Source organism: Nycticebus coucang, chromosome 2 (assembly GCF_027406575.1).
Source record: "Nycticebus coucang isolate mNycCou1 chromosome 2, mNycCou1.pri, whole genome shotgun sequence".
NCBI lineage: Eukaryota > Metazoa > Chordata > Mammalia > Primates > Lorisidae > Nycticebus > Nycticebus coucang.
In genome coordinates, this window is record NC_069781.1 from 45,851,751 (window position 1) to 45,923,452 (window position 71,702).

A 71,702-nucleotide genomic window follows, 5' to 3' on the forward strand; every position below is an offset into this window, starting at 1 on the left:
TTACAGATGTGAGCCACCAAGCCAGCCCTTTTTATATATTTGTTTGTTTGCTTTTGTTTTGAGACAAGTGTCTCACTTTGTTGCCCTTGGTAGAGTGCCACGGCGTCATAGCTGACAGCAACCTCAAACTCTTGGGCTCAAGCGATTCTCTTGCCTCAGCCTCCCACATAGCTGGGATTTACAGGTGCTTGCCACACATCTGGCTATTTTTAGAGACGAGGTCTCATTCTGGCTTAGGCTGGTTTCGAACCCATGAGTTCACACAATCCACCCACCTTGGCCTCCTAAGTACTAGGATTACAGGCGTAAACCACTGTGCCCTGGCTACCCTTCTTATATATATTTTTTTTAATTTTAGTTTTGCCGGGTGCAGTGGCTCACGCCTGTGATCCCAGCACTGTGGGAGGCTGAGGAGGGAGAATTGCTTGAGCTCAGGTTTGAGACTCGCCTGAGCGACAGTGAGACCCCGACTCATGAAAAAAAAATGGAAAAACGCAGCTGGGCGCCGCAGCCAGCGCCTGTAATCCCAGAGACTTTCAGAGGCTGAGGCAACAGGGTACCCGCAGCCCGAGTCTGAGGTTGTGGTGAGCTACCACGCCCACTGCACTCTGCTCAGGGGCATAGGGTGGGACCCTGTCTCAACAACAACAAAAAAAAAAAAACAAAAAAAAAATTTTAGTTTGATATGCCCATGTAAAAGAGTTTTAACTATGCAGAAAGTGAACAGAACAAAATATTAGTTCTTTTTTTTTTTTTGAGACAAGAGTCTCACTCTGTCACCTTGGGTAGAGTGCCATGGCATTATGGTTCCCAGAAACCTTAAACTCTCTTGGGCTTGAGCAATACTCTTACCTCAGCCTCACCAGTAGCGAGGACTACAGGCATGCACACTATGCCTGGGTAGGTGTTTTTTTTTTTTTTTTCTTTTTGAGACAGAGTTTCGCTTTGTCACCCTCTATATAGTTCAGTGGCATTATAGCTCATAGCAATCTCAGATTCTTGGGCTCAAGTGATCCTCTTGTCTCAGCCTCCCAAGTAGCTGGGACAACAGGCGCCCTCCCCCCCTCCCCCGCACAGTCTATTATTTATTTATTTATTTGTTAGTAGAGACAGGGTCTTGCTCTTGCTCAGTCTGGTCTCCAACTCCTAAGCTCAAGCAATCCACCTGCCTTGGTCTTCCAGAATGTTAGGAAGTATGAACCCTAGTGTCTGGCCCAAAATATTAGTTCAAATCCCATCACCCAGATGATATGAAGTGAACATCATTCCAAAAAGCCCGTATGCATACTGTAATAAGAATTTAGCTAGCTAGATAGAATAGGTTCACAATACTTTTTCTGAAAATCCTTAGGCCAGATATATTTTAGAAGTTGGAAATATTTATATTTTAGAAAGATAATATAGCATATATAATATATATCTTATCTCCTTTCTAGTGGGCATTTCTTCATATCAAGTATATTAACATTTCTTTTCTTTCTTTCTTTCTTTTTTTTTTTTTTTGGCAGTTTTTGGCCAGGGCTGGTTTTGAACCCGCTACCCTCCAGCATACGGGGCCAGCACCCTATTTCCTTTGAGCCGCAGGAGCCGCCCAAGTATATTAACATTTTTACATAGGAATAGCTACACTAAAAGATGCTTCAAAGACTGTAAGTACCCTCACTTAAGTTCAGGACAGATTTTGCTGCCAAATGACTTATAAAATATGTTTGTTTTAGATGTTTTAGTGCATGCCTGTAGTCCTAGCTACTGGGGAGGCTGAGGTAAGAGTATTGCTCAAGCCCAAGAGAGTTTAAGGTTGCTGGGAACCACAATGCCATGGCACTCTACCCAAGGTGACAGAGTGAGGCTCTTGTCTCAAAAGAGGATCAAACATACTTATTAAATATGTTTGATTTTAGATGTGGTGGCTCATACCTGTAATCCCATCTACTTTGGAGGCTGAGATGAGAGCGTTACTTGAGGCCAGGAGTTTGAGACCAGCCTGGGTAACACGGCAAGACTCCATCTCTAATAAAATAAATAAATGAATTATTTTTAAAATTAAAAAACATCTTTTTCACAGGGTTTTAGATTTTAGAATTGCAGGTAAGAAACTGTGGACCTAAGTTTTCATAAAATATAATCATATAATAGACTGAATGAAAAGAAATGGAAGAGAAACCAAAAGAATTGCTAAATTTATATGAAAGGTTTCTTTATTTCAGGAAGTTTTACCTTCTAAAAAGATCTTTCTAAGGTTAAAATAAGAGAATGAGAAAAATATTAACAGATTGGAGTTAATTATTTTGAAAACATTTTTGGTAGGTACCTCTCCAATATATCCTCAGTTCTATTTACCCTCAAGGCCCTCCAAATATTTTGTAACATTCTCTTTAGTGTCCTGAAATTCATAGATAATATAATCTACTTACATGAATAATGAAAATTATCAATACCATGCCTAATATATAGGAAAAATAAAAAATTAATTTGTTATGAAATACAGTAATGTATGTTTCCTTTTTTTTTTTGGCCGGGGCTGGGCTTGAACCCGCCACCTCCGGCATATGGGACCGGCGCCCTACCCGTTGAGCCACAGGCGCCGCCCCAGTAATGTATGTTTCAATTTTGAAATTCTTGGCCATTACTATTAAGACATAATGAAGTATGGGTGTGGTCCCAAAGCAATGAGATGGGGTGGCACCTGTGGCTCAAAGGGGAAGGGTGCCAGTCCCATATGCTGGAGAGATGGTGGGTTCAAACCCAGCCCCAGCCAAAAACCACACACACACAAAAAAAAAAAAAGAAAGAAAGAAAGAAAGAAATACCAAAGCGATGAGATGCTTACACATATATAATGAAAAAGATTGGATGTAAAGGAGTCATAAGGAGAGAAGCCATTTCATTCAAAATGAAAGTGGAGGAATGGTGTACACTAGAATAAAACCTGGTGTTAAATACTTACAAAGATTTATTTGTATAAGTACAATAGAGAAGTAACCTTAGTTGAAGAATGAATAACAAGTATTAGGTAGAGAAAATGAGGGCATATTCTACTGTTGCAAATGAACTTGGTCTGCTTTTCAAGGAAAATGCTATAATAATTGTCTATGTTGTGTAATGGGATGGGATAATGAGGGAATATATTAGAAATCCCATAATCTATCTTGATATTTTACCACAGATTGAGGAAAAAGCATTTAGACTCTAAAATGTTTGAGACCTTGAATACAATACCCTTCAAGAGTTGATGTGAAGGAAAGTACTACCAAATCCAAAAAGGGGGGGGACCAGATATGTAGCAGCACCCCTCGCCCCCTACTATAAGAATGTGACCTTTTGTAACTGTCCTAGGAAATAGCCCCGAGCTGAAGCAGATAACTGGTAACTGGTTCTGAAAGAAAAAAGCTAAGCAAATGTTTGACTGCTGATCTTGTCTTAAGACAGATGAGTAATGAACCAGAGTTGTTCTTATCTGGAAAAGCCCCTCCCTAAAGCCCCTGCTATGTCTGCTACCCGTCCCTACTTTGTGGTTTTTGCCTTTATAAGCTTCTAAAACCTGCTGTTCAGGGCTTGACTCCTCATCCTAAAAGAGTTGCGAGTCAAGCCCCAGCATGCTGGAATAAAATCCTCTTGCTGTTTGCATCAAGCGCCGTCTCTTGCAGTTGATTAGGGTCGTCATCGCTCAGGGCAGAGTGGGGGGTCCTGCCCCAAGTCTTTCAGATGGAAAATAGAGGATGATTTGAAAAAAGAAGTATTTTTAAAAAGTCACATGGCTGGGCCTGGTGGCTCACGCCTGTAATGGTAGGACTCTGGTAGGCTGAGGTCAGAAAACTGCTTGAGTTCAGGAGTTGGAGACCAGCCTGAGCAAAAAGGAGACTCATCTCTACTAAAAATAGAAAAAATTAGCTAGGCATGGTGGCAGGAACTTGAGGCAGGAGGATCACTTGAACCCAGGAGTTTGAGGTGGTTGTGAGGTAGGGTGACTACAGACACTCTAGCCTGGGCAACAGCGAGACTCGCTAAACTCCCCCCCCCCCCCAAACAACAAAACAACAAATACTACAGGGAAGGTGTATGGCGAACCTTAGGAATAGTATCAGAAAAGACTGGAAGCCAACGGGTAATCTCAAAATGCATCATTTCTTTCTTTCTTTCTTTCTTTCTTTTTTGAGACAGAGCCTCAAGCTGTCGCCCTGGGTAGAGTACTGTGGCATCACAACTCACAGCAACCTCCAACTCCTGGGCTCAAGCGATTCTCCTGCTTCTGCCTCCCAAGTAGCTGGGACTACAGGCGCCCGCCACAACGCCTGGCTATTTTTTGGTTGCAGCTGTCATTGTTGTTTAGTGAGCCTGGGCTGGATTCGAACCCGCCAGCTCAGGTGTATGTGGCTGGAGCCTTAGCTGCTTGAGCTACAGGCACGGAGCCAAAAGGCGTCATTTCAATATGTATTTCACAGTATCTATTTCTTATCGTTGTGCTGCAAATATTTATATAGAATGGAAGTATTTTATTTTTTAATTTAATTTTCTTTTTTTTTTGAGACAGAGTCTCACTATTCGCCCTTGGTAGAGTACTGTTCCGTTACAGCTCACAGCAACCTCACACTCTTGGGCTTAAGCGATTCTCTTGCCTCAGCCTCCCAAGTAGCTGGGACTACAGGCGCCTGCCACAACGCCCGGCTATTTTTGTTGTAGTTGTCATTGTTGTTTTGGCCCAAGCCTGGTTCGAACCCGCCAGCCTCGGTGTAGGTGGCTGGCGCCCTCACCGCTGAGCTATGGGCGCCGCCAAATGGCAGTATTTTAGAAGTAGCGTTTGTTTATGAAATTCACTGACATCTCTACATTCCATTTGTCACTACAAATTTAATAATGTGTGATTTAAAATCTAGTAAGAGGAGTCCCAAATCTCCTTTTACACATTTGCATTTGATATCATTGCTTTTCCTGTAACCTAACCACTGCGTTTAATTGAAAACCCTTTTCAATTAAATGCTTAGCAGGAAATGCTATAATTTAGCTCTTTCCAAACAATAGGCATTTAAATCTTAACTGGGTCGCAAGTATTTAATAGTTAGATTGGTTAAACCGTACTTTGCCTTCAAAATCTGTTTTGTTTTCTTTTTTTAAACGCAGTTATTTCACCGGGGCGGGGCGCTAGACTGCAACCCGAGCCAGCCCCTCGAGACCCCGCCTCTGCGCCCTCCACGCCCCTTCTTTCCGTACGCACCTCCTCTGGGGACGGCGTCGGACGCCGAGCCGAGCGGAAAAGACGTAAGGCGGCCGCCGGAGGTGTCGTTATTTGGTCGTGCGACTGGTCCTGATTGTGGAGCGCGGCCTGCGCTCGAGGAGCTCCCACTATGTCGATCGAAATCGAGTCCTCGGAGTGAGTCCTGCATTTGGTGGATGTTTCCGGTGTGGCAGGGGGCCGGAAGGTTAAGGGTGAAGGGTGGAGGGTACTTAGGGGGAGGTGTCTGACAGGCTGAGGAATGGAAGGCCCATTTCCTTGCTCCCCAAAGAAGCTTCTTGGGTCTTGCTACTTCGGAAGGGCGGTCCACAAGAAAGTAGTAGTACTCGGACGTGAAGCCTTGGAAGGGCGCTCTGAACACACCTTGCAGACAGGAGTTCTACCCTTTGTCGACTTCTGGCGATTTCTGATCCACTCTGGGCTCAAGTCTGATTCTGTACACAAGGTGGTTGGTCTCTAAGCCTTGCTGCTCTCCCCTCCCCACTTAAACACTGTGTTGCCTCTCTTCTATGCTTACACGGTTCCTTTGGTTTGCTTTGCTTAGCGTTTAACACTGAGTATGATCGCTATTCCTCCCCGCCCTGCTTCCCCACCCCCCAGCCTCTGTAGGCGCCTAGGGACGCCTTTTTCTTATACATAGTCTAGTGTCCATACCATAGAGACTCAGTTACTGTTTTTGGAACGAATGAATGAATGACTAGCTGTTTTATCAGACCCAATCTGGTGGTGAATTTTGGTTTGACTGCAAGCTACAAAGAAGAGAGAATCTGGGTATTGGATTGGAAAGAATAATAGTTTGCGAGAGAGGCGGGGTGAGAAGTAATAAGTAACTGAAGAAGGTTCCCAGTGTATTTTCCCGGGATTCCGTCTTACATCTGTTGTTGCCAACACTTAATTATTAAATACACCTAGCAGAGGAGGAAGTGAGGTTTACTCATTCAGTAAGTGTTGAAGACTACTGTGTACTTTCTAGATGCTGGGTATACAATAGTGAATAAAAAATAGACAAAAATCCATGCTCTTATAGAATGTACTTTGTGGCTGGAGAATGCAAACAATAGACAAAAATGTGCTTAAAATGTGATGTATAGCAGATGGTGGTAAATGTTTTGGAGAAAAAGCATAGAGTGTTGAAGATTAAGATAATTTAAGACAGGGTGGAAGTTGGAAAGGATTACATGCTTCCAGGCCTAAGTGATAGTTGCAACAATCATTTTCCTGCCTTTCAACACCCAAGCTGTACCAACAGTGTTGCATGTTTTTTTTTGTAGAGACTAGAGTCTCACTTTATTGCCCTTGGTAGAGTGCTGTGCCATCACAGCTCACAGCAACCTCCAGCTCCTGGGCTTAGGCGATTCTCTTGCCTCAGCCTCCTCAGTAGCTGGGACCACAGGCGCCCGCCACAATGCCCGGCTATTTTTTGTTGCAGTTTGGCCAGGGTCGGGTTTGAACCCACCACCCTCAGTGTATGGGGTCAGCGCCCTACTCATTGAGCCGCAGGTGCTGCCCAGTGTTGCATGTTTTTATCAATAGTAGCTATATTTACTAAGTACTTTCTATGCTAAGCATGCTATAAGCCATATAATTAACTCATTTACTAACCCTACAGTGTAGATATTTTTCTTTTTTTTTTTTTTTTTTGTAGAGACAGAGTCTCACTGTACCGCCCTCGGGTAGAGTGCAGTGGCGTCACACGGCTCACAGCAACCTCTAACTCTTGGGCTTACGCGATTCTCTTGCCTCAGCCTCCCGAGTAGCTGGGACTACAGGCGCCCGCCACAACGCCCGGCTATTTTTTTTTTGTTGCAGTTTGGCCGGGGCTGGGTTTGAACCCGCCACCCTCGGCATATGGGGCCGGTGCCCTACTCACTGAGCCACAGGCGCCGCCCATAGATATTTTTCTTAACAGATGAGGATACAGGCACAGAGATGTTAACTGACTTGCCCAAGGTCAGAGTAAGTGACAGAACTCTGATTCAGATCCTATCCTGTCTCCAAAGCTTTTAGCTCTTTATGTATTACATTGTGTTAAAAGGGAGCAAATTTTATTTTTGCTGTGTCAAATATGAGGTCTTTGAGGGGAAGGGTGTCTCGTTTTGGGGGTGCAAAATGGCAGTCAATGGAAGCATGCTAAGGAATAGTACTGTACTAGAATAGTGGGATACCCTATAAAGGGACCGCAAGAGATTTGTCATTAGTTCCCCTTCGCAGAAGCTTTTTTTTGCAGTTTTTGGCTGGGGCTGGGCTTGAACCTGCCACTCTGGGATATGGGGCTGGCACCCTACTCCTTTGAGCCACAGGCGCTGCCCAGAAGCTTTTATTTAATTTAATTAATTTATTTATTTTGAGGCAGAGTCTCATGCTGTTGCCCTGGATAGAGTGCTATGGCATCACAGCTCACAGCAACCCCCAACTCCTGGGCTTAAGCGATTCTCTTGCCTCAGCCTCCCAAGTAGCTGGGACTACAGGTGCCTGCCACAACGCCCAGCTATTTTTTGATTGTAGTTGTCATTGTTGTTTGGCAGGCTGGGGCTGGATTCAAACCTGCCAGCTCTGGTGTATGTGGCTGGTGAGCTACAGGCGCCGAGCCCACAGAAGCTTTTATTAAGAAGAGTGTGTTTGCTTTTCCTTCAGTGATGTATGCTCAAGAGCCACACTGCCAGTTTGAATCCTCATTTTTCTACCTATTAGTAATATTTCTTAGTCAAATTCTCATCTGTAAATTGGGGATAACTAAGAATTTCATAGGGTTGTTTTGAGGAGTAAGTGAATCAAAATACCTCAAGTGCTTAGAATAGTACTTATTAGTAAACATAATGTTGGTTATTGTTCTATGATTATTATTTCTTCTCTGGAAAAAGGGAATTTACTAAATTGCAATCTGAAGTTTCTTACAAACAGGGACAGACTGACCCTCTTTTTTTTTTTTTAGAATATACAAGTTTATTTTATATTAGATGTAAACATAATTATATTTTATATTTCCCCCTACTCTCTTGCCTCTTTCTAATATAAAATACAAAATATATATTTTAAAATATTTATTTAAAATATTTTATATTTTATATTAGAAAGAGGCAAGAGAGTAGGGGGAAGAGACGAGAGAAAAGAGAGCAAGGAGTGAGAGACAGGAGAATGGGGGAGAAGAGAGAGAAAAGGAGTGAGAGAAAGGCATGGCATCCTAAAGAAAAAAAGAATGGTGGCCTAGACTGACCCTTTGTACTAGTGTTGTCTAATGGAAATCCAGTGTGAGCCACATATATACTTTAAAGGAAGAGAAGGAAAACAATGATTGTGACATCATCTACTGAATCTGTGCAAACTGCATAAACAGATTCTTCAGACAACTCATTATTATTAAGCCCAAGATCAAGAAGTTTAACTACAAGTAACTATGTATTTAATTATAAACAAATATTAAAAATGTGTAAGTTGGCTCAACACTTGTGGCTCAAGCAGCTAAGGCGCCAGCCACATACACCTGAGCTGGCGGGTTCGAATCCAGCCTGGTCCCGCCAAACAACAATGACGGCTACAGCCAAAAAATAGTCAGGTGTTATGGCAGGCACCCTTAGTCCCAACTACTTGGGAGGCAGAGGCAGGAGAATTGCATGAGCCCAGGAGTTGGAGGTTGCTGTGAGCTGTGATGGCACAGCACTCTACCCAGGGCGATAGCTTGAGGCTCTGTCTCAAAAAAAAAAAATACAGAAAACTTGTAAGTTTTCTGTCATATGTTGAAAATGATTGCTTATTCCTTCAATATTTGGAAATCATCTTTTTTTCCTTGGGAATCTGACTCTACACTTTTTTTTTACTTGTTCTAAAAATTTGGTAGTAAAGGCAGTGGGTAGATTTTATTTTTGCAAATGAGGAAGTATAGCTTTGTTTTGGTTTTACATATGGTACAGCTCTACTTATGTTCAATAATTCCCCATTAAGAAAATCTCAGGCGGGCGGCGCCTGTGGCTCAGTCGGTAAGGCGCCAGCCCCATATACCGAGGGTGGCGGGTTCAAACCCGGCCCTGGCTGAACTGCAACCAAAAAATAGCTGGGCGTTGTGGTGGGCGCATGTAGTCCCAGCTACTCGGGAGGCTGAGGCAAGAGAATCGCTTAAGCCCAGGAGTTGGAGGTTGCTGTGAGCTGTGTGATGCCATGGCACTCTACTGAGGGCCATAAAGTGAGACTCTGGCTCTACAAAAAAAAAAAAAAAAAAGAAAAGAAAATGTGTCAAACAGTCTATATAACCAGGGTATGGTGCCCCATGATCGCATTAATGTACACAGCTATGATTTAATAAAAAAAAATATACAAAAAATAGTTATTTAAAAAAAAAAAAAAAGAAAATCTCAGGCTAGCCAGGCGTTGTGGCAGGCGCCTGTAGTCCCAGCTACTCGGGAGGCTGAGGCAAGAGAATCGCTTAAGCCCAGGAGTTGGAGGTTGCTGTGAGCTGTGTGAGGCCATGGCACTCTACTGAGGGCCATAAAGTGAGACCCTGTCTCTACAAAAAAAAAAAAAAAGAAAGAAAGAAAATCTCAGGCATGTGGCCGTAGCTCAGTGGGTAGGGTGCTGGCCACATACACTGAGGCTGGCAGGTTTGAACCTGGCCCGGGCCAGCTAAAATAACAATGACAACTGCAACAACAACAACTACAACAAAAAGAAAATTTTGGTTCATATTTTGTTTTTAAAAATGGACTAAATTGTTTTTCAGTTATTTAGATTTATTTTGTTTCAACAACTGGACTAGGTTTAAAATATTTTGCTAAAATGTGCAACAATGTAAACATAAGAATTAGGAAACAAGAGAGTCACCTTGGTAACAGCTCCCCCTTCTAGCTGACTGTTAGATATTAGGCAAATGATTTTTCTTTGCTGATCCCCAGTTGTTTCTGTAGGAGGGGAAACCCTTGTACTTTAGATTCTTTGATTACTGGAAAGTTTTACTTCCATGAAAAAGAAATGGAAAGTAGGTAGTGACAGGAGGAGGATTGCCTAAGAGCTGGAGTGGGTTTATTTTTGGCATCTGATGAGTGAGGTTCCTTGAGCCAAATCTTTCTTTTTTTCAGTGTGATTCGTCTTATCATGCAGTACCTGAAGGAGAACAGTTTGCATCGGGCATTAGCCACCTTACAGGAGGAGACTACTGTGTCTCTGAATACCGTGGACAGTATTGAGAGTTTTGTGGCTGACATTAATAGTGGCCATTGGGATACTGTTTTACAGGCTATACAGTCTCTGAAATTGCCAGACAAAACCCTCATTGACCTCTATGAACAGGTAAGAGTGGTGGTCTTATACTGGTCTCATATTGATCCCCATGGTTTGGTTTGTTATGGGCCAGCCTCTGACTAGGAAGCATCAGTGAGCATTCAATCTTCAAGCAATGTAGGGTCATAACAGCCCTTAAAACTTACACTGATTGTTCTTCTGTGTTCTTGGAAAAATCCACGATTTTCTCATATTGTAATTATTCTTAAGTGAGCATTAAATTATTCTGATACCAGCTCTTGTACTGCAATATACTTCTGGCATTAATCACCTGGAATTAGCATAGACCTCACAAATTTAGTACTCAGATCTCCATAAGACTGTCCTCACTTCAGATACTAGCTGTACATTTAGGAGGCTTCAGGCCACTGACCCTTCTGACAACTGGTTACAAATTCTGGGGTTCCCACAACCATTCAGATTTGATAATTTGGTAGAATGATTCACAGAACTCAGAAAAACTCTATAGAAAACCAAGTAGATGGGAGCAGGGAAGAGGAGATAGTAAATTCATACCTAACGGGTATGGTGCACACTGTCTGGGTGATGAGCACACTTATAACTTTGATTCAAATGGAACAAAAGCAATTCCTGTAACCAAAACATTTGTACCCCCAGAATATTCTAAAATTAAAAAAAAAAAAAAGAAATTGCCAAGTCATAGAAGCAACCCAAATGCCCATCAGCTTGTGAATGGATTAACAAATTGTGGCACATGTAAACCATGGAGTACTATTCAGCCATAACAAGATGGAGACTTTACGTCTTTTATGTTTACCTGCATGGAGTTGGAATACATTCTTCTCAGTAAAGCATCTCGGGTGGGGCCCGTAGTTCAGTGTGTAGGGCGCCAGCCATATACACTGAGGCTGGTGGGTTCGAACCCAGCCTGGGTCAGCTAAAATCAACAATGACAACTGCTACCAAAAAATAGCTGGGCATTATGGTAGGTGCCTGTAGTCCCAGCTACTTGGGAGGCTGATGCAGGAGAATCTTTTAAGCCCAAGGGTTTGAGGTTGCTGTGAGCTGTGACACCACGGCACTCTACTGAGGGTGACATAGTAAGACTCTGTCTCAAAAAAAAATGGGAAAAAAAGTATCAAATGTATTCAATGCTATTATGAAACCACTATATAAACACACACTCATATGAATGATAAAAAAATATAGTCTAGCAAGGGAGAGGGGAGGGGAAGGACGGAGGAGGATTAGCGGGAGGAGGGAAGGCATTTTGGTGGGCTCTCACCTAATGTGCAAAATGCAAGGGTATATTTCAAAATAGAGTAAATTTTAAATTACCACGAAAATAAATGACATGATGGTTATGTTAATCAATTCGATTTAAGCATTCCACATTGTATATCAAATCATTACATTGTATCCCATAAATGTATACAGTTATGATTTTAATTAGATATAAAATAAAATAGAAAGAAAAGCTCTACACTTATGATTACAGTTTTTGTTTGTTTGTTTGTTTTTTTGAGACAGAGTCTCAAGCTGTTGCCCTGAGTAGAGTGCCATGGTGTCACAACTCATAGCAACCTCAAACTCTTGGGCTTAAGCAGTTCTCTTGCTCAGCCTCCCAAGTAGCTGAGACTGCAGGTGCTTGCCACAATGCCCAGCTATTTTTTTGTTGTTGTTGTTTTAGCTGGCCAGGGCTGGGTTCGAAACTGCCAGCCTCAGTGCATGTGGCTGGCACTGCCCTGATTACAGTTTTTTTTTTATCAAAGATACAGCTCAGGACCAGCCAAATGAAAAGACACCAAGGGCAAGGTCTGAGAGATTCCCGAATGTAGAGCTTCTGTCCTGTCCCTGTGGAATCAGGATGTGTTGTTACATATTTGGCTTGTCAATGTGTTTACCTACCAGGAAGCTCCATTGAGGTTTTTATTGGGGTTTCATTATATAGGGATGATTGATAATTCTAGCCTCTTTCTTTCCACCTTCCCCCTTCTTTGAGGTTGGGCTGGTTCAAAGCCTTAGTCTTCTTTTTTTTTTTTTCGTGGTTTTTGGCCGGGGCTAGGTTTGAACCCGCCACCTCCGGCATATGGGACCGGCGCCCTATTTGTTGAGCCACAGGTGCCACCCAAAGCCTTAGTCTTCTAATCGCATACTTGATCTTTGTGGTAACCAGCTTCTATGCTGAGCCACTGCCTTAGCACAAACTTAGGTGTGATTCAAGGGGCTCGTGAATAACAAAGATACTCCTGCCATGGCAGAATTCCAAGGGTTTTAGAAGCTACAAGCCTGGCGGCACCTGTGGCTCAGTCAGTAAGGCGCCGGCCCCATGTACCGAGGGTGGCGGGTTCAAACCCAGCCCCGCCGAACTGCAAACAAAAAATAGCCGGGTGCTGTGGCGGGTGCCTGTAGTCCCAGCTACTCGGGAGGCTGAGGCAAGAGAATTGCTTAAGCCCAGGAATTGGAGGTTGCTGTGAGCTGTGTGAGGCCATGGCACTCTACCGAGGGCCATAAAGTGAGACTCTGTCTCTACATAAAAAAAAAAAAAGAAGCTACAAACCAGGTACCTAGGACAAAGTTCAGATAAATTATTTATTTTAAAACAGAATAGAGTGGATTTTTCAGGAATAAGATGATAGTGGTTTTTTTTTTTTTTTTTTTAACCAGGGGTCCTCAAACTACAGCCTGCGGGCCATGAGGCGGTGTAATTGTATTTGTTCCCGTTTTGTTTTTTTACTTCAAAATAAGATATGTTCAGTGTGCATAGGAATTTGTTCATAGTTTCTTTGTTTTAAACTACAGTCCAGCCCTCCAATGGTCTGAGGGACAGTGAACTGGCCCCCTGTTTAAAAAGTTTGAGGACCCCGGGCGGTGCCTGTGGCTCAGTCGTTAAGGCGCCAGCCCCATATACCGGGGGTGGCGGGTTCAAACCCGGCCCCGGCTGAACTGCAACCAGAAAATAGCCAGGCATTGTGGCGGGCACCTGTAGTCCCAGCTACTCGGGAGGCTGAGGCAAGAGAATCGCTTAAGCCCAGGAGTTGGAGGTTGCTGTGAGCTGTATGATGCCATGGCACTCTACCAAGGGCCATAAAGTGAAACTCTGTCTCTACAAAAAAAAAAAAAGTTTGAGGACCCTGTTTTAGACAGTCTCACTTTTCCATCCTCAGTAGAGTGCTGAGGTATCATAGCTGACAGCAACCTCCAACTGTTGGAGTCAAATGATCCTCTTGCCCCAATCTTCCAAGGAGCTAAGGCTACAGACGCCTGCCATAACACCATGCTATTTTTAGAGATGGGGTCTCTCTCTGGCTTAGCTGGTCTTGAAATTGTGGGCAATCCACCCGCTTCGGCCTCCCAGAATGCTAGGATTATAGGTGTGAGCCACAGTGCCTGCCCTGATTATAGAGTTTTTTGAAGTAAAAAATAGGAATGTTGACTTGTTTCTGTATAATCTGTATCAGTTCAGTAGTTCTCAAAAGATTTTAGTTGCTGGAGAAGGGTTTCTCTGGAGCCCATGGGGATCCTATCTTTACTTTTCTTCAGCATCTATTCTGGAAAAGATGACTTAGAGGAGGAGAAATTAGCAGGTAAAAATTAAAGATGGTGGCCAGATGTAGTGGCTCATACCTATAATCCTAGCACTTTGGGAGGTCAAGGTGGGAAGATTGCTTGTGCTCAGGAGTTTAAAACCAGCCTGAGCAAGAGTGAGATCTTGTTTTAACTAAAACCAGAAAAATTAGCCAGGCATTGTGGTGGGTGTCTATGGTCCCAGCTATTCAGGAGTCTGAGGCAAGAACATAGGAGTTTGAGGTTACTGTGAGCTAGGCTGACACCAGGCACTATAACCTGAGCAACAGAATGAGGCTCTGTTTCAAAAAAAAGAAAAAAATTAAGGATGGCTTTTGAAGGATAGAAGCTATTATTTATAATTACTTGAGTTGTCTACCTGAAAGTGCCAGTAAACAGGAAAAGGGGGATTTCCCAGTATTGGAAATCACTTTGTGTTAGAATTTTTTTTTTTTTTTTTTTTTTGAGACAGAGCCTTAAGCTGTTGCCCTGGGTAGAGTGCTGTGGCATCACAGCTCATAGCAACCTCCAACTTCTGGTCTCAAGTGATTCTCCTGCCTCTGCCTTTCAAGTAGCTGTGACTACAGGCGCCCGCCATAATGCCTGGCTATTTTTTGGTTGCAGCCGTCATTGTTGTTTGGCGGGCCTGGGCTGGATTTGAACCTGCCAGCTCAGGTGTGTGTGGCTGGCACCTTAGCCACTTGAGCCACAGGCGCCACGCCTGTGTTAGACATTTTATTGAAAAAGAAATATTAGTATTACGAAAACATGTTTAAACATCTGTTTCTTTTCAATTGTCTAGGTTGTTCTGGAATTGATTGAGCTTCGAGAGTTGGGTGCTGCCAGGTCACTTCTCAGACAAACTGACCCTATGATCATGTTAAAGCAAACCCAACCTGAGCGGTATATTCACCTGGAAAACCTCTTGGCCAGGTCTTATTTTGATCCTCGTGAGGTATGGCTGTGGTAATAAAAAGAAACTTTTTTAAACTTTGAAAATATGTAAAAATGTGATTTTTTTTTTTAAACCATTGTAGTAGATACTGTTTGTGATTTTGATTTAATTTTTGAGAATGATGCTCTTCTGTTTTATGTGTTTTGGCTGACATTTGCATATTTTAAAGAGAATAATCGCGTTCAGATTTCTGAGTATTTGAGGGTTTTTTTCTCCTGTGTACTCCATTTTAGAGTATTGTGTGTTGGTTAGTAATGAAGCAGAAAATTTTATTCTGATGTCATTCCCACATTAGCTTTTCCTGAAATGCTACCTGACTGCTATTATGTTCAGTGAGCCTTTGTGTCCTTTGCCTCTGACAACTGCAGTTTCCTTTCATCCCTTTTAGTCCCTAGAAGTTTGTGCTTTAGCTTCTTAGCTGATTATGGTTACTAGTAGAGTATAGTAACTAATATTCTTTAGAAACCCAAATGTATATATAATTTCATTCTTTCCTACCCAGACTTTCACTAGAGGCTTGTCAAAATAGGGAGAAGAAGAATTTAATAGGCACTAGGAAATAGAAAGTTCAAGTAAACTTGACCATGAGGATAAAGAAGGTAGTTTAAGTTATCAGGTCAGGATTTAAGGTGCAGCTGGTAAGTGCTTCAGGACTGGAAGTCACTTGACTAAAAGACATTACCAAAGAATATAGAAGAATCCTTGCCTCTGAAAATTTCTTCAGAAACTGGAAAAACAACTCTTGATATGGTTTACTTACTCTTTTCAGAAATAACAGTGTGGATTGGCTGATCTCAGTTTTCTCCCAACTCATACATTTGAAATTCAAGTGAGCAAAATTGGGAAATCATTTTAAAAACTCAGTTGGGGCTCGGCGCCTGTGGCTCAAGCGGCTAAGGTGCCAGCCATATACATTTGAGCTGGCGGATTTGAATCCAGCCCAGGCCCACCAAACAACAATGATGGCTACAACCAAAAAATAACTGGGCATTGTGCTGGGCACCTGTAGTCCCAGCTACTTGGGAGGCGGAGGCAGGAGAATTGCTTGAGCCCAGCAGTTGGGGTTGCTGTGAGCTGTGATGCCACGGCACTCTACCCAGGGTGACAGCTTGAGGCTCTGTCTCACAATAAATAAATAAATAAAAGATAAATTAAAAAAAAAATTCAATTGGTTTAATTACTCCCCTGTTTAACTGAATAATTTCTTTTCCTGTTTTCCTCTTTGTATATTTCTTCTTGTTTGTTTGTGTGTTTCAAATAAGCATGCTCAGATCTTATAGTTGCTTATTGGAAATGATTCTATGTCCTCTCCTTTTTCAGGCTTATCCAGATGGAAGTAGCAAAGAGAAGAGAAGAGCAGCAATTGCCCAAGCCTTAGCTGGGGAAGTCAGCGTAGTGCCTCCATCTCGTCTCATGGCATTGCTGGGACAGGTATTAAATGGCTGTAAAACCGAATTTACTCTGAATTTCTGGTGTAATTTTTTGTATATAAAGTCTGTGTCTGAGATAAAGAAATTTGATATAGAAGTGAGGAACTGTTTGTACCAATAGCTGTGCTATTCCACCTTCCCTCTTTCCTGGGAGGAGCAATATAGATTCATAGTTAGGAGCATAAGCTCTAGAGTCAGAATCAGGGTAGCAATAGAATTTATTGTCTTATGTGGAATATCTTTGAGGGTACTGTGGGAACTGTCCTGGACAGATGGGAACAAATGTTCACTCTAGCTAGAATCTAAGCTCTCTCATTTACCTGCTGTATGGTCCTGGCAGGTTACTTAACTTTACTGATCTCATTTACCCATCATGGTATAGTAAGGATTAAATGAGGTAGTGTTCATAAAGCCCTTAATACATTGCCTGGAACCTTGTAAATAGTAAATGGTAGTTGCTGCTGCTGATTCTTTTTTTTATTAGTAATACTATTGCTAGCACTGTTGTTACTATAAAGGTATTTAGAGTAATAGATGTTTTATAAATAGCAAAGAGCACAAGTGATTAATAGAGATATAAATAGACTTTTTGCATTAAATCTGCATTTAGAAAAGAACCAAAAGCTATTTTTTGAAGGCCTGCAGTGATTCTGAGATATAAAATTAAGCTGTTTTTAAAAAATTTACTTTTTATCTTTTATCAAAGTAATAGTTGGAGTAGTATTTCAGGGCTTATAATAAAAAATAGTCCCACGTGCTGCCCTTCTCCACCTCTAATTATTACTTTCCACAAACATTTCTAACTCTCGAGCATTTACCTCCATGTTTATCTCTTATTACTTAATTATAGTCATTAGCTGTTAATTTTTTTTCTTTCTTTTTTTTTTTTTTTTTTGCAGTTTTTGGCCGGGGCTGGGTTTGAACCCACCACCTCCGGCATTTGGGGTCGGCGCCCTACTCCTTTGAGCCACAGGTGCCTCCCAGCTATTAATTTTCTTAATTGGAAGATGATTTATCTGATACCCATTCTCTATAACATGGCACATATTTTTCTCCCAGGTTTTTTTTTTTTTGAGACAGAGTATCATTTTGTTGCCCTCAGTAGAGTGCTCTGGTGTCACAGCTCACAGCGACCTCAGACTCTTGCCTCAGCCTGCCACGTAGCTGGAACTACAGGCATCCGCCACAACACCTGGCTATTTTTGGAGACAGGGTCTTGCTTTTGCTTAGGCTGGTCTCGAACCTGTGAACTCAGGCAATCCTCCCGTCGGCCTCCCACAGTGCTAGGATTATAGGCGTGAGCTACTGGTGTCTGGCCCTACTCCCAGATTTTCAGTATAGTTACATCATAACTTGGTTAAATCGATATTCAGTGTTTGCATAAATTATCTTTACATAAATGTTGCTAATAGCTAAAAAATAATTATGTGTAATTTCTTGCATAATTTTTATGATGACTTGTGATAATCATTTTTTTTTCTTGTGCCAAGTTTTCTGTGTTCTTCATTAGTTCAGCCTAAATCTTTCTACCAGAACTATAAAATTTTTTTTTTTTTTTTGCCGTTTTGACCAGGGCCAGGCTTGAACCTGCCACCCCTGGTATATGGTGCCAATGCCCTACTCCTTGAGCCACAGGCACCGCCCAGAAGTATAAAAATTTTTTCTTCCCCCTTGCTGATATCTTTCTTGGGGCTTTTCTCTTTGTTCTCATCAGAACTAGTTCTTCTTTTTTTTTTTTTTAATTAATTATTATTTTTTGAGACAGAGTCTCACTTTGTTGCCCTTTGGAGAGTGCCATGGTGTCCTAGCTCACAGCAACCTCAAACTCTTGGGCTCAAGTGATTCTCTTGCCTGAGCCTCCGAGTAGCTGGGCCTATAGGTGCCTACTGCAATGTCCACTACATATATATTTTTTTTGAGATAGAGTCTCACTATGTCACCCTTGGTAGAGTGCTGTGTCATCACAGCTCACAGCAACCTCAAACTCTTAGGCTTAAGTGTTTCTCTTGCCTCAGCCTCCTGAGTAGCTGGGATTACAGATGCCCACCACAATGCCCAACTATTTTTTTTTTTGTTGTAGTTGTCATTGTTGTTTGGCCCAGCCAGGTTCAAACCCACCAACCCGAGTGTATGTGGCTGGTGCTTTAGCCGCTGAGCTGTAGGCGCTGAGCCACGCCCAGCTATTTTTAGAGACAGAGTCTCACTCTTGCTCAGGCTGGTCTTGACCTGTGAGCTCAGGCGATTCACCTGCCTTGGCCTACCAGAGTGTACTAGGAGTACAGGTGTGAGCCACTTTGCCCAGCCTATCTATCTATCTATCTATTTATTTATTTTTGCAGTTTTTGGCCGGGGCTGGGTTTAAACCTGCCATCTCCAGTATATGGGGCCAGTGCTCTACTCCTTTGAGCCACAGGCGCCACCCCTATTTATTTATTTTTTGAGACAGAGTCTCACTCTGTTGCCCTGGGTTGAGTGCCATGGTGTCATAACTCACAGCAATCTCAAACTCTTGGGCTTAAGTGATCCTCTTTCCTCAGCCTCCCAAGTAGCTGGAACTACAGGTGCCCACCACAATACTTGGCTAGTTTTTCTATTTTTAGTAGAGACAAGGTCTCGTCCTTGCTCAGGCTGTTCTTGAACTATTGAGCTCAAGCAGTTCACCAGCCTTGGCCTCCCGGAGTGCTAGGATTGTAGGTAAAAGCCATTGCACCAGCCAGGACTAGTTCTTTTGGATTGCTGCACATTTACTGTACTGGAACTTCTTTCATCTTCATACTGGGAAATTTTGGCTTCTCGTGTTAGAACATATTTTTTACATTCTCTCATTTTACCTTTCATAGATTAGACCCTTGTTTTGATAGAATACCAAGTCCAATAACTTCCTGAGAATGGGTACATAAACGTAAATTTGAGATTTTGTGTCTGTAGTATGTTTCTTTCTATTCAGATTTTGAAAGTTTTTTTCCCTCCCTGTATTGTCTCCGTTTTGTTTTTCTCTGAATTCTTTCTACCCTGCCCCCATTTGTTTTATTGCCCATATGTTGAAGCTTTCCTCAAATATTTACTGATCCCCAGCTTTGGTTTATATCTGAGAATGCAATACTGTGGTAAGAAGATGTCAATAGGAAAAAAACCACAAAAAACAAAAGAGTGGAAGACTAAAAAGCTATTTGTATTTTTTTTAATTCATTTTGAGACAAAATCTCACTGTGTAACTCTGGGTTGAGTGCTCTGGTGTCATAGGCTCACAGCAGCTTCAGACTCTTGGGCTTGAGCAGTCCTCTTGCCTCAGCCTCCCAAGGAGCTGCACCTGCTATGGCACCTGCCATGATGCCTGGCCAGTTTTTCCATTTTTATGTATGTATGTATGTATTCATTTATTTTAAATAGAGTCTCAGTTTGTCATCCTTGGTAGAGTGCCATGGCATCATAGCTCACAGTACCATCAAACTCCTCAGCTCAAGTGATTCTCTCACCTCAGCCTCCCAAGTAGCTGGGACTACAAGCGCCTGCCACATTGCCCAGCTAGTTTTAGAGACGAGGTCTCACTCTGGCTCAGGCTGGTCTTGAACCTGTGAGCTCAGACAGTCCAACTGCCTTAGCCTCCCAGAGTGCTAGAATTGCAGGCATGAGCCACCGTGCCCAGCCCCGTTTGTCTATTTTTAGTAGAGACAAGGTCTTGCTTTTGCTCCTGAGCTTGAGCAGTCCAACTGTTGTGGCCTCCTAGAGTGCTAGGATTAGAGGTGTGAGCCACTGTGTCCAGCCCTAAAACCCTATTTGGAAACTGTATGTTGGGTTGAGTGGCAGTGGGAGTTTGGGAACTGATAGAATTCAGCCAGGAACGATGGGATGGGGATCCTCAGGTGTCGTTATCTACAGAAATATTCTCTTGGACTGGTCAGCTTTTCTAGAGTATAGTCTTTTAGTTCTTGCCTGGGAGAAGTATAAACCGTATTCTGGGAGTCAGAGTTGAGAGGGTACTAGTAGGGGTGAATGGTGCAGAAGTCTCACTGTTTAGCACACCAGTTTCCACTAACTCAGCACCCTCCCACCCCTGTTTTTGTTGTGGCTTCTCACTTATACCCCTACCCTCAGTTCTACTGACTTATCCAAAGCCCAGGACCTCAACCTTTCCAGACGATAAACCATCTGATTTCTCTCAGGGGTAGAATGAGGCAGTCACCTATTGCACAGGGTTGGGAGAAGTCATGGGAGTTAAATGCTCCTTGTATAGATTTTATTATTGTCCTAGTTTTCAGCCTCATGCCATACTTTGTCCTGGGAGGGTATGATTCTTTCAATTCTTGCACCTTTTTGGAGTTTCATGAGGTACTTTGGCTTGCTTCTTATGGGTTTCCCCATCTTCACCTGGTATAATTAGGTTTCAGTTTTTCTCTGCCCTTCTTTTTTTTTTTTTTTTTATTAAATCATAGCTGTGTACCTCAATATGATCATGGGGCACCATACACCTGTTTCATAGAATATTTGACACATTTTCATCTCATTATTTTCTTGATTGCCACTGGTCCATTCCCCTTTCAGCTTTTGAAATTTAACATTTCTTTTCTGCTGTTATCTCTTGTTCTGTTTTCTTTATCTTTTGAGGTGGTATGTACCCTTTTTATTCCTTAATTATCATCATTTTAGTGGATTTTCTAGAGAGAGGAGAAGTAAACGCATGTGCTCTACATTTAATTTCTGAGGAATTAGTGAGGTTTGGCTCTAGGTTGATATTGTGCTTATTATGTGAGCATGTGCCTATTATATTATTTTGGTTTTGGGTGGTGCCTTTAGCTCAGTGAATAGGCTGCCAGCCAAATAACACGCAGGCTGGTGGGTTTGAACCTAGCCCAGGCTAGCTAAGCAACGTTGACAACTGCAACAACAACAACAAAAATAGCTGGGTGTTGTGCCAGGCGCCTGTAGTCCCAGCTACTTGGGAAGCTGAGGCAAGAAAATCACTTAAGCCCAAGAGTTTGAGTTTGCTTGAGCTGTGATGCCGTGGCAGTCTACCAAGGGTGACATAATGAGACTGTCTCAAAAAAAAAAAAATGTGAGTTTGTTTTATCACTCCAGCATCTCTAGGAGTTAGGCTTTTTCCCTGACTTTCTCAGTTGGCAAAATTGGAATTCAGAATGACATAATTAGTGAATAGCCAAGCCTACAACTGTCTGTCTCCAAAGTTTATGATTTTTTCACCTCTTATATTGCTGTTGCAACTTTTTTTTTTTTTTCTTTTTGAGACAGAGTCTTAAGTTATTGCCTTAGGTGGAGTGCCATGGTATCACAGGTCACAGCAACCTCCAACTCGGGCTCAAGTGATCCTCTTGCCTTGTTTTTTTCTATTTTTAGTAGAGATGGGGTCTCACTTTTGCTCAGGCTGGTCTTGAACTTGTGAGCTCAAGCAGTCCACCCACCTCAGCCTCCCAGAGTGCTAGGATTATAGGCATGAGCCACCATGCCTGGACAGTTGCTGCTTTTTTGAAAGCAATCCTTTTGGAAAGCAGTTTGGAAATATATATTAAGACCTTTAAGTGGCTCGGCGCCTGTGGCTCAAGCAGCTAGGGCACCAACCACATACACCTGAGCTGGAGGGTTTAAATCCAGCCCGGGCCACCAAACAACAACGATGGCTGCAACAAAAAATAGCCAGGTGTTGTGGTGGGCGCCTGTAGTCCCAGCTACTTGGGAGGCGGAGGCAAGAGAATCACTTGAGCCCACGAGTTGGAGGTTGCTGTGTGCTGTGATGCCATGGCACTCTACCCAGGGCGACAGTTTGAGGCTCTGTCTAAAAAAAAAAAAAAAAGATCCTTAAGCATTCATATTCTTTTTTGAATTTGGCAATTCCTCTTCCAGGAATATGTTCTAAGAGGGTAATAGCCCCCAGATAGGAAAAGTCTTATCTCCAGAGGTGTTCATTGCAACATTATTTAAATGAAGGAAATACTGGAAGCAGTGTAAATGTCTACTAATGTGGTGATTAAGTAAATTATGAAAAATCTACTAGATAGGATATATTTACAGCCATTAAAATGAGTTATGTCAGTTGGATGTGGTAGCTCAGACATGTAATCCTTGCACTCTGGGAGACCGAGGCAGGAGGATTCCTTGAGCTCAAGAGTTCAAGACCAGTCTGAGGGGGCGGCGCCTGTGGCTCAGTGAGTAGGGAAGTGGCCCCATATACCAAGGGTGGTGGGTTCAATTCTGGCCCTGGCCAAACTGCAACAAAAAAATAGCCGGGTGTTGTGGCTGGCCCCTGTAGTCCCAGCTACTCGGGAGGCTGAGGCAAGAGAATCGCCTAAGCCCAGGAGTTGGAGGTTGCTGTGAGCTGTGATGCCATGGCACTCTACCGAGGGTGACAAAGTGAGACTCTGTCTCTTAAAAAAACAAAAAACCCCAAAACATCCTGAGTAAGAGTGAGACCCTGTCTTTACTAAAAATAGAAAAACTAGCCAAGTGTTGTGGCAGGTACCTCTAGTCCCAGCTACTCAGGGGGGAGGCAGGAGGATTATTTGAACCCATGAGTTTGAAGTTGATGTGACCTGGGCTGATACCATGGCACTCTAGCCTGGGCAGTAGAGTGAGACTCTGTTAAAAAAAAAAAAAAAAAAGGATACTTATGTCATAGCATGAGCTGATGATAGTAAAAATAGGAGAATATAGCACTCTGGGAGGCCAAGGCAGGTGGATTGTTTGAGCTCACAGGTTCGAGACTAGTCTGAACCAGAGTGAGACCTAGTCTCTAAAAAAAATAGCTGGGTGTTGTGGTAGGTGCCTATAGTCCCCAGCTACTCAGGAGGCTGAGGCAAGAGAATCACTTAAGACTAAGAGCTGGAGGTTGCTGTGAGCTATGATGCCATAGCACTCTAACGAGGGTGACAAAGTAAGACTCTCAAAAACCATAACAAAACAAAACCAGGAGAATAACATAGTATAATTATGATTGTGCTAATTAAACATGTAAAGGAGGAAAAGAAGGTAGCATATAAAATGTTATCAGTGGCTGTCTTTGGGTGTTGAGACTATAGGAAATTTGTTTTCCAAATTTTGTTTGTAATAAAAGAGCCACACCTATCAGAAAATAGGTGTTGATGGCCAGGTATGTGGCTCATTCCTATAGTCTCATCACTTTGGGAGGCCAAGGCAGGAGGATGGTTGAGGGCAGAAGTTGGAGATCAGTCTGTACAAATACTAAGACTCTGTTTCTTAAAAATTAAATAAATTAGCCAGGTGTGGTAGTATATGCCTGTAGTTCCAGCTACCCAGGAGGTTGAAGTATGTGAGAGGATCATGTAAGCCCAGGAGTTTGAGGTTACAGTGAGCTGTAGTGGTGTCACTATAGCCTGAGCAATCAAATAAGACCCTATCTCAAAAACACAAAGAAAAGAAAATAGGTATACGAGAGATAAGAATTTGCTCTGGCCTCTGTTCTTGGACACACAGAAAAGCACAGATTATATTGTGTTTGGATGACCAAAAATATAGATAGTTGAGGTCTGGATGCCTCACAGTTTCTTGTGAACCTCATCCTTTTGGACTTCATTTTGTTTGAGCAGTCACGACCAGATCTTTAAGGGCCTCTGACCAGGTTACTGTACTTTTTTTTTTCATAGGCACTGAAGTGGCAGCAGCACCAGGGGTTGCTTCCTCCTGGTATGACTATAGATTTGTTTCGAGGCAAAGCAGCTGTCAAGGATGTGGAAGAGGAAAAGTTTCCTACACAGCTGAGCAGACATATTAAGGTACGATCCTTAGACACACAGCCAGTCATGGGCTTAGCTAGGCTGTGGGGAGGGGAACTCATTCTCCTGCTCTAACAACATTTAGGATTACTGTCGGTGTCCCCTTGAACACTACTGTGGTCGGGCAGTGGCCTGTCTCAATTGTGTAACCAAATGGACATACAATTGACATCTGGCCTTGCACTTCCTCCCAAGTAGCCTGCATTTGGAAAAGTGGTTAGCTCTTCTTTGGTTAAGCCTGAGACTAAATGTGGACTTTTTTTTTTTTTTGTAGAGACAGAGTCTCACTGTACCGCCCTCAGGCAGAGTGCCGTCACATGGCTCACAGCAACCTCTAACTGTTGGGCTTATGCGATTCTCTTGCCTCAGCCTCCCGAGCAGCTGGGACTACAGGCGCCTGCCACAACGCCCGGCTATTTTTTTGTTGCAGTTTGGCCGGGGCTGGGTTTGAACCCGCCACCCTCGGCATATGAGGCTGGCGCCCTACTCACTGAGCCACAGGCGCCGCCCTAAATGTGGACTTTCTATGTACTTGTCCTGTTCAAGACTTGTTTTAGCCTGATACGTGTCAGGTAAAGTGCAAGTCATGGATTATTAAATAGGTTTATATGATATTTGGGGAAAATAATTTTTTTTTTTGTCCCCAGCTGTTGCCCTGGGTAGAGTGCTGTGGTGCAACCTCAAACTCTTGGGCTCAAGTGATCCTCTTGCCTTAGTTTTCCTATTTTTAGTAGATTTGGGGTCTTGCTTTTGCTCTGGCTGGTCTCAAATGCATGAGCTCAAGCAATCCACCTGCCTGGGCTTCCCAGAGTGCTAAGATTATAGGGGTGAGCCACCATGCCCGGCCAGGAAAATTATTTTATTGTCTTATGGCTGATTGGTTTTTTTTTTTGGTTTGTTTTGTTTTAATCTGAGAATTTTCTATGAGAAAGCACAATTGAGGGCAGCGCCTGTGGCTCAAAAGAGTAAGGTGCCCGCCCCATATGCTGGAGGTGGTGGGTTCAAACCCAGCCCCAGCCAGAAACTGCCAAAAAAAAAAAGAGAAAGCACAATTGAGTAATTGTTACAATTCCCAGAATTACAAGTATATTTGCTACTTTAACATCTCCTTTATTTTATTTTTTTTTTATTTTAAGAGACAGAGTCTTATTTTGTCACCCTTGGTAGAGTGCCTTGGCGTCACAGCTCACAGCAACCTCTAGCTCTTGGGCTTAAGGTGATTGTCTTGCCTCAGCCTCCTGAGTAGCTGGGACTACAGGCGCCTGCCATAATACCCAGCTATTTTTTTATTGCAGTTTGGCTGGGGCCAGGTTTGAACCTGCCACCCTCAGTATATGGGGCCGGCGCCCTACTCACTGAGCCACAGGCACTGCCCTTGAGACAGATTCTTTGTCATTTTTGGTAGAGTGCTGTGGCATCATAGCTTACAGTAACCTCAAACTCCTGGGCTTAAGCGATTCTCTTGCCTCAGCCTCCCAAGTAGCTGAGACTACAGGCGACTGCTACAAGGCCTGGCTGTTTTTAGAGACGGGATCTCTCAATCTTGTTCAGGTTGGTCTTGAACCCGTGAGCTCAGGCAATCCACATGCCTTGGCCTCCCGAATTAGCATCACCTTTATATTAGTTTCTCTGAGTTTGTGCTCAGATTGAATTTGTGGATTTTAAAATATTTTATATTCCTCAACTCTTCAATTTTGGCTTAGTGTTTTGAATTTGTGTTTTCTGGATTATATGTTCTAACTTGCATGTAAAGATTTTTTTGAGGCTCATATCTGTAATCCTATCACTCAAGACCAGATTGAGGAAAGGGAGATGTCTCTGTTAAAAATAGGAACCTTAGCCAGGTGTGGTGGTGTATACTACCTATAGTCTCAGCTACTTGGGAGGGCTAGGAGGATCGTTTTAGCCCAGGAATTTGAGGTTGCTATAAGCTAGTGTGAGGCCCACAGAGTGAGACTGGGAAAAAGAAAAAAAAAATTTTTTTTTTTTTTTGGCAGCACCTTTATTTCCCCTGCCTGAAGCCTTGAGACAAATAGAAATCCATTGTAATTATGCTGCTGGACTTAAGATTTTCTGTTGCAAACACTTGCCTTTTTTGACATTTAAAATGAAATCCACATTAGAGTTTTTCTTTGTTGTTTCTATAGTTTTTATCCATTCTTGGGAGACTCATCACTGGTAAATGCTAAGAATGCATTTATCAGACAAACAGTCTGTTAGCTTCATTTAGTTCTTTAGATTTGGTCAGCTACACATTATCTCTTGATTAAGTGAAGGTCATAAAACAGTGATAGAAAGTTTATGGGATAGCATAAGAAAACATACATTTACTTTGAAGAAATGAGTATTTTTCCCCTTAAGATGCACAACAGGAACATATGAGGCTTTATTAAGTTGAGTGTGAAAGTCATGCTAATAGTGCCTGATTTAACAAAAACTTATGGTCTGAGCTAACAGGATTATTTGTTCTAAGTCCCATCTTAAATAGTCTTTCCCTCTTCTTTAGAAATACCAATCACACATTGAAAAAAACTGAGCACCTAGACATAAAACTGGTCAGAGAAAATACATCCACTGGTTCCTTGTGTCCAGGTACAACAGTGCCCCTCCAATACGCCATAATATGGGTCAGCTGTGATTTTATGCTAGGGCAGGATTTCTCAAAGGTTAAAATGGGAATTTTTTTTTTTTTTTTTTTTAAATGGGAATTGTTTTAAGGCCACTAGATAAAAATGCATTTGTTTCATTGTTTCATTTGAAACAGTTTGGTCAGAAATCACATGTGGAGTGTGCTCGATTTTCTCCAGATGGTCAGTATCTGGTCACTGGATCTGTTGATGGATTCATTGAAGTGTGGAACTTTACAACTGGAAAAATCAGGAAGGTAAAGTATTTTAAATATATTAACTTTCCTAGTGGAAAAATTACTGACTTTGAATTATTTATGCTTTATGTCAGATTTGTTGAGAAAGGATCTGTATATAATGAACATGTATTACTTTTGTAACTTAAAAACTAATTTATTACCAGGCATAGTAGCACATGCCTGTAGTCCCAGCTACTCAGGAGATTGGGGCTGGATTACTTTAGCCCAGGTATTTGAGGCCAGCTTGGACAACATAGTGACACTCCCCCTCAACTCCTAAAAAACCCTTATTTAAAGTTATTTTTAACCAAATTCTGATTTTATTATTAACCAAGTGAAAACATTTGTTACACACACACACACACACACACATATCTTTTTGGGGAGTAGTTTTTTTTTCGGCCAGGGCTGGGTTTGAACCCGCCACCTCCGGCATATGGGGCCTGCACCCTACTCCTTTGAGTCACAGGTGCTGCCCTGTTATTTATAATTTTAATGTAATTTAAATTTTCTTGAATGGGTAATAGGTACACCTAGGCTTTTTCAAATAGAGTTTTGCTCTTTCTTTTACCCCTAAACCAATTAATTCCCTTCCTTAGGCCAGCCAGGGTTACCAGTTTCTTTCTTTTTTTTTATTTTGAGACAGAGTCTCACTATGTTGCCCTTGGTAGAGTGCTGTGGCGTCACAGTTTACAGCAATCTCAAAATCTTGGGCTCAAGCGATTCTCTTGCCTCAGCCTCCCAAGCAGCTGGGACCACAGGCACCTGCCACAATGCCCACCTATTTTTCGGTTGCAGTTGTCGTCGTTTAATAGGCCCAGGCTGGGTTTGAACCTACCAGCCTTGGTGTATATGGCTGGCACCGTGACCACTGTGCTATGGGCACCGAGCCTTCAAAAAATTTTTTTACAGAGATGTTAGTAAATACTATGTACCCCGTTCTCCTTGCTTTGCCCTTTTAGTATAATAGGCATTGCCTTATTATATTCAGTTGCATGGATTTTGAACCATGATATATTTAACCAGCTGTTTTATATAAAATTATTTCCAGTCTAACACAGTTGTAGTACTAATTGTGTTTCTTTTATTATGAATAAAGTTGAACATCTTTTTTTTTTGGAGACAGAGTCTCACTATGTCACTCACCCTCAGTAGAGTGCTATGGCATCACAGCTCACAGAGCAACCTCCAACCCCTGGGTTTAAGCAGTTCTCCTGCCTCAGCCTCCCCAAGTAGCTGGGACCATAGGCACTGGTTACAACACCTGGCTACTTTTTTGTTGCAGTTGCCACTGCAAATCTTTTTGTTGTTGTTGAAACAGAGTCTTACTATGTTGCCCTTGGTAGAGTGCCGTGGCATGACAGCTCACAGAAACCTCAAATTCTTGGGCTTAAACGTTTCTCTTGTCTCAGCCTCCCAGGTAACTAGGACTACAGGTGCCCACCACCAATACCCAGCTATTTTTTTTTTTTTTTTTTTTTTGAGGCAGAGTCTCACTTTGTCACCCTCAGTAGAGTGCTGTGGTGTCACAGCTCACAGCAACCTCCAGCTCTTGGGCTAGGGCAATTCTCCTGCCTTAACCTCCTTAGTACCTGGGACTACAGGCACTCGCCACAATGCTGGGCTATTTTTGTTGCAGTTGCCACTGCTATTTTAGCTGGCCGGGGCCGGGTTCGGAACTGTCAACCTCGGTATATGGGGCCGGTACCCTACCCACTGAGCCACAGGCACCGCCCCAACCCGGCTATTTTTTGTTGCAGTTGTCCTTGTTATTTAGCTGGCCTGGGCCAGATTTAAACCCACTACCCTCAGTATATGTGGCTGGCGCTGTAACCACTGTGCTATGGGTGCTGAGCCAGTTGAACATATTTTTATATGTGAAACATCCTAGATATTTCTTACTCTGTGAAGTCTGTTAATATCTTTGGCTCATTTTTCTTTTTTTTTTTTTTGGCCGGGGCTGGGTTTGAACCCACCACCTCTGGCATATGGGACTGGCGCCCTACTCCTTGAGCCACAGGCGCCGCCCTGGCACACTTTTCTATTGGATTGTTTTTACAGATTTTATAGGAGCTCTTTATATATGTGTGTGTATGATTTTTTTTTTTAAACAGAGTCTCACTATGATGCCCTGGGTAGAGTGCTATGGCATCACAGCTCATAGCAATCTCAAACTCTAGGGCTTAAGCGGTTCTCTTGCCTCAGTCTCCCAAGTAGCTGGGACTATAGGCGCCCACCACAACGCCCGGCTATTTTTTTGTTGTTGTTGCAGTTGTCATTGTTGTTTAGCTGGCCTGGGCCCGGTTCAAACTCACCACCCTCAGTGTATGTGGCTGACGCTGTAACCACTATGCTATAGGTGCCAAGCTAGAGCTCTTTGTATTTTTAGGAAATCAACCTTTTAATGCACGTTGCAGATATTTTTTAATTTTAACTTCGAAAAAATTTTTCTGTTAATCTTCTCTGTATTGCTCCATCTTTTTTTTTTTTTTTTTTTTTTTACAGTTTCTGGCTGGGGCTGGGTTTGAACCCGCCACCTCTGGCATATGGGGCCGGTACCCTACTCCTTTAAGCCACAGGCGCCGCCCTTGCTTCACCTTTTTAATTTTTTTTTGAGACAGAGTCTCACTATATCACAGCGTCACAGCTCACAGCAACCTCAAACTCTTGGGCTTAAGCAATTCTCTTGCCTCAGACTCCCAAGTAGCTGGGACTACAGGTGCCCGTCACAACATCCGGCAATTTTTTGGTTGCAGTTGTCATTGTTTGAACCCGGGCTGGGCTCAAACCTGCCAGCCTCACTGTATGTGCTGGTGCCCTACTCACTGAGCTACAGGCACCGAGCCTGTTTTGCTCCAATTTTAATAAATGTGTTGCGGAAGTGAGCACAAATTTGACTCTTGATTTTGCTTATTTTATTTTACAGACTTAAAACTTTTTTCTTACATCAAATTTATTCATCTGTTCTCTTACAAAATACTAGTACAATTTCTGTAATCTTCTGCTGTAGTTTCTTCTAGTATTTTATTTCATTTTATTTTTTTGTTTTTGAGACAGAGTCTCACTATATTGCTCTTGGTAGAGTGCTGTGGCGTCATAGCTCACAGCAACCTCAAACTCTTGGGCATAAGTGATTCTCTTGCCTTAGCCTCCCAGGTAGCTGGGCCTATAGGTGCCAGCCACAACACCCAGCTATTTTCTTATTGCAGTTATTGTTTAACTAGCCTGGGCCGGGCTTGAACCCGCCAGCCTCACTGCATGTGGCTGGTGCCGTAACTACCGTGCTACAGGTGCCAAGCCTCTTCTAGTATTTTAATATTTCACTGTATGTTTAAGTTTTGTCCCATCTGGAATTAATTTAGGGCAATAAAATTGGTATAGCTCTGGCTTGGCATGAACCCAGCCGGGGCCTGCCAAACAACAATGACAACTACAACCAAAAAATAGCCAGGTGTTGTGGTGGGCGCCTATAGTCCCAGCTACTTGGGAGGCTGAGACAAGAGAATCGCTTAAGCCTAAGAGTTGGAAGTTGCTGTGAGCTGTGGCGCTGCGGCCCTCTACCCAGGGCGACAGCTTTTTTTGAGATTCTGTCTCAAAAAAAAAAAAAAAAAAAAAATTTGGTATAGCTCTAACTTAGTTTTTTTTTCCCCAAACAGCTATTTATTGATTATCTTTATCCACTGATTTAAAATGTAATCTTTATCATAGAGTACTTCATTCCAATCCATGGTTAGTGGATTTATGAGTTAGTGGATTTTCACTTTCCATTTTATTTTATTTTTAATTAATTAATTTTTTTTTTTTTGAGACAGAATCTCAAGGTGTCATCCTGGGTAGAGTGCTGTGGCATCATAGCAACCTCCAACTCTTGGGCTCAAGCCATCCTCTTGCCTCAATTTTTCTATTTTTTAGTAGAAACGGCGTCTCACTTTTGCTTAGGCTGGTCTCAAACTCCTCAAACTATCTACTCGCCTCAGCCTCCCAGAGTGCTAGGATTATAGGCATGAACCATCTTTATAATTAGAAAGAAAAATAAAGATACTTGCGTTTGAACAACAATGCATAATAGGTGTAAAAGGCATCATTATTCCATACATAGTTTCAGGCCAGGTGTCACCACACCTTTACGCCTTTAATCCTAGCACTCTGGGAAGTCAGAGGGGGAAGATCACTCGAGGTCATGAATCCAGAGCAACCTGAGCAAGAGTGAGACCCCCATCTCTACCAAAAATAGATAAAATTAGCCAGGCATTGTGGCGGGCACCTGTAGTCCCACCCGCTCGGGAGGCTGAAGCAGAGGATCACGTGAGCCCAGGAGTTTGAGTTTGCTGTGAGCTGTGATATATGTATCTCACCGTATGTGTATGGTTTCAGGAAAAGTAGCTAATAATTAGAAAAAATATTAGTTTAGTTTCTCACTTCATACTCTAAAATAATTTTGCCTAGAAAAGATCAGTAACCAAAAGATCTAGGATATTGGGATTTTTTTATAACATCAGTTTGAATTGTGTAAAAACTTGTGTTTCAGTTGTTCACTAGGAACATGTATGCATGGCACTGTTGTTTGCTTTGGAGTTTTAGGTTAGGCACAATCCATTATCCCGGTTTTAGTGAGTTTATAGACACCTGTACTATAGACACCTGTACCGGGACCTTAGTTTTGGTGATTATTTTGATAACTGCTAACCATTGTTTCCTTTAGGATCTTAAGTACCAGGCCCAGGATAACTTCATGATGATGGATGATGCTGTCCTCTGCATGTGTTTTAGCAGAGATACAGAAATGTTAGCAACTGGGGCTCAAGATGGAAAAATCAAGGTGTGTATTAGTGACCTGAGCTCTTATATGGAGACATTTTAAATGTTCTGTAATGGAGTCGTGTTGTTCAAATGATACTCACAGTTAATAGTAGCTATTGTTTATTGAACATCAACTTTCTGCTAATCACTGTACTTTTTCTTGTTTAATCCTAATAACTCTGCCTGGAGTGAGTGGTCAATAAATATGTTTGAGGTCACATGGTTGGTAAGTGATAGATCTGAGACTTTAGGCCAATTCTGCTCGTGTCCTTTTTGTTGTACCACTCTGGCTTACTGTATATGATGTATTATGATTTGATTTCTGTTTTAGGGGATGGCCTGTAGTCAGCTGGCTGTGGTTTGCATTTAATGGTTGGTAATACATCCTGGGCTACATAAAATACAGAAATGATTTCTGCTAAGTGAACTTAGAGTCTAAATTTTTGTTTTAATAATTTACAAGGAAAGAGTTTTAAGTTTCAAAGGATTTAGTTATCACTGTATTATGTGAACCAGATATATCATATTCAGCTATCAGCATGTATTTTTAATGCTGCTTTAGTACATTAATGAACATTGCATCTTGTTTGACTCTGTGGACAATGGTGGGACACTCTGTTTACAAGTTTTCATTTTTATTTTTTTAATAAAGGTATGGAAGATTCAGAGTGGACAGTGTTTAAGGAGATTTGAGAGGGCACATAGTAAAGGTGTTACCTGTCTAAGCTTTTCTAAGGATAGCAGTCAGATCCTTAGTGCTTCTTTTGACCAGACAATTAGGTAAGTAAGAATCTCAAAACTGGGGGGATGCTGTGGCTCAGTGAGTAGGGTGCAGCCCCATGTACCGAGGGTGGCAAGTTCGAACCTAGCCCCGGTGAAACTGCAACAACAACAAAGTCAAAAAAATAAGAATAGGAATGAAAATAAATTGAATTACATTTTAAAAAATTAAAAAAAAAAAAAAAAAAAGAATCTCTTGGGGCGGCGCCTGTGGCTCAGTCGGTAAGGCGCCGGCCCCATATATGGAGGGTGACGGGTTCAAACCCGGCCCCGGCCAAACTGCAACCAAAAAATAGCCGGGCGTTGTGGCGGGCGCCTGTAGTCCCAGCTACTCGGGAGGCTGAGGCAAGAGAATTGCTTAAGCCCAGGAGTTGGAGGTTGCTATGAGCTGTGTGATGCCACGGCACTCTACCGAGGGCCATAAAGTGAAACTCTGTCTCCAAAAAAAAAAAAAAGAAAGAAGAAAGAAAGTTGGGTAAAATGATTACCTTCTTGGGCGGCGCCTGTGGCTCAGTCAGTAAGGCGTTGGCCCCATATACCGAGGGTGGCGGGTTCAAACCTGGCCCCGGCCAAACTGCAACCAAAAAATAGCCGGGCGTTGTGGCGGGCGCCTGTAGTCCCAGCTACTCGGGAGGCTGAGGCAAGAGAATCACTTAAGCCCGGGAGTTGGAGGTTGCTGTGAGCTGTGTGAGGCCACGGCACTCTACTGAGGGCCATAAAGTGAGACTCCGTCTCTACAAAAAAAAAAAAAGAATCTCAAAACTGCCCTTACTTGAGTTTGATTGATATAATCAGGTAGGGACTAGTGATTCTATATTCTTTCAGCAGGAATGTATGATAGGAAGAGTGAGGGTATGTCAGATCTTGTTTCTCCAAAGTATAGCTGACACAGTGCTGTTCTTCCATCCATTGGAGTCTTTACCCAGAAGAGAGATTAGAAAGGGAGTATAGTGTGATTCCATGTTTTTTTTTTTTTTTTGGTTTTTGGCTGGGGCTAGGTTTGAACCCGCCACCTCTGGCATACGGGACCGGCACCCTACTCCTTGAGCCACAGGCGCCGCCCCATGTTTTGTTTTTTTTTGAGATAGAGTCTTCACTCTGTTGTCCTGGGTAGAGTGCTGTGATGTCACAGCTCACAGCAACCTCAAACTCTTGGGCTTAAGCAAGCCTCTTGCCTCAGGATCCCAAGTAGCCTGTCACAGCGCCTGGCTAGTTTTTCTATTTTTAGTAGAGATGAGGACTCAGTCTTGCTTAGTCAGGCTGGTCTTGAACCCCTGAGGTCAGGCAGTCCACCTGCCTTGGTTTCCCAGGGCACTAGGATTTATAGGCACAAGCCACTGCTCCCAGCCAGCCAGCCCCCCTGCCTGCCTGCTTGGCCTCCCTTCCTCCCTCCCTTCCTTCCTTCCATCCTTTCTTCTTTCTTTATTATTTATTTATTTACTTATTTTGAGACAGTCTCACTTTGTCACCCTTGGTAGAGTTCTGTGGCCTCATAGCTCACAGCAGCCTCCAACTCTTGGGCTCAAAAATTCTCTTGCCTCAACCTCCCAAGTGTTTGGGACTACAGGCATCCACCACAATGCCCAGCTATTTTTCAAGATGAAGTCTCATTCTGACACAGGCTAGTCTTGAACCTGTGAGCTCAGGCAGTACACTTGCCTCGGCCTTCTAAGAGCTGGGATTACAGGTGTGAGCCACCCCGCCTGGCCCCCTATTTTAATTTTTTTTTAAGACAGACTCTTCTTGTGTTGCCTTCAGTATAGTCTGGTGGTATTGGCATAGTTCACAGCAAACCCAAACTCCTAGACGCAGGCAATCCTGCCTCAGCCTCCCAAGTAGTTGGGACTGCAGGTGCCTGCCCCAATATGTAGCTAATTTTTCTATTTTTATTTATTTTTGAGACAAAGTCTTACTATGTCGTCCTTGATAGAGTACTGTGGTGTCACAGCTCACAGCAATCTCAAACTCTTGGGCTCAAGGGATTGTCTTGCCTCAGCCTTCTAGGCAGCTGGGACTATAGGCACCCGCCACAACACCTGGCTATTTTTTGTTGTAGTTGTCATTGTTTAGCTGGCCTGGGTCAGGTTCAAACCTGCCAGCTTCAGTGTATGTGGCTGGTGCTGTAACCACTGTACTACGGGCACCGAGCCTAATTTTTCTGTTTTTAGTAGAAACATGATCTTGCTCCTGCTCAGGCTGGTCTAGAATTCCTGAGATTATTTCGCCTTGGCCCCTCCAGAGTGCTAGGATTGCAGGCATGCATGCACCCAGTCTAATTCATGTTTCTTAAAGTGTGGTCTTATGGATCCACCTGCATCATAATCACTATAGAGAGAGCTGTTAACAATATAGGTCCTAGGCTCAGCACCTATAGCTCACGGGCTAGAGTGCCAGCCACATACATCAGGGCTGGTGGGTTTGAACCCAGCCTGGGGCTGCCAAACAACAATGACAACTACAACTAAAAAATAGCCAGGTGTTGTGGTGGGCGCCTGTAGTCCCAGCTACTTGGGAGGCTGAGGCAAGAGAATCACATAAGCCCAAGAGTTTGAGGTTGCTATGAGCAGTGACACCACAGCACTCTACTGAGGGTGTCATAGTGAGACTCCGTCTCAAAAAAAAAAAAAGGCGCGGTGCCTGTGGTTTAAGTGGCTAAGGTGCCAGCCACATACACCTGAGCTGGCAGGTTCGAATCCAGCCCGGGCCCGCCAAACAACAATGACTGCTGCAACCAAAAAATACCCAGGCATTGCGGTGGATGCCTGTAGTCCTAGCTACTTGGGAGGCAGAGGCAGGAGAATCATTTGAGCCCAGGAGTTGGAGGTTGCTATGAGCTGTGATGCTATGGTACTCTACCCATGGTGACACCTTGAGGCTCTGTCTCAAAAAAAAAAAAAATATATGTATATGTATAAGTCCTGGGCCAGGTGTAGTGGCTCACGCCTATCATTCTAGCACTGTGGGAGGCTGAGGCAGGTGGATGGCTTGAGCTCACGGGTTTAAGACCAGCCTGAGCAAGAGGAAGACCCTGTCTCTATTAAAAAATAGAAAAAACTCACACCTATAATCCTAGCACTCTGAGAAGCCGAAGCTGGTGGATTGCCTGAGCTCACAAGTTCGAGACCAGTCTGAGCAAGAGCAAGACCTTGTCTCTAAAAAAAGAGCTGGGTGTTGTGGTGAGCACCTGTAGTCCCAGCTACTTGGGAGGCTAAGGCAAGAGAATCGCTTAAGCCCAAGAGTTTGGGGTTGCTGTGAGCTATGATACCAGGGTGATTGAGTGAGACTATCTCAAATAAATAAATAAATAAATAATGAAATATATAAATAAAAACAGATCCCTAAGACCCAGGTGAGACCCACTGACTGTGAATCTCTTTAACTCTAGTTTTTGGGAATGGTATCCTAGAACAGAAGCTCATGTTATTATTAGCATATTTTCTTCAAATCTTTCTCTTTTTTTTTGAGTAAGAGTCTTGCTTTGTTGCCCTTGATAGAGTGCTGTGGTGTCATAGCTCATAGGAACCTCAAACTCTTGGGCTTAAGAGATCCTTTTGCCTCAGTCTCCTGAGTAGGTGGAACTATAAGCGCACACTACAGTGGCCAGCTATTTGTAGAGATGTGGTCTCGCTCTTGCTCAGGCTGGTCTCAAACTCGCGATCTCAAGCCATCCACCCACCTTTGCCGCCCAGAGTGCTAATATTAAAGGCTTGAGCCACCATGCCTGGCCTTTCCAATCTCTTTGCAAAGTTTTTGTTTTATTTCATTGTTTGAGATAATGAAAATTATACTACACACACAATCTCATAGCTTTCTTTATTCAGCTAATATTATAATATGAGCTTCTATAATTTATCTAAAATGCAGTCAGCACTTGGTCCCAAGCATAATATATCAAATATTAATTGTTCTTTTCATTTACTTTTATTTATGGTAGAATTCATGGTTTAAAATCTGGAAAAACCCTGAAGGAATTTCGTGGCCATTCATCCTTTGTTAATGAAGCAACATTTACACAAGATGGACATTATATTATTAGTGCATCCTCTGATGGCACTGTGAAGGTTAAGTATTTCCTTCCCTTTTATGTTGGTATGTCTATTCTGTCTTTGACCTTTAGAAATTTTCAGTCCTGATAACGGAATGATTGTGGTGAAATAAACTGCTCAACTATCTATTTTAGCTGTAAGTGAGGTGAGTCTGAGACAATAGTAATAGTCTGTGGCTGAAGCAAGAGGATAGCTTGAGCTCAAGAGTTTGAGGTTGTTATGAGCTATGATGATGCCACGGCACTCTACCCAGAGTGACAGGAAGACTCTGTTCCAAAAAAAAGAAAAGAAGAGAAAGAAAATATTCAGGAAAAAAAATCCACAGAATTCCAAGAAGCAAACTAGAATTTGCCCTGCACTGAGTACTACATGGAATCTACACAAATGAAGTGCTATGTGGTCATTGTGTTATAAGTGGGTATTATAAGTAATCTAGAGATGATTTAAAGTATGTGGGAGGATATGTGTAGGTTATATGCCAATACTCTATACCATTCTATATCAGAGACTTGAGCATCCTCAAATTTTGGTATATGAGGGTGGTCCTGGACCCAACTCCCCAAGGATGCTGAGGGACCACTGTATATAACAATACTGGGTCTTTTATTGGACTTAAAATCAAGTTAGGAAGCTTTGTTTCTGAGTTAATTTTACTCTTTTTTTTTTTTTTTTTTTGAGACAGAGTGCCTCAAGCCGTGACCCTGGGTAGAGTGCTCTGGCATCACAGCTCACAGCAACCTCCAACTCCTGGGCTCAAGCAATTCTCCTGCCTCCACCTCCCAAGTAGCTGGGACCACAGGCACCTCCCACAACGCCTGGCTATTTTTTTGGTTGCAACCATCATTGTTTGGCTGGCCTGGGCTGGATTCGAATCTGCCAGCTCAGGTGTTTGTGGCTGGCGCCTTAGCCGCTTGAGCCACAGGCGCCAGGCCAATTTTACTCTTTTTTTTTTTTTTTTTGATACAGAGTTGCACTGGGTAGAGTGCTATGATGTCATAGCTCACTCAAACTCTTGGCTTGGTCCTCTTGCCTTAGCCTTTTAAGTAGCTGGGACACAGGCATGTGCCACTATACCCAGCTAGATTTTTTTTTTTTTTTTTTTTGGTTTTTGGCCGGGGCTGGGTTTGAACCCACCACCTCTGGCATATGGGACCGGCACCCTACTCCTTGAGCCACAGACACCGCCCTTTTTATTGTTTTTTTAATAGAGATGGGATCATGTTCTTGCTCAGGCTTATTTTGAACTCATGAGCTCAAGTAACCCCCCTACCTTGGCCTCTCAAGAGTGCTAGGATTACAGGGATAAACCATAGCGGCTAGCCAATTTTACTCTTTTTTAGTAACCTGTTTTTTAATTTTTTAAACATTAAAACTAGAAATTCTTATACCCTAAAAATATTTATGCCTCAAATTTTTGTCTGATAGATCTGGAATATGAAGACCACAGAATGTTCAAATACCTTTAAATCCCTGGGCAGCACCGCTGGAACAGACATTACGGTCAACAGTGTGATCCTGCTTCCTAAAAACCCAGAGCACTTTGTGGTGTGTAACAGATCAAACACAGTTGTCATCATGAACATGCAAGGCCAGGTGAGTGCTTAGGAAGTAGTACCTTTACACAGGACCTCTGGGCCACTCCCAAATTAGCATGTCCTGGTCTTGAGCTTCCCAGTAACCAAATATGGATTCACCACTCTGTAAACCATATAAGCTCTTCAGACATTCGTTTATAGCTCTATAAAAACGTCTTCGATATTTCAAATGTAGTCTCCTTTCCCTTGGAAGTTTGTATATTATGCTATTTTCTTTTGTTTTTTGTAGAGACAGAGTCTCACTGTACCGCCCTCCAGTAGAGTGCTGTGGCGTCACACGGCTCACAGCAACCTCTAACTCTTGGGCTTACGCGATTCTCTTGCCTCAGCCTCCCGAGCAGCTGGGACCACAGGCACCCGCCACAACACCCGGCTATTTTTTGTTGCAGTTTGGCTGGGGCTGGGTCTGAACCCGCCACCCTCAGCATATTCGGCCGGCGCCTTACTCACTGAGCCACAGGCGCTGCCCATGCTGTTTCTTTTTAATCCTTAGATAAATGAGGCTTTCCCTTAAAACCTCACTTAAGATTTTAAGATAGTAGTCTTTGAGTTAGGGAGATATGATGTGGTGTGGGTTACTAACTTGAGGCAACTTTTAGCTTTCAATCAGGACACCTGCAGAGTTCCCAAGGAATCACTTCAATGGACTGTGAGGTATCACTAGGAGCTTTTGAAACATGAGGTTGAGGTTTGGGGCCTTTAACATGTGTCCTGGGTGCTACTGAAATGTTGGCCTGGGCACTTAGAGAATTTGCTGAGCATAGAGAAGACCCAGTGGGTAGTATGTAGTATTCTGTCTTTGTATATCCTTTGCCTCCTGTAACTGATGAAGTAGTAGTTCATAACCACGGCTGAGAGGGCTGGTCTGCAGTGTCTGTTAGGCTTTAGCTGCTTAGTGCATCTGCTGAGCACACTTCATAGTTCTCTATGAAGTCATAGTCTCTCTATGACTTTTTTTTGAGACAGTCTCACTATGTTGCCCTCCGTAGAGTGCGATGGTGTCACAGCTCACAGCAACCTCTAACCCTTGGGCTTACGCGATTCTCTTGCCTCAACCTCCAAAGTAGCTGAGACTACAGGTGCCCGCCACAACGCCTGGCTATTTTTTGTTGCAGTTGTCATGGTTGTTTTCGTTGACAGGGCTGGGTTCAAACCCACCAGCCTTGGTGTATGTGGCTGGTGCTGTAACCACTGTGCTATGGGCGCTGAGCCTCTGCTTAACTTTTTAAAGACTTTATTTTGAAAAAATAATTTTAGATTCACTTAGAAGTTACAAAAATTGTACAGAAAGTTCCTGTGTTCTCTTCTCCCAGCTTCCTCTAATGATAATATTTTATGTAACCATAGTATAATTATCAAAACTAGGAAATTGGGGGCGGCGCCTGTGGCTCAGTGAGTAGGGCGCCGGCCTCATATACCGAGGGTGGCGGGTACAAACCCAGCTCCGGCCAAACTGCAACAAAAAAATAGCTGGGCGTTGTGGCGGGTGCCTGTAGTCCCAGCTGCTCAGGAGGCTGAGGCAAGAGAATCATGTAGGCCCAAGAGCTGGAGGTTGCTGTGAGCCGTGTGACGCCACGGCACTCTACCGAGGGTGGTACAGTGAGCTCTACCAAAAAAAAAAAAAAAAAACTAGGAAATTGGGCAGCGCCTGTGGCTCAGTAGGTAGGACACCGGCCCCATGTATTGGGGTTGGCGAGTTTGAACCCAGCCCCAGCCAAACTGCAACAAAAAACAGCTGGGTGTTGTGGCAGGCACCTTTAGTCCCAGCTACTCGGGAGGCTGAGGCAAGAGAATCGCCTAAGCCCAGGAGTTGGAGGTTGCTGTGAGCTATGATGCCATTGCCCTCTACCAAGGACGATAAAGTGAGACTGTCTCTGAAAAAAAAAAAAAAACCTAGGAAATTGATGTAGGTACAATTATTGACTTAATTACACATTTTATTTGGATTTCACCAGTTTTTACATGCATTCATTTTTTTTTTTTTTTTGAGGCAGGAATGCAGTAGTTCATTACATGTATAGATTCATGGAACCACCACCACAGTCAGGATCCAGAACTATTTCATCAGCCCCGAAGAAATACTCTTATGTAACTTCTTTATTGTCATATGTAGCCCACAGCCCTAACCCCTGGTAACCACTGATCAGTTTTCCATTGTTATAATTTTGTCTTTTTTTTTTGAGACAGAGCCTCAAGCTGTTGCCCTGGATAGAGTGCTATAGCATCACAGCTCACAGCAACCGCCAACTCCTGGGTTTAAGTGATTCTCCTGCCTCTGCCTCCCAAGTAGCTGGGACTACAGGCACCTTCCACAATTCCCAGCTATTTTTTGGTTGCTGCTGTCGTTGTTTGGTGGGCCCAGGCTGGATTCGAACCTGTCAGCTCAGGTATATGTGGCTGGCGCCATAGTCGCTTGAGCCATAGGCGCTGAACCAATTTTGTCATTTTTTTTTATTTTTAAATTTTTAGTATCAACCAAGAAGCAGCAATGAGGACTTTATTTTATAGAGCAGTTTTATGTACACAACAAAATTGAGCAGAAGGTACAGTTTTTCCATATAATCCATGTATAGTTTGAGGCAAGGTTATGATCGTGTCCATCCCCAAGATACTGTGCATTGTACCTGTTAAGTGTGAATTTACCCATCCCCTCCTCGCTCCTCCCACTCTTGATTTCTATTGAATTTTACTACCATATATGCACATGCATGTTGCTCATTTAGTTCCAATTTTTTTTTTTTTTTTTGCTGGCCGTGGCTGTGTTTGAACCCACCACCTCCAGCATATGGGGCTGGCATCCTATTCCTTTGAGCCATAGACACAACCCCATTTTGTTCCAATTTAAAAGTGAGCACATGTGGTGTTTGTTTTTCCATTCCTGTGACACTTCACTTAGGAGGATGGTCTCCTGTTACATTTGGGTTGTTACTAAGGGTATTAGGTCACCATTTTTTTTTTTTTAATGTCTGATTAATACTCTATGGTATACATATACCACATTTTATTAATCCACTTATGTATTGATGGAATGTGGGTTGCTTCCACATCTTTGTGATTGTGAATTTTGCTGCTATGAACATTTGGGTACAAGTGCCTTTTTATAGAATACCTTTTTTCTTTTGGGTAAATACCCAGTAGTGAGATTGCTAGATCAAATGATAGATCTACTTTTAGTTCTTTGAGGTACCTCCATATTACTTTCCATAGAGGTTATACTAGTTTGCAGTCCCACCAACAGCGTATAGTTTTTCCTTTCTCTCTGCATCCACACCAGCATCTGTTGTTTGGCACTTCTGTATAAAAGCCATCGTCACTGGATTTAGGTGTTATCTGAAATGAGGTGGTTTTGATTTGCATTTCCCTGAAGATTAGATTCATTGAGCATTTTTTCATATGTTTATTAACTATTAGTCCATCTTCTTTTGAAAAGCTTTTGTTCATGTATTTTGCCCACTTTTTAACTGGGTTGTTTTATGTTTTCGTGCTGATTTACATGAGTTCTTTGTATATTCTTGTTATTAGCCTTTTATGATATGTATAGCACGAAAACACAGTAGTGCTTCCATTGTTGACTACCCCCCTACACTGACTACCTCAAGTTGATCTAATTGTCTTTCTTTTTTTTGAGACACAGTCTTATTCTGTTGCCCTGGGTAGAGTTCTGTGGCATTATCATATCTCACAGCAACTTCAGTCTCTTGGGTTTAGGTGATCCTCTTGCCTCAGCCTCCCAAGTAGCTGGGAATACAGGTGCCAGGTAGTTTTTTCTATTTTTAGTAGAGATGGGGTCTCGCTCTTGCTCATGCTGGTTTTGAACTCCTGAGCTCAAGCAGTCTACCTATGTCAGCCCCTCAAAGTGCTAGGATTATAGGCATGAGCCACTGTGTCCAGCTTGTTTTTGTTTCTATTATGTGATGAATTATGTTTATAGATTTGCATATTTTGAACTATTCTTGCAGCTCGGGGATGAATCCCCACTTGATTATAGTGGATTGTTTTATTGATGTGCAGCTGAATTTGGTTTGCTAGGATTTTTGTTGAGAATTTTTGCATAGAAATTCGTAAGGGATGTTGGTCTGTAGTTTTTTTGTTGTTGTGTCTTTTCCTGGCTTTGGTATCAAGGGTAATACTGGCTTCATAGAAAGAGTTGAAAGTATTTCTTCCTTTTTGACATAATGAAGTAATTTCTGCAGTATAGGTACCAGGTCTTTGTAGGAATGGTAAAATTTGGCTGTGAAACCATCTGGTCCAGGACTTCTTTTTGTGGGGAGGTTTTTTTTATTTTTGTTTGAATTTTGTTATTTGATACTAGTCTGTAGGGAATTCTGTTTCTTCCTAATTGAGCCTAGAAAGGTTGTGTGTTTCCAAGAATTTATCCATTTCCTCCGTGATTTCATGTCTGTGTATGTGGAGATTGTTGTAGTATTCAGAGGTGCTATTTTGTATTTCTGTATATCATTTGTGACTTTTCATTTTTCATTTCTGATTGGGCTTATTAGGATCCTTTCTTTCCTGTTTCTTGTTAACCTAGCGAGAACTCTGTTAATTTTTTTTTTCAACTTTGATCCATATTTAATAACAGCAATTTGCTCAGCATGTAAATCTTCACTAGAACAATGGAGACCAACAATTTTCATATTTTTCACCACCACAAGACCAGTTCTCTTCACCTACATTAAGATATAAAAAAAAAAGATATAGTTATATCTTTTAAGATATCTTTTAAGATAAGTTATATCTTATAAGATAGTTATAGTATCTAAAGGTCGTATCACAGATTATACTTGATTTATTAATAAAAGGAAAGTTTTGTTTAGTACTTTATCTGATGAGTTTATATGAAAGCACATTTCTCATCAGATCCAAAAAAATTTCTGAAAATTTGGTGCTGACTTTAGACCAGAAATTTCTTTTTTTTTTTTTTTTTGTAGAGACAGAGTCTCACTTTATGGCCCTCGGTAGAGTGCCGTGGCCTCACACAGCTCACAGCAACCTCCAACTCCTGGGCTTAAGCGATTCTCTTGCCTCAGCCTCCCGAGTAGCTGGGACTACAGGCGCCCGCCACAACGCCCGGCTATTTTGTTGTTGTTGTTGTTGTTGTTGTTGTTGCAGTTTGGCCGGGGCTGGGTTTAAACCCGCCACCCTCGGCATATGGGGCCGGCGCCCTGCTCACTGAGCCACAGGCGCCGCCCTAGACCAGAAATTTCTACATCTAAGCTCTACTAACTGGATAATTAAACATGCAATTATCATTAATTTGTTTTAGTGAAAGATGAACACTTTTGAACATAGAGAGGGGCAAAAACGGGGCCAATTTGACTTACAGTTGCTTTTCTGCTACCATTTTGCTTTAAGCTTCTAGATGGTAATAAAGAAAAATTTCAAAAATCCTGATTAAACACATGGATAAATAAAGCCCAGAGAGTTTATATGACTTTTAAATATTAACTAAAATAAAATTAAAAACTAAAATAAATAAATCTAAAAACTGGGTGTAGAATAGTGGCAGTCTACACTAATACAGTTGGGTCCTACCTACTACAAGTACACAGATTATTTATTTTTTTATTTTATTATTAAATCATAGCTGTGTACATTAATGCAATCATGGGGCACCATACACTGGTTTTATAGACCATTTGACACATTTTCATCACACTGGTTACCATAGCCTTCCTGGCATTTTCTTAGTGTTAAGACATTTATATTCTACATTTACTAAGTTTCACATATACCCTTGTAAGAAGCACCGCACGTGTAATCCCACCAATCACCCTCCCTCTGCCCATCCTCCCCCCTCCCTCCACTCCCTCTCCCCCTTCCCCATTTTCTTATAACTGGGTTATAGCTTTCATATGAAAGCCATAAATTAGTTTCATAGTAGGGCTGAGTACACTGGATACTTTTTCTTCCATTCTTGAGATACTTTACTAAGAAGAATATGTTCCAGCTCCATCCATGTAAACATGAAAGAGGTAAAGTCTCCATTTTTCTTTAAGGCTGCATAATATTCCATGGTGTACATGCACCATAATTTATTAATCCATTTGTAGATCGATGGGCACTTGGGCTTTTTCCATGACTTAGCAATTATGAATTCGGTTGCAATAAATATTCTGGTACAAATATCTTTGTTATAATGTGATTTTTGGTCTTCTGGGTATATACCTAGTAGAGGAATTACAGGATCGAATAGCAGGTCTATTTTTAGATCTCGAAGTGTTCTCCAAACATCTTTCCAAAAGGAATGTATTAATTTGCCTTCCCACCAGCAGTGCAGAAGTGTTCCCTTTTCTCCACATCCACTCCAACATCTCTGGTCTTGGGATTTTGTGATATGGGCTAATCTTACTGGAGTTAGATGACATCTCAAAGTAGTTTTGATTTGCATTTCTCTGATGATTAAAGATGATGAGCATTTTTTCATGTCTGTAGGCCGTGTGCCTGTCTTCTTCAGAGAAATTTCTCTTCAAGTCCTTTGCCCAGCCTGCGATGGGATCACTTGTTCTTTTCTTGCTTATACGTTTGAGTTCTCTCTGGATTCTGGTTATTAAACCTTTGTCAGAGACATAACCTGCAAATATCTTTCCCATTCTGAGGGCTGTCTATTTGCTTTACTTACTGTGTTCTTGGCTGTGCAGAAGCTTTTTAGTTTGATCAGGTCCCAGTAGTATATTTTTGAAGGTGCTCCAATTGCCCGGGGCATCCTCCTCATAAAATATTCACCCAGACCGATTTCTTCAAGAGTTTTCCCGGCACTCTCTTCTAGTATTTTTATAGTTTCATGTCTTAAGTTTAAATCTTTAATCCAGTAAGAGTCTATCTTAGTTAATGGTGAAAGGTGTAGGTCCAGTTTCAGTCTTCTGCAGGTTGCCAGCCAGTTCACCCAGCACCATTTGTTAAATAGGGAATCTTTTCCCCATTGAATGTTTTTCATTGGCTTGTCAAAGATTAAATAACAGTAAGTTGCTGGATTCATCTCTTGGTTCTCTATTCTGTTCCATACATCTACCTCTCTGTTTTTGTGCCAATACTATGCTGTTTTGGTCACTATCAATTTATAGTATAGTCTGAGGTCCAGTAGCGTGATTCCTCCTGCTTTGTTTTTATTTCTGAGTAATGTCTTGGCTATTCGAGGCTTTTTCTGATTCTATATAAAACAAAGTATTATTTTTTTCAAGATCTTTAAAGTATGACAGTGGAGCTTTAATAGGGATTGCATTAAAATTGTATATTTCTTTGGGTAATATGGACATTTTAACAATGTTGATTCTTCCCAGCCATGAGCATGGTATGTTTTTCCATTTGTTAACATTTTCAGCTGTTCTTTTCTTAGAGTTTCATAGTTCTCTTTATGGAGATCTTTCACGTCCTTTGTTAGATAAACTCCCAAATACTTCATCTTCTTTGGCACTACTGTTTTTTATCAGGAGATAGTCTGGCTACTTCTTCATTATCTCCTAAGGATCCATGCTTTCCTTCTTCATTTTTCTGAGACTTTTGCCTTTGGGCTTCTGCTGGGAAGAGCTCCATCCAGAGACTGAGCAGGGTGAATAAATTGACTTTAGAAAGTCTTGGTATTTGACCGGTCATGCTACCGGTCTGCGTGCTGACAGAGTGCCTGGCCTCCGCGGTCTCAAGACTTTGCATCTGGGGCGGTGCCTGTGGCTCAGTGAGTAGGGCGCTGGCCCCATATGCCGAGGGTGGCGGGTTCAAACCCAGCCCCAGCCAAACTGCAACAAAAAAAATAGCCGGGCATTGTGGCGGGCACCTGTAGTCCCAGCTACTCGGGAGGCTGAGGCAAGAGAATCGCGTAAGCCCAAGAGTTAGAGGTTGCTGTGAGCCATGTGATGTCACGGCACTCTACCTGAGGGCAGTACAGTGAGACTCTGTCTCTACAAAAAAAAAAAAAAAAAAAAGACTTTGCATCTGCCCTGCTCCCTTCATCCCAAGCCCAGCGTCCTGTGCTGCCCAAGAAACCTCTCCCTGTGAGGCGTGATCATGGCCTCAGCCGCCCCACCCTCCGAACTCTGTTAATTTTGTTCATCTTTTCAGAGAATCAACATTTTGTTTCATTAGTGTTCTGTATAGTTCTTTTGTTATCAATTTCATTTAGTTCTGCTCTGAGCTTAGTTGTTTCTTGTCTTCTGCTGAGTTTGGGATTGGTTTGCTCTTCCTTTTCCAATTCCTTGAGACAATTCATTAGATTGTTGATTTGTGATCTTTTGGATGTAGGCATTTATAGAAATGGATTTTTCTGACTGCTTTTGGTGACTCTCACAGATTTTGCTAACTTCTGTCCCCTTTGTCATTTAGTTCAAAGAATCTTATGATTTCCATCATAATTTCCTCCTTGACCCCACTGTCCTTCAGCAATTGGTTTTTTTAGTTTCTATGATTTTGTATAGAGATGAGCATTTCTGTTGGAATTGATTTCTTATTTTATTCCACTATAGTCTGAGAAGATACATGGTATAATGTCTATTTTTTAATATTTGTTGAGACATGTTTTGTGGCCTGGGATGTGATCAATCTTAGAGAATGTTTCATGAGCTGGTGAGAAGAAGGTATAGTCAGTGTTTTTCTGGTAGAAAGTTCTGTAAATGTCTGTCAGACCTGTTTGTTCTAGAGTTCTGTTTTGAGTCCATCGTTTCTTTGCTATTTTCTGCTTGGAAGATCTGTCCTGTACTGTCAGTGGGGTGTTAAAGTCTCCAGCTGTTGTGATGCTGCTATTTATCATTTTATTTAGATCACCAAGTATGTCTGCTTTATGAATCTGGGTACACCTGTGTTAGGAACGTAACTATTTAGGAGTGTTAAGTCTTCTTGTTGAATTGTTCCCTACACCATTATGTAGTGACTATCTTTATCTTTTGTTGGCTTAAAGTCCATTATCTGATATGAGAATGACTATACCAGCATTTTTGCTGTTTCCATTTGCATGGAATATTGTTTTCCATCCCTTCACCTTGAATCCTTTAGCTTTTAAGTGATTTTGTTAATGCATCTTCAAGGGGGGGTGGTTTCAACATTGCTCGCCATTCAGAAACCCAACCCTGAGATGATGAGGATTGTCAAGGAAGAAAGGATTTATTGCAAGAGGTGCATCTGCCAAGAAGGGGTGGTATGGACTGCCTCAAATCCATCAGGGTTTTTTCTGGAGGTGAAAATGAATAATGCATAAGGGAGTTAACATCATCACATGTTTGGGATAGAATACAGGGAACACAAGCTCAGTGAGAAATCGTGCTAGTACATACATCCCATGAACAAAAACTGATGGATAAATCCCTTCCACGGTGGGGATTTTGTATTATAATGAGCTAGGGGTTAATACTGGTCATTCTTTCAGTCTTTTGCATAGGCTTAGTGAATCCTTGGGCATATCGCTTATCTTGTCTTTTATGGACAGCAGCTGGTGTAAAACTTTGTACTTACCTCCTAGCTGCAGGGAGGTTCTGCCATTCTTGGGAAAAAAACTCAGAAGGGAATGCATCAGTGCAACAGAAAGTTATAAAGTTTTGGTCAGCAATTTTTTTTTTTTTTTTTTAGAGACAGGGTCTAACTTTGTTGCCCTCAGTAGAGTGCTGTGTCATCACAGCTCACAGCAACCTCCAACTCTTGGGCTTAGGTGATTCTCTTGTCTCAGCCTCCCAAGTAGCTAGGACTACAGGCGCCTACCACAACACCTGGCTATTTTTTTGTTGCAGTTTGGCTGGGACCGGGTTTGAACCTGCCATCCTCGCATGGGGCCAGCACCCTACGCACTGAGCCACAGGTGCTGCCCCTGGTCAGCAGTTCTTACTGGCCTGGGAACTTGAAGCATAAGAGAAGTAAAAAATAAATACAAAATGTTTTCTTGCTGGCTCAGTGCCTATAGCACAGTGGTTATGGCGCCAGCCACATGCACCCAGGGTGGCAGGTTTGAACCCAGCTGGGGCCAGCTAAACAATAATGATAACTGCAACCAAAAAATAGCCGGGCGTTGTGGCGGGCACCTGTAGTCTCAGCTACTTAGGAGGCTGAGGCGAGAGAATCGCTTAAGCCCAAGAGTTAGAGATTGCTGTGAGCTGTGACTTTACAGCCCTCTACTGAGGGTGACATAATGAGACTCTGTCCAAAGGGAAAATAAAAGTTATCTTGCTTAGGTCGGGCATAGTGGCTCAGGCCTGTAATCTTAGCATTCTGGGAGTTGAGGTGGGTGGATTGCCTGAACTCACAAGTTCGAGACCAGCCTGAGCCAAGGTGAGACCTTGTCTCTAAAAAATAAGAATAGCCAGGTGTTTTGGCAGGTGCCTGTAATTCGAGCTACTCAGGAGGCTGAGGCAAGACAATTGCTTGAGCCCCAGAGTTTGAGGTTGCTGTGAGCTATCTACCAAGGCACTCTACCAAGGGCGACAATTATGTTGATCAGTATATAATGCAGTTCTGAATATTTCCTGCAGGGCAGGGCTGACATTGACAAATTCCCTCATTGTTTGCTTGTCTGAGAAAGGCTTTATTTTTCCCTCATATGAGAAACTTAGGGGTGGCACCCATAGTGCGCAGGCCACATACACTGAGGCTCACGGGTTCGAACCTAGCCCAGGCCTGCTAAACAACAATGGCAACAATAACAACAAAAATAGCTGGGCATTGGGCGGCATGTCTGGCTCATTCGGTAAGGCACTGGCCCCATATACTGAAGGTGGCGGGTTCAAGCCCAGCCCTGGCCAAACTGCAACCAAAAAGTAGCTGGGTGTTGTGGCATGTGCCTCTGGTCCTAGCTATTTGGGAGGCTGAGGCAAGAGAATCCCCTACGCCCAGGAATTGGAGGTTGCTGTGAGCTGTGACGCCACGGCACTCTACTAAGGGTGATAAAGTGAAGCTCTGTCTCTACAAAAAAAAAAAAAAAAAATAGCTGGGCATTGTGGCGAGCTCCTGTAGTCCCAGATACTTGGGAGGCTAAGGCAAGAGAATCACTTAAACCTGAGAGTTTTAGGTTGCTGTGAGTTGTGACACCATGGCACTTTACTGAGGGGTGACATAGTAAGACTCTGTCTCAAAAAAAAAAAAAAGGTTTTGCAGGATACAGAATTCTAGGTTGGCCATTAATCTGTTTGAAAAGACTGAAAATGGGGCTTCAATCCTTTCTGGCTTGTAGTCTCAGTTGAGAAGTCTGCAGTTAGTCTGGTGGGTTTTCCTTTGTAAGTTACCTGATGCTTTTTCCATATCATTTGTAGGAGTTTCTCTTTCATGTTAATTTTGACCTGGGTAGAGTACCATGGTGTCATAGCTCATAGTAACCTCACACTCCTGGGCTGAAGTGATCCTCTTGCCTCAGCCTCCTAAGTGTAACAGGGACTACAGGCATCTGCCACAGTGCCAGCTAGTGATGCCAATTTTCGCCTTTTTGATGACTGTATATTGTAGTAATTGCCTGTTGGTGATGAATCTCCCAGTTTATTGTGCTTCTAGTACCTGTATGTCCAGATTTCTAGTAAGATCTGGGAAATTTCCCTTAAGTATTCCTTCAAATAGGTTTTCCAGCCCTTGTGTATTGTCTGTCTTTTTTTTTTTTTTTTTTTTAAGAGATAAGAGTCTCATTTTGTTGCCTTCGGTAGAGTGCCGTAGCGTCACAGCTCACAGCAACCTCCAACTCCAGGGCTCAAGTGATTCTCCTGCCTCCACCTCCCAAGTAGCTGGGATTACAGACGCCTGCCACAGCGCCCAGCTATTTTTTTGGGTACAGTCGTCATCGTTGTTTAGCGTGCCTGGGCTGGATTTGAACCCACCAGCTCAGGTGTATGTGGCTGGCACCTTAGCCGCTTGAGCTGTAGGCACCGAGCCTTTGTCTGCCACTTTCTTTTTTTTTTTTTTTTGTAGAGACAGAGTCTCACTTTATGGCCCTTTGTAGAGTGCCGTGGCCTCACACAGCTCACAGCAACCTCCAACTCCTGGGCTTAAGCGATTCTCCTGCCTCAGCCTCCCGAGCAGCTGGGACCACAGGTGCCCGCCACAACGCCCAGCTATTTTTTGGTTGCAGTTTGGCCGGGGCTGGGTTTGAACCCGCCACCCTCGGCATATGGGGCTGGCGCCCTACCGACTGAGCCACAGGCGCCGCCCTGTCTGCCACTTTCAATAGCTTGTTTATTAAACTTTTTTTAAGCAAGAGGATTTAAGATATGATGAATGGATGAGAGATCTAATTATAAGTTATAGTAAATGAAAAGTGCAAAGTAATAATGTAAAAATATCAGAATATGGTTGAGCTGTTGCTAATCCAGATGTTTTGTTTTTATCTTGGGGTATGGTGTAATCTAGATTGTCAGAAGCTTCAGCTCTGGTAAAAGAGAAGGTGGAGACTTTGTTTGCTGTGCCCTCTCTCCTCGTGGTGAATGGATCTACTGTGTGGGAGAAGACTTTGTGCTCTACTGTTTCAGCACAGTCACTGGCAAGCTGGAGAGAACTTTGACAGTGAGTGTCTCTAACTAAGATCATCTATAGAAATAATGCTGTGTCTTTCTGCCTCCTGAAGTATATACCTTTTACAGATTGCGGTCAATGTGAAGCTCAGAATAAAAAATGTAATTACAGGTGTTTTATTATTAATTAAAATTAAGGGCCCATAAGTATACAATTAGCTCCTTAGGCCAGCTGTCAGGAAGTCATCTTTCAGTGACCACTTAGCTTTAGGTGTGTATTATGGGTACACATAAAGCAGAGAAGGATGGGAGCTAAATTAGCAGATCCTCCTATGAGTGTAGTAGAGTGATAGTTTGGTACTTTTTTCCATGTTGTTTTGAAGGCATGTTGTACATTATCCTATCAAATTGATTAAGATGTTTGGAAAACATTTAGTTCCATGTTATTAGTCAGCACAAGGAATAATCATGATGCTAGCTGCTGTAACAATCCCCAGATCTCAGTGGCTTAACACAGTAAATTTATTTCTTATTATGTTACAATGTTAGATGAGTTGGAAAACCCTGGTTCATATGTGGAATATGTGACTTCTTCCCTCCCATTCAGCTCTGAAAGTCTCTTCAGAGTGATTTGGTATAGACCCACACACCTAACTCTGTTCTTTACCTGTTCTAGGTTCATGAGAAGGATGTGATTGGTATTGCACATCACCCTCATCAGAATCTGATTGCTACGTACAGTGAAGATGGACTCCTAAAGCTCTGGAAACCCTAATTCAACTTTTCTTTTTAAACTAGCTTGAAAGCATATACTTAAATGAAGACATATTCATGTGATGCCTTTTTTTTTTTTCTTTATTTTTCTTTAGGCCAGCTTTTCTAAGCAAATTGTCTGAATTAGTCACAAGAATCGTTTTGTGAAAATTCATGTTTAAGTAGCAGTTAACCCTTTTTTATATATTTTTAGTTTATCTGCTTTTAACTGTGGCGATCACTTAATGTTTTCATTAATCTTCTCCCTGGAGAGTGAAACACTGATATTTCTAGAAAAAATTGGACTCCTTTGATTATTTGAAGTGTTGATTAAAATGTGCCTCCCAGAGTAAACTTGTAAATAAGGAACTATCCCATATTCAGTAGTTGTGTTCTCTTCCATCTTTTTTTAAAAGATGTTAATAAACTTTATACCTTTCTGGAGACTTTGTTTTTAAAGGTAAATAATTACTCATCTAGTTAATATATTTACTTAGAATTCAGACTGGGGGGGTACATTATTATCCTTGAATTTTAAGTTCAGCATGAAGTGAAATTGAATTCCTGGGAAAGTTAGATAGAGTGACATGTAAATAGACCAGGTAATACCTAGGATGTGGTTTCACTGCCCTCACCCTTCCACTCCTTCTGAGCTGTGCCTTTTCACATATTCAAGTAAACTCCAGGGAATATTTTCTATATCTTCTGGATGGAACTAGTTGTAGGATCTGTTACAAGAAGTCAAAGTTTTAGCATCTCTCTTTTTTTTTTTCTTTCATGTGGAGGAGGATTTGACATTGCAAATGTGCTAACGTTCTGAATAAAAATTAGAAAAAGACCTGAAATTTAGAAGTTACTTTTGCAGTGTAGATCATTACCAGTTAGCTAAACCAAAAAAATTAAAAGCCAACAAAAACCTTGAAAATATGTTACATATGGGTGTCTCTTTCATATTTCAACTGATGATGACATGTGGAGCTACTATGCTGGGCACTATTTCAAGAAAGTGAATTTTTATTTCTATGGGCCTTTTTTAGCCCCCACCTTTTTTTTAGAGACAGAGTTTCATTTTGTCGCCTTCGGTAGAGTGCCGTAGCGTTACAGCTCACAGCAACCTCCAGCTCTTGGGCTTAGGCGATTCTCTTGCCTCAGCCTCCTAAGTAGCTGGGACTACAGGCGCCTGCCACAACACCTGGCTATTTTTGTTGTTGTTGTTGCAGTTTGGCTGGGGCCAGGTTCAAACCCACCACCCTTGGTATATGGGGCCAGCACCGTACTCACTGAGCTACAGGCGCCGCCCTACACCCCCTTTAATATTATTTATTAATATTAAATATATTTAATTTAACACATTAAATATATTTAAATACATTAAATAAATTATAGAGGGCTTATAATTTACCTCTGTGACTTGAAATACACCATGATCTTATGCCTGACATGTAGTAATAATATTGGCGAAATTAATTCTGAACAGCACTACAAATCTATCTTTTCCCAGTCTGATTCTGTAACTACCTTTTTGCCACAAAACCTACAACTTTTTTTTTAATTTAGCATGAAATTTATTCAAATACAGAAAAAGAAAAATTGATAAAACATAGCTATGTTAGATAACATTAATAAAATAGACAACCTCAAGATCACTTACCACATCAAAGAAAGACTAAATTTCAAAATATTATATGTGAAAAAAGAATACCAACATGGATATGAAGGTGATTTTGAATGTACAATTCTAAAGTGCTGACTTGAAAACCACAATAAAATAGAGCGTTTTGAAGGAACTTAAAATTTTAAAATATTATTCAAGAACATATAGAATAATTATTGATAATATATGAATAATAATGTAAGAAGCAAGAAGAATTGTCAAAGAACTGACAGAGGTATCTCAAGCAAATGGTGTTAATACTAGATTTTACCCAAATCTAGTCATTGCTATTCCATTTTAGCTGCTCAGGGATTTAAGAAAACATGAATCTCAAATCATTTCAAAAAATATGAAGTACATAACACATATACACAAAAGGAATTTAAATTGTCAGTTTTGCATATATAATCAAAAATCCTAAGTAAATTAGCAAAAAAAAAACCACCCTCATATAATCAAGTGAGATTCATTCTGGGAATGGAGAAATGGCCCAACATAAATTAATAGAATTTGTTATGCAAGTTAGACAATAGTTATATAGGAGATGAGAATCTTCGTTGGGTTTTGTGTATTATTTTATATTCAGTGACCATGAGAATATTGGTTTTATATTAATTGCTCAATAAATATTATCTGAATGGCTCATTACCAACAGGTGAAGGAATAAAAATCAATGTAAAGTAACAATAGCTAGCATTTTACTGATTGTTTACTGTTTGCCAGGACCTCTTTTAGGTAGGTATTTAAGTAACAACCTAGTAAATTCCCACATCTACCTGTGAAATTGGGTGCAAAATATATAAGCAAACCAAGACATAGAGTTTTGTGGTAGAGCTGAATGAAGCTCAGTGAAGGCCGTCTGGCCCCAAACTCCTAGAAACTATGCTATATGGTTTATAAGGGCAACATGTAAGAAGGGGAATTGATGTGATTTAACATTCATTATTTTAAAAAAATAATCTTCAACAAATTCCCTTGATTAATATACTATAAGGAGGGTTTTTTTTAAGACCCAAAGTAAAATATAATGTAAATAATGTTTATAATAGTATTATGTTGGACCATCATATTAACCACGAAATACTAGAAACATTCTCCATAAAATTGGGAAATAATAATGAATTACTAGAACATTATTTAGGATTCTAGGACTGTTTTGGAGTTTTCTTTTTTCTTTTTTTTATTGTTGGGGATTCATTGAGGGTACAATAAGCCAGGTTACATTGATTGCATTTGGTAGGTAAAGTCCCTCTTGCAATCATGTCTTGTCCCCAGAAGATGTGGCATGCACCAAGGCCCCGAAAACCTACAACTTTTTAGCCCAGGTAATGTCATTTGCTTTCATTAGTATGTTTTTAAAATGCTAGTGGGAGTTGAATAATCATTAGTTCAGGAGCTGCAGTGTGGCATAGCAGCAAGATATTTACTGGACAAACAGGAGACCAGGCAAAGACACCTGGACTGGTTGTCATTAAGTATTTATTTTTTCTTCTTAATAAGATAAGGCATTGGGGGCGGCGCCTGTGGCTCAAGGAGTAGGGCGCCGGTCCCATATGCCGGAGGTGGCAGGTTCAAACCCAGCCCTGGCCAAAAAACCACAAAAAAAAAAAAAAGATAAGGCATTGGGTATAACATGTAAATGCAAATAATGCAAAGTTGTGTCAACTAAAGAACAAAACAGACTTTTAAAGAACCAGTTTTATTCAGAAGTCTTTTTTTTTTTTTTATTCTTTTTTTTTTCTTTTGGCCGGCCTAGGTTTGAACCCACCACCTCCGGCATATGGGACCGGCGCCCTACTCCTTGAGCCACAGTCACCGCCCAGAAGTCTTAAGGATTACAACCTGGGAGTCTTGTAGAGAGTTTCTGTCCCAAAGCAGTGTGGCAGCCCACAGTGGATGAACAGGTGAAGACTCTATGTGTACTCAGAAGTTACATTAGCAAAAGTGCATCAAGGTTTGGGTGTGAGGGAACATCTAGTTATAGATGGTGGAGGTGTGATCAACCTGGACAGACATTATCTTTTTTTTGTGATTTTTTTTGGCCAGGGCTGGGTTTGAACCCGCCACCTCTGGCATATGGGACCGGCGCCCTACTCCTTGAGCCACAGGCGCCGCCCAACATTATCTTATGTACAGGAAGGGACAAGGCTAGAATCCCTGCATTTATCTTTTCTAAATGGCAGTGATTCAGGGGACCTGGGGAACCTGTGCTTTTTCCTGCTTATCATCTTCAAGGCGTTCTTCCAGGGCTGTGCTCAGTCATTGACATGGTTTGGTGAAATTCTGCTGGCAAGGAGAATGAACACACAGTTTCTTAACGTTTGCTACTTAGTCTCATAGTTGAACATGAAAACTTCTGCCTTTAACCCTCGTTAATCTTTCTACAACACCCATTTTGTACAAACCTGGAAACAGTGTTTTATTTATTTTTTTTGGAAACAGTGTTTTAAAAAATGATAACACAGGCTCGGCGCCTGTGGCTCAAGTGGCTAAGGCGCCAGCCACATACACCTGAGCTGGCGGGTTGGAATCCAGCCGGGGCACCAAACGACAATGACGGCTGTAACCCAAAAGTAGCCGGGTGTTGTGGCGGGCGCCTGTAGTCCCAGCCACTTGGGAGGCTGAGGCAGGAGAATCGCTTAAGCCCAGGAGTTGGAGGTTGCTGTGAGCTGTGATGCCACCATACTCTACCCAGGGTGACAGCTTGAAGTTCTGTCTCAAAAAAAAAAAGATAAACGCGCTCTTCACATCAGTTGGCACCTCGCCTTTCTCGGTAAGCCAGACTGGACACAGCTCCAGTAGCTAGGGCGGCTACAACTCCACGACGCTGCCCTCGGGGACAGCCCAGCTCTGACGGCAGCCGGGCAGGCTGCGCACGCGCGGGGCTGACGACAGGGTGGTGGGGTAGGGGATGACACCGCCAGTGTCCCACCTGGGTCTGGGTCTGGAGCACCGCCTACTGGCGAGTAGAAGAGACCTGCTTATCTACCAGAGCCAACTGTCAGGCGCTAGAGACATCTGGTGGCGCCACTGGGTTGTTTTTCCACTTTACAAAATTAGCAGTTGGGCAGCTCCTGTGGCTCAAAGGAGTAGGGCGCCGGCCCCATATGCCCGACGTGGCGGGTTCAAACCCAACCCCGGCCAAAAACTGCAAAAAGAAAAAAAAAAAAAAGGGCGGCTCCTGTGGCTCAAGGATTAGGGCGCCGGTCCCATATGCCGGAGGTGGCGGGTTCAAACCCAGCCCCGGCCAAAAAAAAAAAAAAAAAATTGTCAGCTGCAGCTCGTGTTACAGCCTGGTAGCAGCAGTGCTGCCCACCTGATTTAACTGATACTCTTTTAGCACCCAAAACCCAAACTACACTTGCACAAGCATAAGGACTTTTGTCCTTGTCTCCATCCTCCCCTCCCCCCCAGCTGTTAAATTAGTGACTGCAAAACATTTAAGATAGTATTATGGGATTTTAGGGCAACACCGGTTTTTTGCTCTGTTTTTGTTTTAACAGTGAATAGTATAACCCTGAGGTGCAATTCAGTATTTTATTCACCAGTTGTTTTATTTTTCAACTTATTACTAATAATAGCTTTTGCTGAGCCCGTATTTCTCAGAACTACTCAATGAGGGGGAAGTCTGATTGCCAAAAATACACACAGAGAAACAGGTTTATAGTCGTTAAGCACCTCAGTAACATGATTTGTGTGGAACTCGCAGCAAAAACCCAGTGTGATTCTAAAACTGGATTTCTTTCCTTGCCTTCCTTTTCAGTCTTGCTGTCAGTTTCTTGTCAATTTTTAGGTTTGGAGAGAGACAAAAGATCCATGGATTTTTTCTAAGCAGATTACTGGTAGTGAGATGAGTAGAGCACTACTATCCAAGGAAGCCAAAGAAAAAAGAAAGAGTACTGAATAACAAGAATCTGGATTTTAGTCTGTTATTTCTGTTTGCTTAGGGTACAACAGTGTTTGTTTTTAATTGAGACAGAATCTCATTTTGTCACCCTGGGTAGAGTGCCATGGCGTCATAGCTCATAGCAACCTTGAACTCTTGGGTTCAAGTGATTCTCCTGTCTCAGCCTCCCATGTAGCTGGGACTACAGGTGCTGGCCACAATGGCCAGCTATTTTTTTTTTTTTTTAGCAGGCTTGGGCCCCATTAGAACCCACTAGTCCTGAAGCATGTGGCTGGCACTTTAACCACTGAGCTACGGGCACCCAGCCTAGAACAACGTCCTTAAAGTTACCTGGTAACTTGTTTGAAAGGCAAATACTAAGATCCTATCCCATATCTATAGAATTGGAAAACGGGGTGTGTGTGGTGGGATGCGCAGCAAGCATGCTCAAATTTGGGAGACTGAAGAATAGTTTCCTCAAAAAAGGTGTTTTAGGCCCAATGATGTGGCTTACTCCTGTAATCCCAGTGCTTTTGGCCAAAGCAGGAGGCACCCTTGAGCCCAGGAATTCCAGGCTGCAGTGAGCTATGATGGTGTCACTGCACTCTAGCCTGGGGGACAGAGGAAGACCCTGTCTCTTAAAATAATGTTTTAATTCTTGGTGTTAGTCTCAAAAGGTTGCTGAGAAAACCAAATTTAAATGTTAAAGGTGCAAAACAGCTGGGGTCTGGTGGCTTTGCTGGAGGAGCTCAGGAGTTCAAGACCAGCCTGAGCAAGAGTGAGACACCCATCCCTACTAAAAATAGAAAAAAAAATTAGGGGCGGCGCCTGTGGCTCAGTCGGTAAGGCGCTGGCCCCATATACCGAGGGTGGCGGGTTCAAACCCGACCCTGGCCAAACTGCAACCAAAAGACAGCCGGGCGTTGTGGCGGGCGCCTGTAGTCCCAGCTACTCGGGAGGCTGAGGCAAGAGAATTGCTTAAGCCCAGGAGTTGGAGGTGGCTGTGAGCTGTGTGAGGCCAAGGCACTCTACAGAGGGCCATAAAGTGAGACTCTGTCTCTACAAAAAAAAAAAAAAAAAAACTTAGCTGGGCATTGTGGTGGCTGCCTGTAATCCCAGCTGCTTGGGAGGCTGAGGCAGGAGGATTGCTTGAGCCAAAAAGTTTAAGATTGTTGTGAACTATGATAATGCCACAGCATTCTACTGGGGCAAGGGAGTGAGACTATCTCCCCCCTCCCCAAAAAGTGCAAGACAAACTTTTTTTTTTGTAGAGACAAAGTCTCACTTTATGGCCCTCGGTGGAGTGCTGTGGCCTCACACAGCTCACAGCAACCTCCAACTCCTGGGCTTAAGCGATTCTCTTGCCTCAGCCTCCCAAGCAGCTGGGACTACAGGCGCCCGGCAAGACAAACTCTTAAAATAGCATTTTTGGAGCAGCTTGTGAGGCATTCTCATTGTGTGTTCACAGCTACATTTCCCACTATTTCAAGAAAAGTGATATGAAGTATATATTCAAATTAAGAAGTTGTCTGGTTTGAGCTTGCTTAAACTTGTAATAGCAATCGGTGAGCTGCCCTCCTTTGACCTTCCATAGCAATCTTATAGTGGTATCACTCTGTTTCAGGTCAATGTATCTCCTTGGTGTTTTCAACCTTAGTTGGACATACTCTGTTTAGGCTACACCCAGCCCAATTACACTAAAATCCCAGGAGTGTGGGAATTGATCACTGTTTAAACATTTCTCAGGCAATTCAGATTTTAGCTGACCTTGAAAACCAGTACCACAAGCAGAAAAACTGAAGCTAATTTCACTTACAGCAGCAGTCTCCCAAGTAGTTGGGACTACAGGCATGTGCCAAGGCACTAGTTCCTTCATGACCCACAGGAACTGTATTAAAGGGCTACCGCATTAGGAAGGTTAAGAACCACTGACGTACAGGAAGATCTGCCGTGGTCCAAGAGCATCCTCATGGGATGTAAAGGGACTCTACTCTTAACCGCCTACTACTTTGATGGAAAAGAAACATCACAGAGAAAGAGGTTAAGAGTTATATTAGGGCCAGGAACCGCACTTGTGTGGATGACAACCTTGGCCAGTATTTTAAGAGGCTTTTTTTCCGATTACTCTCCAGGATATAAATGTACAACTATTTTCTGTAGGTGACTATGGGATTTTGGGGGATAAAAACTGTGACATAAAATTTAACAGTATTTGTGTACAACTTAGTGGTACTATTCACTGTGTTGTACAACTGTACAACCATTGTTATTTCCAAAACTTCATCACCCAAATATAAACTCTACTATAACATTACAGATTACCTTTCCTCCTCTCTGCTCTATTGCCTTTGATAATGTCTGCCTCAGTCAATTTGCCTAGATAGTTCATTTGGGTGGAATCATATACAATATTTGTCCCTTTGTGTCTGGCTTATTTCACTTGCTATGTTTTCAAGGTTCATCCATGCTGTAGCATTTATCAACTTTCTTTTTATGTATGGCTGTATGAAATTACTTATTTATACATACATTGAAAATTACACATGCACTCAAGACTGTTTTCACTTTGGACTATTGAGCATAATGCTCCAATAAACTTATATTGAGTTCCTGTTTTTCATTCTTTTTATATAAAATCATCTTTTGGTATCCACTGTTGGTTCCAGGACCTTCCTTAGGATGCTCTAATTGCTATAAAATGGGAGTACTGGCACATAACCTATGCACATCTCCCCATATACTTTAAATCATCTCTAGATTGTCATTTAACATTTCCACCAGAAAACACACAGGATTCCTATTTCTCCACATTCTAACACTTTTTTTGGAGTCTCCCTCTCTTGCATCAGCCTAGCTCACAGGAATCTCAAACTCCTGAGTTCTAATCGATCCCCCATCTCAGCCTCCCAGAGTGCTAGGATTACAGGTGTGAGCTGCCACACCTGGCCCTCTTCACACTTTGATGAGCATCATCATAGCCCACTGCAACATCCAACTCCTGGGCTCCAGTGACCCTCCAGCCTCAGTCTCCTAAGTAGTTGGGACTACAGGCATGTGCCAAAGCACTGGTTTTTCCGTTTTTTGTAGACAGTAGGATTTCACTCTTGCTGTCTTATCTTCTGACCTCAAATAATCCTTCCACCTTGGCCGAGATCTCGAGTCCCAGGATTATGGGTGTGATTCCACCAATCCAAACCATAAATATATATATTTTTGAGCCAAGAGTTGCACTGTCACCCTGGGTAGAGTGCCATTGTGTTACATCTCACAGCAACCTCAACTCTTGGGCTCCAAGTGATTCTCCTGCCTCAGCCTCCCTTGTAGCTGGGATTACAAGTGCCTGACCATTATTAAAGATGGGGTCTTGCTGTTCAGGCTGGTCTGGAACTCCTGAGCTCAAGGGATCCACCTACCTTGGCCTCCTAGAATGTTAGGATTTCAAGGTGTGAACCTCCATCCCACATTCCACCACTTGCCACTTCGTGGATTAGAGGTATCCTAGTACGAAGTGGTTATCTCACTGTGGTTTTGATGTGCATGTCCTTCATGACTGATGGTGTAGACGTCATCTAAGGATTTGTAAGCATTTTTGAATGACCTTTATTATTTTTGAGGCAGAGCCTCATGTCACATTCAGGGCCATGTTGTCAGAGCTCACAGCAACCTCAAACTCTTGGACTCAAGCGATTCTTTTGCCTCAGCCTCCCAAGTAGGTGGGACTACAGGCACCCCCAATAATGCTCAGCTGTTTTAGAGATGAGGTCTTGCACTGGCTCCCAGAGTGCTAGGATTACAGGCATGAGACACCGCACCCAGCCTGAATGTCCTTTAAAAAATTCTTAAATGATACAGGTTCACTGAATACATTTTTAGGATTTGCTAAAAATAAACCCAGTGAAAATTTAAAATTTGTCACAAGCATTATTTTGAACGCTTCAATTACATTTTCCTGACCATCTGCTTCACATCCACCAAACAACAGGATAGTTGTCTGGCACACACTAATAGGTAGTCTAATAGTAACAAGAGAGGAAGAGTTGTCAATTAGGAATGTCATTCTGACAACAAACACAAACCTTGGGAATGCTTTTTTACACCAAATTTTAGTTTCTTTTGTAACTCAAGAATTCTGAGGGGAACTTGAGATACTTCTAAACATGGAACGTTTAAGCTTCCTCATTACAGAAGATGCAGCAGGACCACCAACTCCATAGGTAAATAAGTTCTCCTGTATCGTCCGAGGTTTGTAAAGTTTTCTAAGCCCCCTTTCCTTGGCTCATTATCTAGTCTTCCACTTTTATTCCCCCATGGTTTAACATTTAACTATAGTTCAACAGTACTTCTTTGTATGAAAAGTTATCTTTTTAGTCAATTCTTTGATGTGTGGGAAAAAAGAAAGCCTATAGTAACACACACTGGAAATTCTTTGTAACCAGTATATTAAGGAGACATTCATACATTTCAAGAACTGCTTAAAAATTTGATACCCAGATTTAAGCACGTGAACATACGTAGACTTTTAAACATACAATTAAAGCTATTCATTATTTGCTATACTATCAACATTAAATTACAGTTACTTTGGAGCATAAGTCAAATGATTTAAAGAAAGCCTGTAACATACCTAAGGAAGACCTTCCTAAATTATGCATGCAAATTACTTCTCCACATAAAGGTCTCTTCACTTCACTTTAACTTCTGGAAGTTACTACTCAGGGGTTTATCATGGTCCAAAGAGAAGGGGGGGAATAAACAAGTGTGGTCAAGTTACACATATATGGATATATTACATATGGATGACACAGAAGGAATGCAATTCTGTAAGTGCATGCCCTCGAGAAGCAGCATATTATGATAAACCCTTTTTGGAAAGGCAACTTTTCTATTACTGGTAACACAGGATAAATGATATATTATGCCATTTTCAAGTAACAGTTGAGGCAAAATAATAAATGCAGAGGCATCACAATGAATCCCACTCAATACAAATTAACTATACACACCAACACTTCTCTACAAATTAAGTTTTCTTTATCTGATTGCCAGTTAAATACAGAGTTTTAATTTCATAGCTTAACAATGAAGGGTCATACACTGAAGCCAATGCATACACCTAGCATTTCATTCTAAGTTTGTTCATGGACACAGCTGAAATCAATTGCAAGGTTTGTCCTAACAAATGCCAGGAACTCTTTTTTAAAGTAGTTTTTAACAGGTATTAAATTTCATCTTGCACACTGAAGTCATACATACAGGGCAAAGTCAGAGCTTTTATATTTGCATTTATTCTTCATTTAACCTTTAAAACACTACTATAGTTGAATATTAAAACAGAAACAATAGCAAGTAGTGAGCATATTATGATTACAGTCCTTCACTCATTCGTTACTGCACAAAAATGCCAGCATGAGTGTCATTCACTGGCCTCATTAAGAAGTTTGACACTGAACACCACCTCTGGGATGATGTTCATCATCCTCATATGCTTCTCCATTGTAATGGCGCCGTCTTTCCTGATTTGGATCAAAGTCCACCAGTTCTACTTGATCCATTTCATCAGTCTCTTCTACTTCCTTCCTCTCTGGTAGAAGTTTTTCCAGCAATGAGAGTTTATCAGGAGAAAGAAAGCCATTTTCAGGAAAGTTTACCTACAAGAAGAAATTTCTACTTTAAGTTCAGTCCAACTTCATTAACTCCTTATATAAAAAAATCATGGACTCATTCCCCCTAAAAACCCCACATAATCTTTTCGCAAATCAGCCATTCTTAGGAAAAAATGTTTGGAAAGGAGTAAGTGCCTAGCACACTGAACTAAGTTTAAGGATTATAACATGTCAGGTCTTTTTTTTTTTTTTAAAGGTAGACCCAGGCCAGGTGTGGTGGCTGCTGCCTGAGCCAGAGGGAGACCTTGACTCTAAAAAATAGCCAGGCATTTTGGCGGGCTTCTGTAGTCCCAGCTACTTGGGAGGCTGAGGCAAGAGAATGGCTTCAGCCCAAGAGTTAAGAGGCTGCTGTGAGCTGTGACACTAGAGCACTCTACTGAGGGTGAAACAGCGAAACTCTTTTCTCCAAAAAAAAAAAAAAAAAAAAGGGCACCACCTGTGGCTCATAGAGTAAGGGGGGCGCTGGCCCCATATACCCAGGGTGGCAGGTTCAAACCCGGCCCTGGCCAAATGGCAACAAAAAAAATGGCAGGCGTTGTGGCGGGCGCCTGTAGTCCCAGCTACTTGGGAGGCTAGGGCAAGAGAATCGTCTAAGCCCAAGAGGTGGAGGTCGCTATGAGCTGTGATATCACAGCACTCTACTGAGAGCAACAAAGTGAGATTCTATCTCTTAAAAAAAAAAAAAGAAAGAAAAAAAACGAGGTCTCGCTATATTGCCCAGATGGCCCCAGTGATCCCCTCTCAGCTTGGTTTCCCAAAATGCTAGGATTATAGGTGTGAGCTACCACATACAGCCAATTCTCAAATATTGTTAAGGACGTTACAACTTACCTTAAATTCAATGATTAGGCGACCCTTTTCATATGGTCTACGATAAATTGGCATGCCTTCATTTAGCACACACTTGATATCTCCATGCTTGACAATCTGACCTAAAAACAAAAAAGCCGAGCTCTTCTATTACATTCACGTTTTTACAAGACAGAGGAATTGAAGAACAAAGAACTGTCCTAGCTCATAGATAGGAGTAAATTTGTATGGTGAAACAAGTCCACCACCCTCTTTCATGTATGGGTTTTCCAAGAGCCACGACCTATGACTTCACCTCAGCCTGAAGGGCATATAACCAAGAAAGAAAAACAAGATGTTTTTCTTTCAGTCCCTATACTACTTAATTATCAGGAGCTAAAGAAAACCATAAAGACAAACTCATCTAGTTACCATACCTGGATGAGAGGTGATGACTATGGTTCGGTTGTCAAGAGTAGATATTGGCTTTTGGAAGCCACACAATGCTTCAACCAGCTGTATATCCATACACATGCACAGGTCTTCTCCTCGTCTGTATCAATGCAAATGTGACAAATATTGATGTTTCTAACACCAATGATTACATGTACTAAAGTAAATAATTGTGCTTTCATGAAGACACCTACTCTTCCTGTGTTCTAAAAAATCAAACAGCTGAGAACCAAGAATAGTTTTTATTTTTTTAAAGACAGAGTTTTTGTCTCCTCTGTACAGTGCCATGGCGTCACAGCTCACAGCAACCTCAAATTTTTGGGCTTAAGCGATTCTCTTGCCTCAGCCTCCTGAGTAGCTGGGAATATAGGTGCCTGCCACAACACCCAGCTATTTTTAGAGATGAGGTGGTCTCACTCTTGCTCAGGCTGGTCTTGAACCTGTGAGCTCAGGCAATCCACCTGCCTTGGCCTCCCAAAGTGCTAGGATTACAGGCATGAGCCATTGCCCCTGGCCCACCAGTTTTGTTTTCTGTTGAAAATCTCACACTCTAAGCAATCTCTACCACTTACCACCCCTGAATTATCTCCTTATCTAATTTTATCTTATTGATTTTTGAGACCATTTCACTATGTCGCCCTCAGTAGATAACCATGGCATCATAGCTCACAGCAACCTCAAACTCTTGGGCTCAAACAATCCTCTTGCCTCAGCCTCCGGAGTAGGTAGGACTACAGGTACCTGCTATAACACGCCTATTTTTAGTGAAGGGGTCTTGCTCTCGCTTTGGCTGGTCTTGAACCCCTGAGCTTAAGCAATCTAGCGCCTCTGTGGCCTCCCAGAGTGCTAGGATTATAGGCATGAGCCAGCATGCCCAGCCTCTTTACCTAATTTTAAATTTCATTTATCACAGGGGGAAAAATAAATTCTCTTTAAAAAAGTGATGTTCAAAGAAAGCGAACATATTAAAGAACATTATAGTGTAAGTGAAACAAACCTGAGTTGGGTCCTAGATTATGCAGATTTGCCTGCATAATCTAGGACCCAAAGACAAAAATCAAGTACTGAGCGTATGACCAATTTCAAGGGACAGTTAACATCCCCCCCCAACGAAAAGCACAAGCTTAATGATGTACCTAAATACTATAGTGCCTATCACACTGTGAGGGAACATAATCTTCAGTTCACTTCCTCCTTCTAATCTTTGACTTTCCTCTTTTTCAATCCATATATATATATATATATATATATATATATATATATATGTTTTTTCTTTTAAGAGACAGAGTCTCACTTTGTCATCCTTGGTAGAGTGCTGTGGTGTCACAGCTCACAGCAACCTCCAGCTCTTGGGCTTAGGTGATTCTTTTGCCTCAGTCTCCCGAGTAGCTGGGACTACAGGCGCCCGCCACCCTGGGTATATGGGGCCAGCGCCCTACAGGCACCGCCCTTCAATCCATATTAATAAAACATCTTTAATCAGGAATACTTCAAATGATAGCATCAAAATCCTGAGTTTGACAGCATTTCCCATTATTTTAAGATACTTAAGAAATATAAATTCTAAATTGGTTCCTTCGAGCCTACTTCCCTATGTTTTGCTATAAGCCAGATGTTATTTAACAGAAGCATTCAATGTGAACCATCATTCTTTCTTGTACTTCAGTGTAAGTTCATCATAAACTCTGAATTAACTATTTCATAGCAGTAAACCTGAATTTCTACCAGAAATATTGAGTCCAACTGTAGTTTGGTTTTGGACATTCATCACTAAACGCAATTTACCTAGGCTGAGCTAGATGGCTCACGGCTACAATGCTAGCATTCTGGGAGGCCGAAGTGGCTGGATTGCTTGAACTCAGGAGTTTAAAATCACCCTCCCACAGTGGTTACAGCGCCAGTCACATGCACCGAGGGTGGTGGGTTCAAGCCCAGCCTAGGCCAGCTAAACAACAATGACAATTGCAGCAACAACAAAAAATAGCTGGGCACCTGTAGTCCCAGCTACTTGGGAGGCTAAGGCAAGAGAATTGCTTAAGCTCGAGAGTTTGAGGTTGCTGTGAGCTGCAATGCCATGGCACTCTACCGAAGGCCACATAATGAGACTCTGTCTCAAAAAAAAGAAAAAAAGAAAAAAGAGTGAGCCTCTACTAAAAATAGGAAAGACTAGCTGGGTGTTGTGATGGGCACCTGTAGTCCCACCTACTTGGGAGGCTAAGGCAAGAGGATCATTTGAGCCTAGGAGTTTGAGGATGCCGTGAGCTGTGACACACCACAGGATTCTACACAGGCCTGCAAAGTGAGACGCTATCTCCAAAAAAATCACCTAAATTACAATTTTGCAATCATCATGAACCCAGAATTAAAAATTGGTGAAAGCTTTATGACACTTTACCTACTTATACAAAGATTGTGAGTAAAAAATCTGTCCAGGGATGTTTCTGTCAGCCACTTGATACCTGTTCCTATTTATGTATAACATCTCTTAAATTAAATATACTTTCCAAGTAACAATTTACTTTGAGTAGAAAAAATTAAAATCTGATCCTACTTATTTTCAGCCTCTTTTATAATAAAAATAATGGTTAACACAACCTTCTACAAGGTATGTTATATACACAACTCTCTTGCTATGCTTTCCTAAGGTATTTCCAGGAATTAGGTTCTCAAGAGTGATGGAAAACTCATTAAAAACAAAAAAACACCAAGTCAAAAATTCAGGTATACAAATTAGTATGAGTGGTTGATTAAAGTCTTTACCGAGTAAAAACAGCATGGTCCTTCTGATCTAACACAATGATAATATCTCCTGGCTCCAATCCTGGTTCTTGGTCTCCTTCACCATGGAATGTTATCTTCTGGCCATCTTTCATGCCTAAAAACAAGAGATTCATTTTGTACTCTCATTTAATATCCAACTAAGGTCAGAATCATAAACTGTACATACAGATCTGTTTGCACATTCATAAAAAATGATGTCAGTCCCTATGGATGCCAAAATCACAGAAATAACTAAAAAAGCCCACTACAGAAGCAAGATGAATAACCTTCCTAATTTTCAACTTTCCTACAGAGACCTACCTCATTAGGACTATTAACAGGATTAAGTCAGTCTATGCTGGCACCAACTAGTGATCAGCAACTATAACCAATAAATGTTAACTATTTTCAACTTCATTACCTGTAAAAACATGTATCAAATTACTTTTAATTTATAATGGCAGTAGTAACAAACTTTATTGTAATAGCATTTATATATTGGAAATTTATTCATAAAAATAAAAAAATTTTTAAATCCATAACCTTTTTAAGCACTATTCAGGGGCGGCGCCTGTGGCTCAGTTGAGTAGGGCGCCGGCCCCATATGCCGAGGGTGGCGGGTTCAAACCCAGCCCTGGCCGAACTGCAACAAAAAAAATAGCCGGGTGTTGTGTGTGGCAGGCGCCTGTAGTCCCAGCTACTCGGGAGGCTGAGGCAAGAGAATCGCTTAAGCCCAGGAGCTGGAGGTTGCTGTGAGCTGTGTGGTGCCATGGCACTCTACCGAGGGCCATAAAGTGAGACTCTGTCTCTACAAAAAAACAAACAAACAAAAAAAGAACTATTCAGACCAGGTGGCACACTCCTATATGTTCCAGCACTCTAGGAGACCAAGGCGTTAAATATTACTTGAGCCCAGGATCATGAAATCAGTCTGGGCCAAACAGTGAGACCTGCTCTCTACAGAAATAATATAAACTAATAAAATTAGCTAGGTGTAGTAGCATATGCTTATAATCTTAGTTACTTGGGAGTCTGAAGCAGAAGGATTGCTTGAACCCAGGAGTTAAGGGGCTGCAGTGAGCTATAATTGCAGTACTGCACTCCAGCCTGGATGACAGAGCCAGACCCTGAGCCAAAAGGGGGGAAAAAAATTCCCCTCAATCACCATTCAGTTTAGCCCTCTGGATAACCAGTACTGGACAGTCCCTTAGCCCATGTGACCACTGCCCAAAAATATCGGCAGAAGGCCAGGCCTGGCAACGCATGCCTTTAATCCTAACACTCTGAAGGAGGGCTGTTTGACCATAGGAGTTTGAGACCACCCTGAGCAAAAGCAAAACACTATCTGTAATAAAAATGGAAAAATTAGATATGACAGCTATAGTCCCAGTTAGTTGGGAAGCTGGAGGAGGAGGAGGATCACTCTGAGCCCACAAGTTCTGAGGTTTCTATAAGCTACGACACCACTGCACTCTAGCCCAGATGACAGAAGGCATGGACAAAATCTCTTCAAACAACTCATGTAAGAGAACCTGTGTTTGCCAATTACACTGGAGTATTATCTCATTCTGATTTTTTTCCTGAACCAACTATCACCTAAAATGCGCAATCTTGTCTCGCTTTTTAGATCAAAAATATTAAACCTATATAAATGGAACAGATAGCAGTATAATGAATTCTTGTATATTCATCAATCTACATTTAGTGGCCTTTAAAACTCATGAAATATTTCATGTATTACACCCTCTATCCACTTTGTTCCCACATACTTTGAAGAAAAATTCAACCATATCTATTATTCCACAAATTATTCATTTTTTTTTTTTTTTTGAGACAGAATCTCACTTTGTCGCCCACAGTAGAGTGCCATGGTGTCACAGCAACCTCCAACTTCTGGGCTTAGGCAATTCTCTTGCCTCAGCCTCCCGAGTAGCTGGGACTACAGGCGCCCGTCACAAGACCCAGCTATTTTTTTTTTTTTTGCAGTTTTTGGCTGGGGCTGGGTTTGAACCAGCCACCTCCAGCATATGAGGCCGGCGCCCTACTTCTTTGAGCCATAGGCACCGCCTGTTGCCCAGCTTTTTTTTTTGTTGCAGTTTGGCCAGGGCCGGGTTTGAACCCGCCAACCTTGGTATATGGGGCTGGTGCCCTACCCACTTAGCCACAGGCACCGCCCAATTATTCAGTTCTTAAATAAGGATCTTAATGCGATACCAATATCACATAGTGGCGATGAAACAATTTGTCTTTAATAGCGTATGAGGCAAATAACTGTCTTGGTGAAGCAATTTAACTCAGCTAGGTTTTCCTGGCTATTCCATGTTACTGTAAAGCACATGGGTGAGCACAGCATGAATGACTGTATTTGTAACTGATGTTTTAAGTATAGTAAGTCATGTGCCTTATCACCATCAATAGGTTCTTAGAAACCATGATTTAAGTGAAAAGATGTATATCAAGACCAATTTTTTCCCCTCACCAGTATTATAAGGAAATGACATTAGAATGCTGCAAGTCATTTCACCTAACGTCCCAGTTTTCAAGAATCCATTGACAACATTAAATGAAGACTTACCATATATGCTGTTGGTAGCAGTATCTTATTGGAGGAAAAAAACCCTCAAAGTGTAAATCCTACACTAAGTATGGGCCAATTAAGGAGAAAGAAAACGAATGTGTTAAATTTAACTGCCAAGAACATTTACTTTTAATTTCTAACACACAACATTCTTAGTTGTTAAAAATGGTGAAGGCACACAGGATCATAATACACAGACTTCTCCAGTCACTTAAATTGATATAGGTATGTGTATTACTATGGAAAGATACTCATTAACAGTTCCAGGCTGAGTTTTGTGGCTCACACCTATAATCCTAGCACTTTGGGAGGGTGAGGTAGGAGGACGGAAACCAGAAATTCAAGACCAGCCTAGGCTGGGCAGTGCTTGTGTCTCAGTGAGTAGGGTGCCAGTTCCGGCCAAACTGCAACAACAAAAAAAATAGTTGAGCATTGTAGTGGGCACCTGTAGTCCCAGCTACTCGGGAGGCTGAGATAAGAGAATCGCCTAAGTCCAAGAGCTGAACGTTGCTGTAAGCTGTGATACCATAGCACTCTACTGAGAGCGACAAAGTGAGACTCTGTCTCTAAAAAGAAAGAAACCATCAGCCTATGCAACCGTGAGACCTTGTCTCGATAGAAAAGCAGGGGCCCTCAAACTTTTTAAATAGGGGGCCAGTTCACTGTCCCTCAGACCGTTGGATGGCCAGACTATAGTTTAAAAAACAAAACTATGAACAAATTCCTATGCACAATGCACACATCTTATTTTGAAGTAAAAAAACAAAACGGGAACAAATACAATCACACCGCCTCATGTGGCCCGCGGGCTGTAGTTTGAGGACCCCTAGAATAGAGAAACTAGATGGATATGGTTGTCTGTGCCTTTAGACCTAACTACTCTTGGAGGCTGAGCAATGAAGGATGCCTAGAGCTCAGGAATTTGAGGTTGCAGTGAACTATGAGTATGACACCAGAAATAAGAGACACTGTCCCTCCCCACAAACAGAACAACACTCCAAAACCAACCAAACCTCCTCCAAACAAAAAACGCCAACAGTTTAAAGTTGATAATATACTATAAATAGTACAGAATGCTAGTTTGATTTTAATAAAGTTACAAAGATGATTACCATATTTCACAGAATTAAGAGACTGAAATTTCCTCTGGAGTTATTTCTACAATGAACATAATGTACTACTGTACATTTTAAAATATTTTCAAAGGTAAAATTAAAAATTGACAAAACAATCAAACCCTAAGAATATAAAAAAAAAGTTTTATAGGGGCGGCCCCTGTGGCTCAGTTGGTAAGGCGCCGGCCCCATATGCCGAGGGTGGTGGGTTCAAGCCCGGCCCCGGCCAAACTGCAACCAAAAAATAGCCGGGCGTTGTGGCGGGCGCCTGTAGTCCCAGCTACTCGGGAGGCTGAGGCAAGAGAATCGCTTAAGCCCAGGAGTTGGAGGTTGCTGTGAGCTGTGTGAGGCCACGGCACTCTACCGAGGGCCATAAAGTGAGACTCTGTCTCTACCAAAAAAAAAAAAAAAAAAAAAAAAAAAAAAAAAGTTTTATAGTTAACTTATAATCTGGAGTCCGAAAGGTAGGAAGTGGCAGGTTTAGTCTATAGAAAACATTTTAAGGGCAACGCCTGTGGCTCAGTGAGTAGGGCACTAGCCCCATACGGAGGGTGGCCAAACTGTTAACAAAAAAATATCTGGGCGTTCTGGTGGGCGTCTGTAGTCTCAGCTGCTCGAGAGGCTAAGGCAAGAGAAGTGGCTAAGCCCCAGAGCTAGAGTTTGCTGTGAGCTGTGATGCCACAGCACTCTACCCAGGGCAATGAAGTGAAACTGTCTCTTAAACAACAACAAAAATTTAAAAGAAGGGCAAAAATATGATAAATCCTTAGAAGTCAATTAAGAAACATTTCAATACAATGGGCAAATAAGCTAATTAAAAAGTGAGCCAATTGGGTGGCGCCTGTGGCTCATAGGGTAGGGTGCCAGCCCCATATGCTGGAGGTGGCGGGTTCAAACCCAGCCCCGGCCAGAAACTGGAAAAAAAAAAAAAAAAAAAAAGAAAAAAAAAAGTGAGCCAATTAAAGTAGGCCAATGAGCATATTTAAACATGTTCATTAGGATGGCGCCTGTGGCTCAAAGGAATAGGGCGCCGGCCCCATATACTGGAGGTGGTGGGTACAAACACAGCCCCTGGCCAAAAACAAACAAACAACCCCCCACCCAAAACACATTAAACATGTTCATTAGTTTTAAAAATGCAAATTTTAATTAGACCCCATTCTTCACCTACTCCTACCCTAAATCCTTAAAAGTATCTTTTAACCTAATGAAATTAAGAATCCGTAGAAAGGGTTTAAAATTAAAGAACTATGGTTTAATGGAGAGTTTAATTTAGAACACCATTCGAATCATATACATCACCACTGATGTTAGAAAGATGATCCTATAAAGCAATCCCTAAGATAGTCTCTTAAAGAGTAACACAATATGCAAAAGTTAAGTCTGAAAGGAAGAACACTATGTAGC

The 71,702-nt window shown here is 42.0% G+C and overlaps 2 protein-coding genes across 2 annotated transcripts in view; one reads left to right on the forward strand and one right to left on the reverse strand.

Annotated features, from left to right (window-relative positions):
* Nucleotides 1-1,559: 1,559 nt before the first annotated feature.
* On the forward strand, nucleotides 1,560-51,843 carry SMU1 (SMU1 DNA replication regulator and spliceosomal factor). The gene is made up of 13 exons (XM_053570757.1): nucleotides 1,560-1,649; nucleotides 5,119-5,368; nucleotides 10,297-10,507; nucleotides 14,829-14,981; nucleotides 16,302-16,412; nucleotides 24,025-24,153; nucleotides 26,918-27,037; nucleotides 31,722-31,838; nucleotides 32,472-32,599; nucleotides 36,534-36,660; nucleotides 38,071-38,238; nucleotides 50,544-50,696; nucleotides 51,321-51,843. Exons 2-13 carry the CDS (start codon nucleotides 5,343-5,345, stop codon nucleotides 51,417-51,419), a joined length of 1,542 nt encoding a protein of 513 aa, XP_053426732.1. The 5' UTR covers nucleotides 1,560-1,649; nucleotides 5,119-5,342; the 3' UTR covers nucleotides 51,420-51,843.
* Nucleotides 51,844-61,946: 10,103 nt separating this feature from the next.
* DNAJA1 (DnaJ heat shock protein family (Hsp40) member A1) overlaps nucleotides 61,947-71,702 on the reverse strand; it is a 14,681-nt gene continuing 4,925 nt past the window's right edge. Inside the window, exons 6-9 of the mRNA XM_053570763.1 lie at nucleotides 66,603-66,717; nucleotides 63,827-63,942; nucleotides 63,432-63,532; nucleotides 61,947-62,585 (exon numbers count right to left, since the gene is read on the reverse strand). Coding sequence (XP_053426738.1) covers nucleotides 62,367-62,585; nucleotides 63,432-63,532; nucleotides 63,827-63,942; nucleotides 66,603-66,717 — 551 coding nt within the window. The 3' untranslated portion in view covers nucleotides 61,947-62,366. The remainder of the gene's footprint in view (nucleotides 62,586-63,431; nucleotides 63,533-63,826; nucleotides 63,943-66,602; nucleotides 66,718-71,702) is intronic.

Coding starts and splice junctions, on each gene's coding strand:
- SMU1 (XM_053570757.1), top strand. CDS start 5,343: ATGTCGATCGAAATCGAGTCCTCGGA. Junction 5,369..10,296: donor ATCGAAATCGAGTCCTCGGA/GTGAGTCCTGCA, acceptor TCTTTTTTTCAG/TGTGATTCGTCTTATCATGC. Junction 10,508..14,828: donor TCATTGACCTCTATGAACAG/GTAAGAGTGGTG, acceptor TCAATTGTCTAG/GTTGTTCTGGAATTGATTGA.